Source organism: Thalassophryne amazonica, chromosome 13 (assembly GCF_902500255.1).
Source record: "Thalassophryne amazonica chromosome 13, fThaAma1.1, whole genome shotgun sequence".
Classification (NCBI taxonomy): Eukaryota; Metazoa; Chordata; class Actinopteri; order Batrachoidiformes; family Batrachoididae; genus Thalassophryne; species Thalassophryne amazonica.
In genome coordinates this window covers 39,694,455-39,759,304 of record NC_047115.1, presented here as the reverse complement: position 1 = coordinate 39,759,304, position 64,850 = coordinate 39,694,455, and the positions used below count along the sequence as shown (strand labels likewise).

Here is a 64,850-nt window from a genome sequence, read left to right as displayed (position 1 = left end):
CTTGTGCTCACATGGCCTCAGATCAAGCTTCTACGACAATCGTGCCATGGGGTGAACCCCTGATTGCAGCGGATCAATTCTGGGTGTTACTTCACAATCTTGATCTAGTTTTAACAAAGGGAACAGTCTGACAATTCAACCACCCACAGTAAATAACCACAGAAACTCCTCAGTGTGCCCTTTATTGTTTCAGGAATCTTCAGTTGGAGAGGAATGTTGAATTCTTCTCTGGTATCTCTCAACACGACACTCTTCGGTACCTAGGGGGACTTATCACTGAGGAGCGAACTAGCCCAGCACAAAGTACCACCAAAAATACAAACCCAAACAAAATTGCAATTATAATGTAACACAGGACCAATGGATCAACAGATTCTTGTTCTCTTATGGTTTTTCTGAACCTAATTTTATTATAATGAATTATTTTGCACCTTATTACTCTACTCCAGAATTGTTTTTGAGACATATGAACATTTAAAACAGATGCGTCAGAGATCACACACTCCACTTCGGGATGAAACCCAATAGGTACCTCTAATGAGGGATCAAACACCCGCCTTTCAGGATCAAACACCTGGGTTTCAGGGATCACACAATTCACACACTTTGAATTCAGCTAATGAGAGATCAAACACCCTCCTTCCAGAATGCAAAAAATATTTTACTAATGCCACAAAACCGATACCCACAGCATTGTGCAGCAAAATGAACACTTTTCTTTTTAAAAACAAAGTTTTTAAGCTTGCAGTCCAGAATTCTATCCGGGCGGGGCACCCAGTCCCACATGTCCTCAGTTTGAGCACAAAAATATACTCCATGGTAGAGATGGAACATTGTTATTAGTCCTTAGTCCCCCATTGTGATGGAAACTGATTTGATAATCACCATGGGCACAGAGGTTACAAGCACATAACGCCCTCACATTGTCTTCGCGACAATGTGTAACTCATTAATTAATGTAGATCAGTGTTACAGAGTCACTCTCTTCAGCTTGCTGTTTTCAGCTCCGTATGAGAAAAGGGCCATGAGTTCAGTTCACAGCAACGTTGTTGTATTCCTCCAGACACTCTCAAGGTTGGCTTCAGATGCAAAATTCTTTCAGACAGTCAAAGTATGAGATCACTCACATTTTACAGAATACAACAAGCAGCAATTAACTTTGAACAGTACAATCATTCAACTGTACATTATTGTTCAGTATAGTTCAAACATGAATGTACAAACCATATAAACCATATGATTATAAACAGAGGCAACAACATTATTATTTACAGTACACATCTTGACTTCATAACTTTTGAGCATATCATGGAACATCATGTCAGGCATTAGTCATGACTTTATTCAAAAATGGCCAATGTCTGACATGTTTTAAACCAAAATGTTACACCCTACTTCTAAGCATGTTATTTATGAGAACCTTAAACCAAAACACTTTACTGATTTGAGAGTCAACACACCTGTTAGCAGTTCCACATGTTCAATACAATTCATCATAAGCATATATTTCAATCATTAATCAAACCGTATAATATTATATCATTTCAAAACCATCATAAATCAACTGAACACCCATCAAAGCATAGGCATACACATTTTCATTGATTTGATATCATGATAAAACCCTTAAACACATTATGGCACAAGTATACACTCTATTCACCTTCATTCATTCCATACAATACCTAATTCATTTAAACCAGCATGGTGTACATACTTCTAAACATTTGTTACTTTTTGAAAATAATGAACACAAAACCTTTTATTCAGTTTGGTAACTTTTAGCATTGTTAGCATGCAAAGCTAATTATGAGTAAAATAGCATAGATTTTAATTTATTCTTTACACCTGTCATCACAGATATCAATCAATAAAAAAAACTATTAATTTTTATTATTAAATACTATACGGCAGCTGTATTGCTGTACCTTTGATGTTATAATGTGACATTATGGTTCCAGCATGAGTCATCATTTGAGAAAATGTCCAAAGGAGTACTCTGTTAATTAAAATTGTATTTGTAATACAGACTTTCCCACAGTCATTTTTTTCTTGTGAAATATTATACAAATAATTAATGTTTATGAGTTCAATGGTACTAATATTTAATTCGGTGAAAGCTGGAACATACCATTCAATGAGGCAAAGCCGAGATTAATAGTATGTTCCAACTTTCACTGAATTAAATATTAGTACCACTGAAAGAATGTAAAAACATCATTATTTGTATGGCTAAAATAGATCCTTGTCATTTGACATTTTATTCATTTATAATCAACAGAAAAGGGACTTACATTTTGGTGTTCCACTGCTGCTAAAGTCCAAATTGTGACGTGTAGTCCAGTGATGCTGTGCACTGACTTCGGACTTCCATAAAAAAAAAAAGAAAAAAGACTTTGTGTAGTTCCTCAGTCAGGCCAAAAATCACATCAGTGTTTCATCTGAACAGCTCTTCATGCATCCAGATGGCGTACAGCGGAGTGGATTTTGTGTGTGTGTGTGTGTGTTATAAGAATTAGCAGTGTCAGTTAGCTCAATCAAATCATCATGTCGTTGTCCCTGCGTGCGCACACACACGCAACCGAGTCGGCGATTGTGTGCGCATGTACAAGTACTATCCCCCCCCCACCCAAAAAAAACTGTGTACATCCTCAGTGCAGCAGGAAAAAAAAAATCATGTCAGAAGTTAATCCAGCTTTTCGTTCTTTCTTCCTGCTAACAGCCTCCAGACTGCACAGTGGATTTGTCTTGTGTGCGTGCGTGCGCACGCGTGCATGTGCGTGCATGAGCATGTGTGGTAGGCACGTGCACAAGCACGTGTGGTACACACGTGCACAAGCACGTGCGCGTGTGTGTGCACAGAGTGCAATGGTACCAAACATATGGAACCAAGTTTGCACTCTAAATGGAACCAAACTGCACTCTAAATGCAATGCAACACAAATGGGATGAATTAATCCATGTCATGTGACATACAAAGCACTAATCAAATGACAAGGATCAACTCAGCCATTATATAAAACTGAATAAAGATATGGCTTATAGCGGGCTAGGACTTGCGATCTGATTCAAGAGCAAAATAGTCAGTGTTGCTTGACTATATTTACATTTGGTTTTTCAGTATATAAGTCACACCAGAGAATAAGTAGCAGGACCTTAAAAACTATTTTACAACCCCAATTGCAATGAAGTTGGGACGTTGTGTAAAATGTAAATAAAAACAGAATACGATTTGCAAATCCTCTTCAACCTATATTCAATTGAATACACCACAAAGACAAGATATTTAATGTTCAAACTGATAGACTTTATTGTTTTTGTGCAAATATTTGTTCATTTTGAAATGGATGCCTGCAACACATTTCAAAAAAGCTGGGACAGTGGTATGTTTACCACTGTGTTACATCACTTTTCCTTCTAACAACACTCAATAAGTGTTTGGGAACTGAAGACACTAATTGTTGAAGCTTTGTAGCTGGAATTCTTTCCCATTCATGCTTGATGTATGACTTTAGTTGCTCAACAGTCCGGGGTCTCCGTTGTGATATTTTGAGCTTCATAATGCACCACACATTTTCAATGGGTGACAGGTCTGGACTGTAGGCAGGCCAGTCTGGCACTCTTTTACTACGAAGCCACGCTGTTGTAACACGTGCTTGGCATTAATAAGCAGGGACATCCCAAAATGGTAAATGGACTGCATTTATATCATGCTTTTCCATCTGCATCAGATACTCAAAGTGCTTTACAATTATGCCTCACATTCACCCCGATGTCAGGGTGCTGCCTACACACCGGGAGCAATAGGGGATTAAAGGCCTTGCCCAAGGGGGCTTAGTGATTTTCCAGTCAGGCGGGGATTTGAACCCTCTTCTGGACTCAAGCCCAACACCTTAACCACTAGACCATCACAGATGCTGGCTTTTGAACTTTGCGCTTGTAACAATCTGGATGGTCTTTTTCCTCTTTTGTCCGGAGGACACGATGTCCATGATTTCCAAAACAATTTGAAATTTGGACTCATCAGACCACAGCACACTTTTCCACTTTGTGTCTGTCCATTTAAAATGAGCTCGGGCCCAGAGAAGGCGGCAGCGTTTCTGGATGTTGTTGATGTATGGCTTTATGCTTTGCATGGTAGAGTTTTAACTTGCACTTGTAGATGTAGTGAAGAACTGTGTTAATTAACAATGGTTTTCTGAAGTGTTCCTGAGCCCACGTAGTAAGATCCTTTACACAATGATGTCGGTTTTTAATGCAGTGCTGCCTGAGGGATTGAAGGTCACGGGCATTCAATGTTGGTTTTTGGCTTTGCTGCTTATGTGTAGAAAGTTCTCCAGATTCTCTGAATCTTCTGATAATTTTATGGACTGTAGATGATGGAATCACTAAATTCCTTGCAGATGAACGTTGAGAAACATTGTTCTTAAACTGTTGGACTATTTTTTCTTGCAGTTGTTCACAAAGTGGTGATCCTCACCCCATCTTTGCTTGTGAACAGCTGAGCCTTTTGGGGATGCTCCTTTTATACCCAGTCATGACATTCACCTGTTTCCAATTAGGTGTTCTTTGAGCATTCATCAACTTTCCCAGTCTTTTGTTGCCCCGTCCCAACTTTTTAAAAATGTGTTGCAGGCATCTATTTCAAAATGAGCAAATATTTGCACAAAAACAAGAAAGTTTATCAGTTTGAACATTAAATATTTTGTCTTTGTGGTGGATTCAACTGAATATAGGTTGAAGAGGATTTGCAGATCATTGTATTCTGTTTTTATTTACATTTTACACAATGTCCCAACTTCATTAGAATTGGGGTTGTAAGAAAAAATGCTACTTAAAGTATGAGTGTTATGTTGGGCTTTTACAATCATTTTATATTGTATGATCGTTTGCACCTGTGTTTGTGAGGTATGCTACTGACCAGTACACTCACTCACTCATCTGCAGCCGCTTACTCCGACTTGAGGGTCACAGGAGGCTGGAGCCTATCCCAGCAGTCATAGAGCGTGAAGTGGGGTGCACCCTGGACAGGACACCAGTCTGTTTCAATTTAAAGTTTCAAATCCATCTAACCTGCATTTCTTTGGATGTGGGAGGAAGCCGGGCACCCGGAAAAAAAACCCATGCAAACATGGGGAGAACATGCAAACTCCACACAGAAAGGCCGCAGGTGGGAATCGAGCCCATGACCTTCTGGCTGTGAAGCAACAGTGCTAACCACTAAACCACCATGCACCCACCAGTACACTTAGAAATTATTATTATTATTATTATTATTATGGAGTCAAAAATATACCTCACATCCTTTTCTTGGGACTGATTTTGTGTTGACGTGTCAATAAAAAGGGGTGGGGGAGGAGCAACAAACGTTACTTTTATTATAACTCTGGGATGCCTAAAACTTTTGCAAAGTACTGTATATGTATAAAATACTCATTCTGCTTGATATTTATAAACTACTACGCAATTATGAGGAGGTTGTGTCTTGGTCCTTTAAGAACAGGGTGGATCTGTCGTCGGAAGTGGAACGTTTTGCGGAAACGAAGCACTGAATCAGGTTTCCTATGAAGCCCGGTTCAGTCATCGCACGAGGAAAGCGAAGGCTCCGGTCGCCATATTGCCACTCCTCGTAAAAGCTGTACAAATATGATTTAGGTCCTTGACATTCTAGAAAGTGCAGTGGATGATTTGTGGTTGACAGTGTCAGTGAACTGTATTATTTTAATCTGACATTTAACACAAACGTTCAACATCAAATTCCCTGCGTTCATTCTATCGCAAGTTGGAGGTCAATAATTCCGAGTTGTTATTTCCGACGTCTGCTTCAATGCATGTGCTCGAAAAATCGTCAATTTCAGCTAACCCATTTTTGCATGGTGAGAGACACGGCTCTTTTCTGTCATATTTTCATCCACCATCAAATCCAAGGTGGATCTGCATGTTGATTTGGCACAAGTTTTAGATGACTTTCCTGACATCTCCACATTACATGTACCAAATGCACTAACCACTTGGCCACCACCCCTGCCCTGTCAATTTCAGTTTGTACAGGGGTCAAAAGTTAAAGTTGTTTGTTTGTTTTTTGTTTGTTTTTTTAGATTTCAGTTATAAAACTAATTTTATTTGGTACCACTATAATTTTATTTGTCTTTAAATAGGGGATCCATAATATGACATTGCCAATATGATGAAAATTTACACTGTCTAGAAAAAAATTATTAAATAGAAGGGAAAAATGTCAAATGAACAGAAGGTCTTGAACTGCTTATGGTAGAGACCCATACAGTTTGCGATGTGGGGGCTTCTTCTGACTTACGCGAGGGATTCTGTGAAGCACACAGTGACAGTAAATCAGAGTAGAAAGTCACAGTGACATCAGCTGGCTACTCGCTGAACAAAGTACATGGAGAAAAATGCTCAGAAACATCATATTTTTATATAAATCTAATATGTTTGTCATATATTTTGTAAAAGCAAGAAATAACAACTTCTAAATCTAAAAATATGTTTTTTGAAACCACATAACACCTCTGAAATGATTTACAAGACATCTTACGGATGTTAGTGTGCACGGCCCATGCACATGCATCATGTGAGGTCAAAGGAAACTTCAGGCAATTTCAAAACCTCATGCTTGCGCACACACACATCCTCCTTCATAGGGCGTTAAAAGGAAAATAAAATATTCATTATGGAATAAATTGTTTCTAGAGAAGGTGCAAAGACATGCAACCAAATTAGTACCTGGTTTGCAAAATTTGAGTTATGAGGAGAGATTAAGTGAACTGGGTTTAACAACTCTTGAGAACAGAAGAGTTATGGATGACCTAATAGAAATGTACAAGATCTTACATGGTTTTGAGGCAGTCGACCCCTTTACTTTATTTACTAGAAGAAGGTATAATGGCCTTAGAGGTCATGAACGTACTGTTGAGGTAAAAACATCACATCTCAACGTTAGAAAGTTTAGTTTTACTAATAGAGTTGTATGTCTATGGAACAGCCTTCCTGAACACATAGTCCTCTCACCTGATGTTAATGCTTTTAAGAACAACTATGATAGATACTATACCACCTCAATTTGACTGTCATTTTAACTTTAAGTTTAATTAAGGCTCGATGTGTGCTTCTAATTATAACCATCTCTAAGATGTGGTTCTTATGTTTTAACGTTTTATGTCAAATTTTTATGTTTTGACATGTACATTGCTTACATATGTATACATTTCACACTAAAAAATGGATTATGAATTATAATTTCCCCAAGGTAAATATGTTGTCTTCATTAAAATGAGCTGTAATTTTATAACACCTTTCAAAAATAAAAATACAGTATAATGCTTGGATTTCAGTCGAAGCAAAATTTTATCCGTTTTGTGAAATTTGAAAGAATTTCACATGATTTTGTGTGCTAAAGACACGACATATTCAGCACACAAAGGGAGTGGTAAAATGGCGCTCGGCGACTCCACAGATAAATCGTTTCCCATTTTAAGATGTTGAATTTAATTCACATGCACGTACATCCGCTGGTAAAACTAAAACAACAACAACAATACAATAAAAAAAACTATACAAAAAAAGTATGGTGAATTTTATGGTTTTGCTCCCACGCGATGACGCCTCAGGTTCCAACCGACACAGGTGTCGACACTTGGCTTCAGCGGAAACCACCCTCCTTTACATGACACACGTTTCGAAGCTCCGGTACCAAAAGTATCATCACTAGACGAAACCACAGAGATTCCCATAGATCTGATAACGACTACTTTGTCTTTGAAACAAACGTGTTTGCTGCGATATTCCGACTTTTTGAGAATTTTGGTGGATATTTGAGACGATAATGCTGGATGGTTGCGCTCATGAAATTCACCAGAGATATATGCAGACTGTTGGGACTCGGGAGCGGTAAGAATCGTCCCACTTTTTTTTTGAAAAGTTCAACCGCAAGTTAAATTGATGCCGTGGAGATAAAACGGGTGTGAAAGTGTAACCGTGGGTATCATCTGACGTGGGTTTTGTTCGGCGTTCTAAGTGATAAGTTTCCCTTTTGTCGTGAAGTTCAAATGAAACAATGAAAGTTCCCTTCTCGCCAGTTACACCCTTCTTGTGCCAAATCCAAGTTTACGTAGCTGTGTTAACGTCAGAGTAGCTAAAACACGCTTTAAAAAGGAACCATGGAACAAACTAATAAACATGAGCACGCATATTTTCTTAGAATATTCATGTAAAGTACATTGTATTTTGTGTTAGATGATCATGCCTGTTAGACAGGACAAAAGGCCTATATCACCCACAACAACATTTCTACATAAGATCAGATACGTCTTTGTTTTTATTATTGTTAATTGGTTTTATGTCACAGACTGTATTCGAAATGATTAATCAACAGGAATTGATGGACAGCAGATATGATCAACAGTCTCTCAATTTGTTGAACAGAACTATCCATCACACCCAATGTTCTGTATGGGAGGACGCGGGTACACGTCACATCCGATGAAGTGGCGAATCTGAAGGCAAGAATTCTTATTTATGCATCTGGTCGCCCAGTGAAAACACACTCGTCTATGCGTGTCTATTGAAGTCATCTGGTTTGGTTTTGTCTCTAGCTTGCTTCTAACAGCCAACGATGAGATTTATACATCAAGCTGACCTGAAATGTACCCTTGTACATTAAATTGACATTATTGACGAGTATGACCCCTTTGAAAAGTGACCAAATTACATGCATTTGTACTAAGTTTGGTGATGGTTTCATCGGCCAGAAATGGCCACCAGAGAGCGCTGGGTTAAAGTCAGCATCTGCCCATATATGGATCATACCCACAATTTTCTGGTTCTATTCTCTGATGTGAAGATCTGGTGTTTTTCCAAGGTCTATGGTGGAGCAATACATCATGTATCGTATCGTGCGGCCTGTATCAAATCGTATGGAGTCTTTCAGGTTTGCATAGTACAACGTGTGTTTTGAATAGTTCTGGTCGTTACTGTCTAGATGAATTCAGAGTTCCATAATCCTTTGCACACATGGAGTGGTTCCAGTCGAGTGCTAACACGGTGTCACACAGAGATTCATTGTTTCCTCATGGTTATTGGGAAATTAAGGGCCTTTTGGAATGGGAATCTCAACGGCACATAACCTAGGTGTAATTCATCCTGGCATTTGAAAGAATTTTTATCCACTCACCGACCACTTTATTAGATACACTTGTTTAATTGCTTGTTAACACAAATGACTAATCAGCCAGTGACATGGCAGCAACTCAATGCATTTAGGCATCTGGACGTGTTAAAGATGACTTGCTGAAGTCTAAACAGAGCATCAGAATGGAGAAGAAAGGGGATTTAAGTGACTTTGAATGTGGCATAGTTGTTGGTGCCATACAGGCTGGTTTGAGTATTTCAAAAACTGCTGATCTACTGGGATTTTCACACACAACCATCTCTAGGGTTTACAGAGAATGGTCCAAAAAAAGAGAAAATGCCCAGTGAGCTGCAGCTGTGTGGATGAAAATGCCTTGAAGATGTCAGAGAATGGGTAGACTGGTTGAAGGGGTGACTGTGTGATGCTATCATGTCAATATGGACCAACATCTCTGAGGAATATTTCCAAAACCTTGTTGAATCTATGCCATGAAGAATTAAGGAAGCTCTGATGTTGGGAAGGTGTCGTAACACGGACCCACAACAGGGGGCGCTAATGAACGGACAATGGATAAGGGAAGGAGTAACAATTTAATGTTGCACAAGAACACAACGTAATATAAACAAAGGTACTGTCAATCATACACAAGAGGACTGCGGGCAGGCTCGAAGATAGGAGACCTCGGATGAACGAAGAGCCGGGACCCAAACCGCTTCTACCACCAACGGCCTGAAGAACACCGAAGCCGCCAAGCCCTGAGTCCCCAGGTGGTCTCTGTCCTCCGTTGTCGGCCCTGGTACTGCTGGCAGACAGAAACAGAAGGTGGTGAGTGTGAATCCTCACACCCAGCAACCTTGATTACTGATTCTTCTTGGAGGGAGAACCTCCACCTCCAATCATACACACGTGCAGCTCCGGTTTACCACTTATTGGTTTTGGGATGTGAGGCGAAGTCGTCGCAGTCACACCAAAACACCAAAAATTCCAGATAAGGAATACCACCAGGAAAAACAGCTGCAAAACAGATCAGATTATTATTCGCAAATAAGTACAGCAAGAGCTTTACCTTGACTCGTAGGAGATTTCTCGGCGAGGAGGTGGAGTCGCCGCCCGGCCTTTATGGTGATGATGATGATGAGATGAATGAGTGACAGCTGGTGTTGAGGATGATTGACGGTTGTCACTCCCAGTGGTTCTGGCGCCCTCTTGTGCTTGAAGCCCGCACTCCAAGCAGGGCGCCATCCGGTGGTGGTGAGCCAGCAGTACCTCCTCTTCAGCGGCCCACACAACAGGACCCCCCCCTCAACGGGCGCCTCCTGGCGCCCGACCAGGCTTGTCCGGGTGTCGGTGGTAGAAATCGACCAGAAGGGCCGGGTCCAGGATGAAGCTCCTCTTCACCCAGGAGCGTTCTTCGGGTCCGTAACCCTCCCAGTCCACCAAGTACTGAAAGCCCCGACCCATCCGACGGACGTCCAGGAGCCGACGAACGGTCCATGCCGGCTCCCCGTCGATGATCCGGGCAGGAGGTGGGTCGGGTCCGGGGGTGCAGAGCGGCGAGGTGTGGTATGGCTTGAGTTTGGAAACATGAAAAACCGGATGGATCCGCAGTGAAGCCGGGAGAGTTAGCTTCACTGCGGCCGGACTGAGGATCTTGGCGATGGGGAACGGCCCGATGAAGCGGTCCTTGAGTTTGTGGGATGTCACCTGGAGCGGGATATCTTTGGTGGATAGCCACACCTCCTGCCCTGGTTGGTATGTAGGGGCCGGGGAACGCCGGCGATCTGCATGGGCCTTGGCCCTCGTCCGGGCCTGCAACAGGGCAGAGCGGGCGGCCCGCCACACCCGGCGGCACCTCCGCAGGTGGGCCTGGACCGAGGGTACCCCGACCTCTCCCTCCACAAGTGGGAACAACGGTGGCTGGTAGCCCAGACACGCTTCAAAGGGGGAGAGGCCGGTGGCAGAGGATACTTGGCTGTTGTGAGCGTACTCGATCCAGGCCAGATGGTTACTCCAGGCCGCCGGGTGAGCGGAGGTGACACAACGAAGAGCCTGTTCAAGTTCTTGGTTCGCCCGCTCTGCCTGGCCGTTCGTCTGTGGGTGGTACCCGGACGAGAGACGCACGGTGGCCCCCAGTTCCTTACAAAAACTCCTCCAGACCTGCGAGGAAAACTGGGGACCACGATCCGAGACGATGTCCGACGGTATCCCATGCAGACGCACGACGTGGTGGACCAGGAGGTCTGCCGTCTCCTGGGCCGTTGGGAGCTTCGGGAGGGCCACGAAGTGGGCCGCCTTGGAGAACCGGTCCACTATCGTTAGTATGGCGGTGTTGCCCTGGGACGGCGGGAGGCCCGTGACGAAGTCCAGACCGATGTGGGACCAGGGGCGATGAGGCACAGGCAGGGGTTGGAGGAGACCCCTGGTCTTGCGATGGTCCGCCTTGCCCCTGGCACAGGTGGTGCAGGCCTGGACGTAGTCCCGGACGTCGGCTTCCAGTGACGCCCACCAGAAGCGCTGCTGGACCACTGCCACGGTCCTACGCACTCCAGGATGACAGGAGAGCTTGGATCCGTGGCAGAAGTCCAAGACGGCAGCCCTAGCCTCTGGTGGGACGTAGAGTCTGTTCTTCGGACCGTCTCCCGGGTCCGGGTTCTTTGCCTGGGCCTCCCGGACGATCTCCTCCACGTCCCAGGTGAGGGTAGCCACGACAGTGGACTCGGGAAGGATGGTGTCGATGGGGTCCGACAACCCGGCCTTGGCTTCCTCTTCGTGCACCCGGGACAATGCATCGGATCGTTGATTCTTGGTCCCGGGGCGGTAGGTGATCCGGAAGTCAAAGCGCACGAAGAACAGGGACCAGCGGGCTTGCCTGGGGTTCAGCCGCTTGGCGGTCCGGATGTACTCCAGGTTCCGGTGGTCCGTAAAAACCGTGAAAGGCCCCGTAGCCCCCTCCAACAGGTGTCTCCACTCTTCTAGAGCCTCCTTCACCGCGAGGAGTTCTCGATTGCCCACGTCATAATTCCGTTCAGCGGGGGTCAACCTGCGGGAATAGTAGGCACAAGGATGGAGAACCTTATCGGACTCCCCGCTCTGGGACAGCACGGCTCCTATTCCTGAGTCTGAGGCGTCCACCTCTACTACAAACTGGCGAGTAGGATCAGGCTGCACCAGAACTGGAGCAGATGAAAACCGGCGTTTCAACTCCCTAAACGCGGCCTCGCACCGGTCCGACCAGGTGAATGGGACTTTAGTGGAGGTCAGGGCGGTCAGGGGGCTAACAACCTGACTGTAACCCTTAATGAACCTCCTGTAGAAGTTTGCGAAGCCGAGGAACTGTTGCAGCTTCCTACGGCTCTTTGGTTGGGGCCAATCCCTCACCGCCGCAACCTTGGCCGGATCCGGGGCGACGGAGTTGGAGGAGATGATAAACCCCAAGAAGGACAGAGAAGTGCGGTGAAACTCACACTTCTCGCCCTTCACAAACAGCCGGTTTTCTAACAACCGCTGTAGGACCTGACGTACATGTCGGACATGGGTCTCAGGATCCGGGGAAAAGATGAGTATATCATCCAGATACACGAAGACAAACCGGTGCAGGAAGTCCCGCAAGACGTCATTAACCAAGGCTTGGAACGTCGCGGGGGCGTTAGTGAGGCCGAACGGCATGACCAGGTACTCAAAATGACCTAACGGGGTGTTAAATGCCGTCTTCCATTCATCTCCCTTCCGGATCCGAACTAGATGGTACGCATTCCTAAGATCGAGTTTGGTGAATATTTTGGCTCCATGCAGGGGTGTGAACACCGAATCCAAGAGGGGCAATGGGTATCGATTGCGAACCGTGATCTCGTTCAATCCCCTGTAATCGATGCATGGACGAAGTCCGCCGTCTTTCTTGCCCACAAAAAAGAAACCAGCACCCATCGGGGAGGTGGAGTTCCGGATCAACCCGGCGGCCAAGGAGTCCCGGATGTAGGTTTCCATTGATTTGCGTTCCGGACGTGAGAGATTGTACAGCCTACTGGACGGGAACTCACTGCCCGGAACCAAATCGATGGCACAATCGTACGGTCGGTGCGGTGGAAGGGCGAGCGCCAGATCTTTGCTGAAGACGTCAGCCAGATCATGGTACTCCCCTGGCACCGCCGTCAGATTGGGAGGGGTTTTAACCTCCTCCTTAGCCGTAATTCCGGGGGGAACCGAGGATCCTAAACACTCCCGGTGGCAGGTTTCGCTCCACTGCACCACGACCCCAGACGGCCAATCGATCCGGGGATTGTGCTTCACCATCCAAGGAAAACCCAAAATCACTCGGGAGGTAGAAGGTGTCACGTAAAACACTATCTCCTCCCGGTGATTCCCAGACACAACCAAGGTCACAGGCTGGGTCCGGTGTGTGATTAGCGGGAGTAGAGTGCCATCTAGTGCCCGTACCTTCAAGGGCGAAGGCAGAGCCACTAGAGGGAGCCCCACTTCCTTTGCCCATCTGCTATCCAACAGATTCCCTTCGGACCCCGTGTCCACCAGTGCTGGGGCGTGAAGGGTTAAATCCCCACTCAGGATTACCACTGGGATTCGTGCTGATTTGCGGGAACTTCCCGTGCACATGTTATGGCCCACCCTTAGCCCAGTTTCTAAGGACGGGCGTTGGTGTTTGACCGTTTGGGGCAGTCTTTTAACAGGTGCTCACATGAGCCACAGTAAAAACATTCCCCGCGGGCCAGTCTCCTTTGTTTGATATCTGATCTCACTTTAGCCCTGCTCGTGTCCATAGCTTCGTCAGCAGGGGGAGCTGTTGCCACACGGAGCCCACCGGCAATGGAGCGTGAGGGCGACGTCACCCCCGTCAGACCCGGAAGAGAGAGGGACGGCTTGTGCCCGGCCACGCCCCCCGGCCTGCTCCCGACGGTGTTCATTCAAGCGGTTGTCTAAGCGTATAACCAGAGTGACAAGCCCGTCGAAAGTCTGCGGTTCGTCCTTAGCCAGTAAATGCTCCTTCAGTACTGGAGACAGTCCGCTTATGAAGGCGGCGCAGAGCGCAACGTCATTCCAACCCGACCTCGCAGCCGCGATGCGGAAGTCGACAGCGTAATCGGCCGCGCTCCGACGCCCCTGTCTCAGTGACAGCAGCACGGTCGAGGCGGTCTCGCCTCTGTTGGGATGATCAAACACCTGTTTGAATTCCCGTATAAACCCAGCGTATGACGTCAGAAGCCATGACTGCTGTTCCCAGAGCGCTGTAGCCCAAGCGCGTGCCTCACCTCGAAGCAGATTAATTACATAAGCCACCCGGGTGGCGTCTGCTGCGTACATGACTGGACGCTGTGCAAAAACGAGCGAACACTGCACCAAGAAGTCTGCGCACGTTTCCACACAGCCTCCGTACGGTTCAGGAGGACTTATGTAAGCTTCAGGGGACGGTGGGGGGGGTAGTTGAACGGCCAGTGGAACATCTACATTAGGCCCCGGGCCAGCAGGAGGAGACACTGCAGCGACGCTTGACTCGCGTGCTTCCACTCTGGCGGTGAGAGCCTCCATCCTCTGATTGAGGCTTGCATTTTGCTCAGTTACCAGCTGTAACTGAGCAGCGAAAGCGGTAAGGATTTGCTGCAGATCACTTACCACGCCTCCTGCTGACGCCTGCGCTCCCTGTTCTCCCATTGGCTGTTCAAGCTGTGGTTGACGCCCCTCGGGATCCATGACGAATGGCCGAGAAATCCTGTTGGGAAGGTGTCGTAACACGGACCCACAACAGGGGGCGCTAATGAACGGACAATGGATAAGGGAAGGAGTAACAATTTAATGTTGCACAAGAACACAACGTAATATAAACAAAGGTACTGCCAATCATACACAAGAGGACTGCGGGCAGGCTCGAAGATAGGAGACCTCGGATGAACGAAGAGCCGGGACCCACACCGCTTCTACCACCAACGGCCTGAAGAACACCGAAGCCGCCAAGCCCTGAGTCCCCAGGTGGTCTCTGTCCTCCGTTGTCGGCCCTGGTACTGCTGGCAGACAGAAACAGAAGGTGGTGAGTGTGAATCCTCACACCCAGCAACCTTGATTACTGATTCTTCTTGGAGGGAGAACCTCCACCTCCAATCATACACACGTGCAGCTCCGGTTTACCACTTATTGGTTTTGGGATGTGAGGCGAAGTCGTCGCAGTCACACCAAAACACCAAAAATTCCAGATAAGGAATACCACCAGGAAAAACAGCTGCAAAACAGATCAGATTATTATTCGCAAATAAGTACAGCAAGAGCTTTACCTTGAATCGTAGGAGATTTCTCGGCGAGGAGGTGGAGTCGCCGCCCGGCCTTTATGGTGATGATGATGATGAGATGAATGAGTGACAGCTGGTGTTGAGGATGATTGACGGTTGTCACTCCCAGTGGTTCTGGCGCCCTCTTGTGCTTGAAGCCCGCACTCCAAGCAGGGCGCCATCCGGTGGTGGTGAGCCAGCAGTACCTCCTCTTCAGCGGCCCACACAACATCTGAAAGAAAAAAGGGGTCAAACCCGGTACTACCAAGGTGTACTTAATGAAGTGGCTGGTGAGTGTATATACAGTAAAATTTGGTTTGAATGCCTTTGGTGATGGCACTTCATGTTGGGTTGCATTTCTTTTCCTTGTGTGTGTGATGACCGGTGACGCCATGGTTGTTATTTACAACCTTCCAACAGTACCAGAACCACTCCCAAGTGTACAGGGGATTATGGGACCCTCAAAGATGGTATTGACGGCTGTTAACTCAAGTTAAAATAATAATGAACATTATTTTAACGTAAAATTTAAGTGTCGAAAGACCATTATATGAAAAAAAAAAGATCACTAGCAGATTTATGGGTGTCAGCAGACTTTATGAATTAACTCTATGAATTTAGTTGAGTCCAACTTAACTTCTTGTAACTCTAACTATATGTAACTTGTTTTTTTCCACTCTAACTGCACACAGCAAAAATTCTGAACACCTGCGCTGCTTTGGGAAGGTTTTAAAAGACAGATATTCATGCATCTGTTCACAGCTAAGTGAATGCAGACTGAAACGGGAACTGTTCTCTGCTCACAAGGAATTATGGACCCCTGAGAGACTCCATTGTTTTTTTTTAATGTGTATTGTGATAACATGAAAAGTCAACAATTGCATGAAAGAAACAATGATTTCTTCTAGTAAAAAAGTGAATACCTTTGGCTGCTCCCATGTTTTCACTTGGGGTTGCCACAGCAAATACAAAGTGGATCTGCCTGTTGATTTGGTAAAAGCACCAAATTTTGAACAAACATTGTTTGATTATTTAATTAAAAAATTACATGGATATCATGCCATGCTCATTTTTTCCCCTGAGGATAATAAATAGCAAAATCTAAGATGGTTGCATGCCGTTTTGTAATATCGTTGCAATAAGTTATTTTTTTACTCTTATATGTCACACAGTAAGTCCCTCTGGCTGCTCCCTTGTTTTCACTCGATCCAAGGTGGATCTCCATTGCACCAAGTTTTATGCCGATGTCCTTCCTGAGGCAACTCCACATTACATGGAGAAATGTGGCAGAATTGGGGTTTGAACTGAAAACCTTCCGCACCACCCCTGCCCTATATGGCACACAAGAACACAACTTTTCAGTTGTGTTCTTACATGCTGAATCCATTCCAACCACAATTACATTGATAAAATGTACGATAAATTGTAAGTACATCAGATCTGCTTGATATACAGCAATATTCAAATGAGATTTATTTATCAAGTGTTTATTTATGTAATCGGGGGGGAGGCAAGTTAATCCAAAGTGAAAGCCTGAGAGACTCAATACTGTTGCTGCATGACATGTTTACTTCTGGGGCATGTGAATATTTATTTGATTTGCATATTTTGTTTTTCGTGCAATGTACCACATGATAGTTGGCTTCTAGCCATCTTGCGTTGTACAACCCCAATTCCAATGAAGTTGCGACGTTGTGTAAAATGTAATTAAAAACAGAATACAATGATTTGCAAATCCTCTTCAACCTATATTCAATTGGATACACCACAAAGACAAGATATTTAATGTTCAAACTGATGAACTTTATTATTTTTGTGCAAATATTTGCTCATTTTGAAATGGATGCCTGCAACACGTTTCAAAAAAGCTGGGACAGTGGTATGTTTACCACTGTGTTACATCATCTTTCCTTTTAACAACACTCAATGTAAAATGAGCAAATATTTCCACAAAAACAATAAAGTTTATCAGTTTGAACATTTAACATCTTGTCTTTGTGGTGTATTCAGTTGAATATGGTTTGAAGAAGATTTGCAAATCATTGTATTCTGTCTTTAATTACATTTTACACAACGTTGCAACTTCATTGGAATTGTGGTTGTAACATTGAAAAAGGCCATTGCACCATTTGTTGTACATTTTATCAATGTAATTGTGGTTTGAATGAATTTGACATGTAAGAAAACATAGAAAACATCTCTTCATATGTGTTTGTATGACATCGTAATAAAGATAGCATTCTGAGGGGAAACACTGAGCTTGGCATGATATCTTCTTCATTAATTTTTTTCAGAATCGTGTTATGTGATGGCCATTTTTCATTATTTTCTGGCATTTGTTCAACAAAAGAAACTTGTGTGTTATTTTTTTAATCTTTAAATCTCCCCTTTTCAGAATGTTACATATTAATTTTAGGCTGAGACATGTCACAGAACAGACTTGTCAAAATTCTTAACTTTTTCTTTGCATTAATCAACATTACTGTATGACTAAAGCATATTCTACAATATTGTATACATTGTGTCAGAACAACAGTGTCCAATGCATGTAGCCTACATCCATACCTTTACGGATGTGGCAGTGTGCAAATCTTTTTTATTTGCTAAACAAATCACTCATCGTATATTGTGTTAGTTTTGCTTTTGTGATGCCTTTCATGAGGGTATTTGTGTTGCTTGCAGAACAGCTTTGAAGATGTCAAAGAAAAGCATGCATGTAGCTGGTTAACTATAGCTATTGGTTGAAGTTGTATGTGATGATGCACTATTGAATTTTACATTCCTTTGGCATGAGCTCACCTTCCAACTCAATGCTGATGTGGGTATTTTCCTGCAAGGGGAGAAACACAGAGCCTTTCTTGCTATTGGCTGTGCATTGTTATACCCCCGTCACACACACAGCTGAACTCACGCAGAGTGGCGTCGGAATTATGAATTGGCGCACATTCAAAAGGTGTCAGCTTTCAATCAATCAATCAATCAATCAATTTTTTTATATAGCGCCAAATCACAACAAACAGTTGCCCCAAGGCGCTTTATATTGTAAGGCAAGGCCATACAATAATTATGTAAAACCCCAACGGTCAAAACGACCCCCTGTGAGCAAGCACTTGGCTACAGTGGGAAGGAAAAACTCCCTTTTAACAGGAAGAAACCTCCAGCAGAACCAGGCTCAGGGAGGGGCAGTCTTCTGCTGGGACTGGTTGGGGCTGAGGGAGAGAACCAGGAAAAAGACATGCTGTGGAGGGGAGCAGAGATCGATCACTAATGATTAAATGCAGAGTGGTGCATACAGAGCAAAAAGAGAAAGAAACAGTGCATCATGGGAACCCCCCAGCAGTCTACGTCTATAGCAGCATAACTAAGGGATGGTTCAGGGTCACCTGATCCAGCCCTAACTATAAACTTTAGCAAAAAGGAAAGTTTTAAGCCTAATCTTAAATGTAGAGAGGGTGTCTGTCTTCCTGATCTGAATTGGGAGCTGGTTCCACAGGAGAGGAGCCTGAAAGCTGAAGGCTCTGCCTCCCATTCTACTCTTACAAACCCTAGGAACTACAAGTAAGCCTGCAGTCTGAGAGCGAAGCGCTCTATTGGGGTGATATGGTACTACGAGGTCCCTAAGATAAGATGGGACCTGATTATTCAAAACCTTATAAGTAAGAAGAAGAATTTTAAATTCTATTCTAGAATTAACAGGAAGCCAATGAAGAGAGGCCAATATGGGTGAGATATGCTCTCTCCTTCTAGTCCCCGTCAGTACTCTAGCTGCAGCATTTTGAATTAACTGAAGGCTTTTTAGGGAACTTTTAGGACAACCTGATAATAATGAATTACAATAGTCCAGCCTAGAGGAAATAAATGCATGAATTAGTTTTTCAGCATCACTCTGAGACAAGACCTTTCTGATTTTAGAGATATTGCGCAAATGCAAAAAAGCAGTCCTACATATTTGTTTAATATGCGCTTTGAATGACATATCCTGATCAAAAATGACTCCAAGATTTCTCACAGTATTACTAGAGGTCAGGGTAATGCCATCCAGAGTAAGGATCTGGTTAGACACCATGTTTCTAAGCTTTGTGGGGCCAAGTACAATAACTTCAGTTTTATCTGAGTTTAAAAGCAGGAAATTAGAGGTCATCCATGTCTTTATGTCTGTAAGACAATCCTGCAGTTTAGCTAATTGGTGTGTGTCCTCTGGCTTCATGGATAGATAAAGCTGGGTATCATCTGCGTAACAATGAAAATTTAAGCAATACCGTCTAATAATACTGCCTAAGGGAAGCATATATAAAGTGAATAAATTGGTCCTAGCACAGAACCTTGTGGAACTCCATAATTAACTTTAGTCTGTGAAGAAGATTCCCCATTTACATGAACAAATTGTAATCTATTAGACAAATATGATTCAAACCACCGCAGCGCAGTGCCTTTAATACCTATGGCATGCTCTAATCTCTGTAATAAAATTTTATGGTCAACAGTATCAAAAGCAGCACTGAGGTCTAACAGAACAAGCACAGAGATGAGTCCACTGTCCGAGGCCATAAGAAGATCATTTGTAACCTTCACTAATGCTGTTTCTGTACTATGATGAATTCTAAAACCTGACTGAAACTCTTCAAATAGACCATTCCTCTGCAGATGATCAGTTAGCTGTTTTACAACTACCCTTTCAAGAATTTTTGAGAGAAAAGGAAGGTTGGAGATTGGCCTATAATTAGCTAAGATAGCTGGGTCAAGTGATGGCTTTTTAAGTAATGGTTTAATTACTGCCACCTTAAAAGCCTGTGGTACATAGCCAACTAACAAAGATAGATTGATCATATTTAAGATCGAAGCATTAAATAATGGTAGGGCTTCCTTGAGCAGCCTGGTAGGAATGGGGTCTAATAAACATGTTGATGGTTTGGATGAAGTAACTAATGAAAATAACTCAGACAGAACAATCGGAGAGAAAGAGTCTAACCAAATACCGGCATCACTGAAAGCAGCCAAAGATAACGATACGTCTTTGGGATGGTTATGAGTAATTTTTTCTCTAATAGTTAAAATTTTGTTAGCAAAGAAAGTCATGAAGTCATTACTAGTTAAAGTTAATGGAATACTCAGCTCAATAGAGCTCTGACTCTTTGTCAGCCTGGCTACAGTGCTGAAAAGAAACCTGGGGTTGTTCTTATTTTCTTCAATTAGTGATGAGTAGAAAGATGTCCTAGCTTTACGGAGGGCTTTTTTATAGCGCAACAGACTCTTTTTCCAGGCTAAGTGAAGATCTTCTAAATTAGTGAGACGCCATTTCCTCTCCAACTTACGGGTTATCTGCTTTAAGCTACGAGTTTGTGAGTTATACCACGGAGTCAGACACTTCTGATTTAAAGCTCTCTTTTTCAGAGGAGTTACAGCATCCAAAGTTGTCTTCAATGAGGATGTAAAACTATTGACGAGATACTCTATCTCCCTTACAGAGTTTAGGTAGCTACTCTGCACTGTGTTGTTATATGGCATTAGAGAACATAAAGAAGGAATCATATCCTTAAACCTAGTTACAGCGCTTTCTGAAAGACTTCTAGTGTAATGAAACTTATTCCCTACTGCTGGGTAGTCCATCAGAGTAAATGTAAATGTTATTAAGAAATGATCAGACAGAAGGGAGTTTTCAGGGAATACTGTTAAGTCTTCTATTTCCATACCATAAGTCAGAACAAGATCTAAGATATGATTAAAGTGGTGGGTGGACTCATTTACTTTTTGAGCAAAGCCAATAGAGTCTAATAATAGATTAAATGCAGTGTTGAGGCTGTCAGTTCCAAAACATTCTGACAGCCATCTGCGGAAGTCAACGCAGTTGATCAAAATCAGCCAGCGGTCCTGAGTGTGATGCACATGTTCAAAACTCTCCGGGCGCGGTCGAGATGGGACACCTATCCGATCGTGGTCCATGTGTTATCTGAGGACCATCTAACCGCAATTTACATATTCTGATGACTGCAAAATGGGATCCAAAATGATTTGAGCGCATACCTCGAGATAGATCTGGCACATTATGCCTGCCAGTACGACGTGCACGTGCCACATATAATAATGTCCACCCCCCCGAAGCACAAAGGAATGGTTGAAATGTATGTGGCACGCTTCATCACGATAATAATTATGAATTATTATCATGTACAGTGAACGTGAACAGCGGCTATCAAACCAAAAGCACCATGCACTAATGTGCACACGCCACCGCAACTCTGAACAGGCTGTTATATCCACAATAGACCTTACAGTACAGATATTTGTCCATTCCTTCCCTTGGCCTCACTCTGTAATAATTGTTCACCTTCTAACTCTGTAGGAGATATAACATGGAACTTGTGCCAGGCTGTTACAACATTAATAAACATGAATCTCACCTCCAACAGAGGTCCAGGAGCATTTCACAGTGCTGATGTGGACATGAAGCCGGGACAGGCGCTCTGTCTGAGGGACTGCATGGCCCAACTGCCAGCAAACTTTGGAGCAAAACTGCCCAGTGGCAGGCGTGTGCACGTGCGTGCGCTTAGTGGCCCATGCAGCATTGTGTGTAGGGCTGCAACAAATGATTATTTGGATCATCGATTAATCTGATGGGGTTTCAACACGATTAATCAGATTAGCGGGGAATTTTTTAAAAATGTGCCAGGGAAACAATTTTTCTCTCCTTCTATCACTTTATTTAACAACAGAACATTATTTGAAAACTTTAAACCAAAAAAAAAAAAAAAAATGGCACTTGTCCGGTCGGACAACAATTTAGAGCTATTACTTGTCTGATCACATTTTACACTTGTCCCGGACAATCGGACAAGCGTTAATGTCGATGGTCGGACTTTGACAACATTAATAAAAAACTGTCGGTGCTGTTACTGTTTTCTTTTTCTCTCACTCTCTGCCCCTCACCGTCACTGCTCTGGGAGACGCGCAGACAGCCTGAACCTGACTAGCTTCATATCACTGCCTGACTTGTCATACTGAGACGTTACGACTGCTTAAACAAAAATAAAGATTTGTTAACTTGCCCAGACACTGAGCTCTCCCCTTCCTCATTGATGACTCTGACATGCTTTCGTTTGAGATGCATCATTACCGCCGTACTCCCGTGCCATTCGAGGTCCGACTTGCAAATGTTGCAGTTAACAAACGTCTTTGCGTTAATGTAAAGTGCTGCCACACTTTTGAAGTCTTGACTTTCTTCTGTCTACTTGCTTCTGCCATATTCTAAGCGTGTAGTTCTTCTACGAAACAGCGTCTGATCTGCTCTGTGCACTGGTCGCTTCTGACACCATAATCGCTCGACACAACACATTGATGACGCAAAGTGTTGCCAACGCCTGTCGTAATCGAATTTTATCGATTTTATCGATTCGTTGTTGCAGCCCTAGTTATGTGTACACACATGGCTGAGTGGTAATTACAGCCCCACGCGTGTGTGCGGAGGAACACAGCGCTCCAGTCTGCCATCCAGACATTTGGAGATCAGGCAGTCTGCAGCATCTTTTATGGCCATCTGACAGCAGTCTGTGTCATCTATATGCGCTCTGGATGCAATCTGACAGGTGTGGACGTGGCAGTCTGTCTGTGCTCCGACACTGCAGACCACGCCTCTTTTCCTCCAAACTGCACCGGATTATGGCAATATTTGTCTTATCAGTCATGCTTCCGGCACATTCTTGCTATGTGTGACGACCGCTTTAATTTCTTGGAAGATCTTTGTAGTTAGATCTTTATAGATTTAATTTTATAGATTAATTTTTTGTGTTTGTTTTGATATTTGAGTCGGTCAGCACGGTGGCTTAGTGCTTAGCACTGTTGCCTTGCAGCAAGAAGGTCATGGAATCGATTCCCACCTGTGGCCTTTCTGTGTGGAGTTTGCATGTTCTCCCCGTGATTGCATGGGTTCTCTCCGGGTGCTCTGGTTTCCTCCCACATCTAAAGACATGTAGGTTAGGTGGACTGGAAACTTTAACTTGTCCGTATGTGTGCATGCAGGTGTGAATGTGTTTGTTTGTCTATGTGTTGCCCTGTGGCAGACTGTCGTCCTGTCCAGGGTGTACCCCACTTAAGGCCCCATGACTGATGGCCATAGTCATGACCCTGTTGGAGTAAACCGTTGAAGGTGAGTGAGTGATATTTGAGTCGTGAGTCAGACATGGATGATTTACTAAAACCAATCCCATTTTTTTATACTGTTACAAATGCTGATTCTTTAGGGATTTAGATTGGGAACATTTTTAACCAAAGCCAGTCATTCCACAGTTTCATAGTTGCAAGGAATTACTGGAATTTACATGGGTGGAGGGAGACCGCCTCAGGATTAGATGGTGGCATTTTGTGTCCTGGAATAATATTGTCAGTGTGTTTCATATGCACAGTCAGAAATGTTGATTATGGTGTGGAATCAAGAAAGGTGGACGTTGGGAAGTGAATCTGCATCCACTCCCTTGGAAAATATGTCATTTCTAGACAAAATGTTGGCCATATAGACGAGATGTACAGCACATATCACTTTTTTTTTTTTTGTGGATGAACAGCCCAAATCCAAAACTAACCACAGTACACTGTAAGAAAGGAAAAAAAACATTGGAAGAAACAGATGTCGGACTCTATTTGGCATCCTTTTCTTGATTAGTTGAATGATTAATAAAGAATTGCTGCAGTCACATTGTCCTACAACACAAGTTGGTGTCATGGGATGACTGTGTTATTGCTCAGGAAGTCTTTGCTCAGCGGATGGAAATCTGATGCCACATTGAGTCTTCTTTAGTTTCTCTTTTTGTTGTACCATTATTGAGCAAAAAAAAAAAAAAAAAAATTCAGCTGCAGGTTTGTAGGTTGATGTGTACACTTCCTTTCACACATACCACATTCAGGGCAGGGGCTGTTTTCTGAGACATTTTTTAAGAAGGTTTCTGAGAAATTTCACTTCATCACACAGAAAAGCGTGAGGTTTTCTTTTGGTGTGCAATAAGAGCTGTTAAGCTGGAAAATATTACAGCGTAAACATCCCTTTTAGCTTTTTAGGGCCAAAGTGGAACACACCAGTGTTCTGTGCCATGTGCATTTGTTGAGCTTTCTGGACCGGATTTTTGTAAGAAAGCCCTATGTCATCTTTCCTGTATCCGCCCAGTGTAATTTAGTGTTTGATGTTTTGGTTATCAAAGAACACAGCAGTTTGGTTTTCAGTCAGGTACTTGATTAGTTGGACAAGAACGCAGTTGTTGTAGTTTTCCTGCTGTACATTGACATAGTGGAGTGGAAATGAAACAGTCACAATGTGCTTTCAGAGTAGACTTTCAGTTTTAATTCAAGGGGTTTAATAAAAATATTGCATTATCCATTTAAGGATTAAAGTCATTTTTATCCACAGTCCTCCATTTTCAGAGGCCATAAGTAATTGGAAAAACCAAATATAAGGGCTACTATCACAACACTTTTACATTCAGTTTTCTTTACGGAAATCATGATGATACCTCATTTGAGCTTCAAACCTGTTCTTCAGAAAACCTATGGGTGACATTATGGAGGGTTTGTCTGGTATATCTGCAGTCTAGGAGTGTCTTATGGACTTCATTTGCAATTTGTATCAATCATTAAGGAATACAAAGAGGATGGTAAATTTGACTAAAGTAGGCAGTGCTCAAAAATTGAGAGACTGTGCAAAGAGGAGACCGGTGAGGGAAGTCACCAAGACACCTATCACAGCTCTGAAGTGTTTGTCGGCTTCTGTGACTGATCAGAGAAACTGCATTGCACAGCATTTGTTGCATCATCTCTTATACAGCTTCCTGGTGGAGTGGCACAGAGAAGGATTTTCTTAAGATGTGAAATTTCTGCTACAGTTTGCTAGTAGGCACTTGCAGGACTTGAGCTGCATACAGAGGCAAAATTATTAAATAAATAGACAAAATGTCATGGTCCAAATACCTATGGACCTAATTGTAAATGGTAATAGAGAACTGAGAAAAATGGTTGAGTTGAGAAATAAAATTTTTGCACCAGAACCTCATTCTGAATTTGTTTATCCAAACATGGTTTGGATAAACAAATTAAATATTTCTTTCCTCAGTAAACAAACACGAGTGGACCAGCACTTAGTTTCCACATGCAATATGTCTGGTCCACAAAGATTTGCACAACAGTTGGAAGATATAACCAGATCTTCAGGAGCTGATATGCTGGTTATTTTCCAACAGGCCCCGCTGTCCAGCAGGAACAGGAACCAATGGACTACGGTGCTGCATGCCCTGACCTAAGTCAGGACAGCACTCTGTCACAGGTAAACAAATGGTGTCACACTGACAGGGCATTGATGACATTGTAAAAGTGGAAAGTACAGTGTGCACCTGTGTGTGTTTAGGATGCAGTAAATGGAGAGGAGGCTCTTAGTGAGCAGGAGAAGATCAGACGGAGGGCGGAGCGGCGCAGAGCCAAGAGGACGGTAAGTACTTAACCATGGCTGATCTTTGTTGGGCTTTTAATGAATAGAGTTTATAATAAATGGCTACAACTCATGATTACTTTGATGAAGTATGATTTTCACATTTATCACATTAATTAAGTGAATAATTGTGTAGTTACTGCAACAATAAATCAATGAGTGTTAATCAGATATTCAGCTTTTGCCTTATTTCCAGCTGCTATTATGCATGTGCCAGCTAATAATAAAGGGAAGAAAGTGCAACAGTCTTTTTAAAATACTTTTATTGTGTGTGTGAAATTGCTTCTCCTGAATCTGAGGTTCAATTAATGCTTGAAATCTCCTCTCTAGTACCCTGGCATTGACTTTCCTGGAGAGGCTGAGTAATGTGATTACTCTATAATTGGAACACACTCTCCAGTCCCCTTTTTTTAAATTCTGGACCACCACCCCAGTTTGCTGATCCAGAGGTGCTGTCCCCGACTTCAATGCAATATTGTATAAGTGTCAGCATGGCAACCCAACAGAATCTACAGACTTCAGCATCTTACCACAAATCTTGTCCACCAATGGTGACTTGCCCCCGAGGAGTTTTTTTGACTACCTTGGTGACTTCCACTAGGGTGATGGCACCAGATCTGCCTGAGTTATCCATCCCTGCCTCCTCAATGGAGGACATGTCATTAGGGATGAGGAGATCCTCAAAGTGTTGTTTCCACCACCTGACGATATCCTCAGTCCGGTTTAGGAACTCTCCTCCCTTGCTAAACACAGCCTGGGCCAAGAACTGTCTGCCTTGCCTGAGTCTCCTGACAGTTTGCCAGAACTGCTTTGAGGCTGATAGAAAGCCATTCTCCAAGGTCTCTCCAAACTCCTTCCACACCAGAGTCTTTGCCTCAGCCACCACTGAGGCTGCAGTCCTTCTGATCTGCCAATACCTGCCAGCTGATTCTGAAAACCTCTGTGCCAACCAGATACAAAAAGCCTCTTTCTTCAGCTTGATGGCTTCCCTGACCACAAGCACCCTCTTGGAGACATTGAACACAGACCACGCCACTTTCATGTTCCCAGCCTAAGAAAAGTTTCTTCAGAGGTGTGAGTTGAAGGCCGTCTGGACCGGCTCTTCCACCAAACATTCCCAGAAAACCCTCACCATGCATTTAGGCTTCCAGGTCTGCTCAGTGGCTTGCTCCGCCATCTGAGCCCACTCACCAGCAAGACAGCTGGTTGCAGGTCTGATGACTGACAGGATTACAAAATTGATCATCGATCTTTGACCAAGGATGTTGTGGTACTACGGGGTATGAACACCCGTGTGCTCCAACAAGGTGTTCGATATGTACTGTCCATGACAGCCACAGACATCCAACAACAAAACACCACTCTGATTCAGATCAGATGGCCATTTCTCCCAATTACTCTTATCCAAGCTTCTCCACCATTGCCCACTTGAGCTTTGAAGTCCCTCAGTAGATCTAAGGAGTCTTTAGCAGGAACCTTTTCCAGAATTACACTTGAAGAGTCTCCAAGAAGGCTGGATACTCTGTAACTGCTGTTTGTTGTACATACACAACAAACAGCAGTTACAGAGTATCCAGTCTTCTTGGCAGTACCAAATAGTAGTTGGTATTGCTCAACCTCCTGCTCAAGCTTTCCCACCAGAGAGGTAGTACTCCACATTCCAAGAGTTAAGTACCATAGCAGACTGTCAATCCATATGGGCATTTACCCCTGTTCACTGGCCTGAACACAGTGCACCAGACCCTTTGAACTCCCCTTGAGGGTGGTGAGCACCCATGCTGTAGGCCCAGCCACCAGGCACTCACCTTCGGGTTCTCCCCCAGAGGAGGCCTTCCTGGGGATGTTGGAAAAGCTTCTTTCCCTAATCTGGGCAAGGTGACTCTGTCCTTTTTTTGTGTCCATCATAAAGAATCTATTGGATCTCCCTTTGTCTCCTCACCTGGGACCAATTTGCCAAGGGTGACCCTACCAGTAGCTAATGATCCAGATAGCACAGCTCCCAGGATCACTGGAGCATACAAACCCATCCACTATGATAAGGTGGTGATCCAGGGAGGGTATTGTCCTATTATTGACAGCTAAATGATGGCTAAAAGTCATCATTATTGCTTATTTTATCATCTCAAAACAAAAGATTGAAGATGCACTTTTCCTTATGCTTACCATTTTTTAACATATTCTGCTGACCTAAGCAGCGTAACTTTACCTAGTTAACGCCATCTGAACCACAGTCACTCTGAATCCATTCTAAACCAGTGTGCTGCTTTCAGATACTTCAACATGGCCACATTTTTAGTTTGTATATTTGTAACTTTTTCCCACATTTTACTATATTTACATTGTTTTTTCTTCAGTAACTGTATCTTATGCTGTGTCAGACTGTTGCAGTAGCCTTCCTCTTATTGAAACACAGCTGTCTGAATAGGTTCAATTGATTTTTAAATATTAGTTTTTAAAATTATTATTTTTTTTATTTTTTTTTACCAAATTAATTGGTTGGATTGACCAATTGGTTCAACCCAGTCATTATATTTTGCTATGATGAATGATGTCAACCATGATGATTCTCTTCTCTCCTCCCCAGCGTCGTCGGAAACGAAAGAAGCAGGAGCAGGTTAAGCAGAGTGAAAGTATTGAACAGGTAACAGTGGGCTTAGAGTTTGACTTCTGGTATTATACCGTAAACCATGTGGTGAGCCATTTCTGGTGAAGAGCTGAATGTTTGTTTGGCCTCTTGCATTAGGATGATGACGATGAGGATGGAGGTGCAGAGTCTGAATTGGAAGAGAGCGACTTGGAAGCAGAAGCTGTTGGTGACAACGAGGAGCTGGTGCTAAAAGAGGAGAACAAGGAGACAAAACCAGCTGGCTCATGCAAGTACACCAACAATCTGGACATGAATTCATCAGGAATCAAAGGATATCAGAAGTCCCATTCCAGTTCCACTGAAGAGGTACGAGCAAGAATTATTCCAGAAAAGACTATTAGTATTTTGTCTGTATGAATCCACTCACTGTATTCAGTCATTTTTTTTTTTTTCCAATTTTTTTATATAGCGCCAAATCACAACAAACAGTTGCTCCAAGGCGCTTTATATTGTAAGGCAAGGCCATACAATAATTATGTAAAACCCCAACGGTCAAAACGACCCCCTGTGAGCAAGCACTTGGCTACAGTGGGAAGGAAAAACTCCCTTTTAACAGGAAGAAACCTCCAGCAGAACCAGGCTCAGGGAGGGGCAGTCTTCTGCTGGGACTGGTTGGGGCTGAGGGAGAGAACCAGGAAAAAGACATGCTGTGGAGGGGAGCAGAGATCGATCACTAATGATTAATGCAGAGTGGTGCATACAGAGCAAAAAGAGAAAGAAACAGTGCATCATGGGAACCCCCCAGCAGTCTACGTCTATAGCAGCATAACTAAGGGATGGTTCAGGGTCACCTGATCCAGCCCTAACTATAAGCTTTAGCAAAAAGGAAAGTTTTAAGCCTAATCTTAAAAGTAGAGAGGGTGTCTGTCTCCCTGATCTGAATTGGGAGCTGGTTCCACAGGAGAGGAGCCTGAAAGCTGAAGGCTCTGCCTCCCATTCTACTCTTACAAACCCTAGGAACTACAAGTAAGCCTGCAGTCTGAGAACGAAGCGTTCTAATGGGGTGATATGGTACTACGAGGTCCCTAAGATAAGATGGGACCTGATTATTCAAAACCTTATAAGTAAGAAGAAGAATTTTAAATTCTATTCTAGAATTAACAGGAAGCCAATGAAGAGAGGCCAATATGGGTGAGATATGCTCTCTCCTTCTAGTCCCCGTCAGTACTCTAGCTGCAGCATTTTGAATTAACTGAAGGCTTTTTAGGGAACTTTTAGGACAACCTGATAATAATGAATTACAATAGTCCAGCCTAGAGGAAATGAATGCATGAATTAGTTTTTCAGCATCACTCTGAGACAAGACCTTTCTGATTTTAGAGATATTGCGTAAATGCAAAAAAGCAGTCCTACATATTTGTTTAATATGCGCTTTGAATGACATATCCTGATCAAAAATGACTCCAAGATTTCTCACAGTATTACTAGAGGTCAGGGTAATGCCATCCAGAGTAAGGATCTGGTTAGACACCATGTTTCTAAGATTTGTGGGGCCAAGTACAATAACTTCAGTTTTATCTGAGTTTAAAAGCAGGAAATTAGAGGTCATCCATGTCTTTATGTCTGTTTTGCCAACTATGGTTGAGAGAATGCAGGTTTACAGTTTAACCAATAGATTGTACTGGTTACCAATCTTTGGTTGACCTGTATAAGTCTCCTAATTAACTTTGAAGTAAAATATTGACTCCCACTATTTTGTGATCGAAAATTATACCTTGATATACATGATAGGTTTGGTGGTATTCAATTTTTGATACCTTTAAACACAGGTAGTGGTGCTGCTGCTGGATGGATGGACACACACACACACACACACACACACACACACACACACACACACACACACACACACACACACACACACACACACACACACACACACACACACACACACACACACACACACACACACACACACACACACACACACACATTATGAACAGTGCACATTATACTGCACATAGATTTTTTGTAATGACTGTATGTAAAGGGATATGTTTGCCATTTTTAAACACCCTAGTATGGGGTATTACTGTCCAAGCACAATACATGACATATAATAATGAAAAAGATAGACCACAATATTAGGTTTGAGTCTACACCTGGTTTTGTAAATTGGTACTGTTCCCTGTTTAGGGAGCACAAAAATATTAGGACAGTCCCCACTTTTGTCATGGGGAAACCATAACAGGTCTTTGAATATGTACTGATGCTGAGTGCCACTGCATCCACCACACTGGGACCTGGATGACAACCACCTAGGCAGAATACTGGTCAACACCCATCAACCAAAAGCAGTCTTCTACCTGCTGCAGCCTGGTGATACGTAGACATTCTGTTGGCCTTTTCCATCTTGCAGGGTTCTTCCATACTGAGCCACCTGTGAGCTGGATAAACCCAAGAGAAGTGTGCTGCATCCGTAAAATGTTATAGCGGATATTTTCTCACAATGCAAGTGGTGTACTTGAGCTGTGTCTCCCTATGTAACCAGTCATTACAAGGAATCTTTCCAAGAGAACTCACACCAAAGACACCATTTGTCACCTTAGGTAACTGGTTAGGATCCATACACCAGTACCCTGAAGAGATGGACCTTTTTTTCTCCTGCAAAAGTGTCAGTATTGCCAAGCATCACATTCCAAGAACTTCATGACTCCCTGAGCTCTTCATAGCCATCTCTCAATCTCAGAAGTCAAGGACCCAAAGACAGGAATGCTGTCTGAATGTGAATCAATTTCTCGATAAGTTCAGCAGTTTAACCACATACAGATACACTTCTGATTGTTAAGTCCAGGAAGTCACTAACACCCTGGCTTTAAGCACAATCGCGAAACCAGACAGTCTGACTCTTCACTCAGCTTCTCATGTGCTGCAATCAGGGTGTCCATTGATTCCACAGAGATCACAGCATAGTCCATGAAATCAGAGTCAGTAAACTTATGTACTTGTAGGTCTTGATTAATTGAAACCCACTAACGTCTTCTTTCTTGTGACTCCAGGAACCAGAATGGGATAAGAGCAGTGCCTTTTTTGCTAATGCTGCTAGCCATATTAAACCCAAAGGATCAGGTCGTAAGTCCAAAGAGAACAAGGAGAACGAGGCGAGGAAAGAGGTGAATGCATACTGGCAGATACCGTGAGATCAGCATGAGTGCATAAATCAGATATCCACTATTCATGCACAGCTTGGTGCTCCGCTGGGTCCAAAGTTTGACAGGTGGAAAGTGGAGCGTAAACTAAAAAAGCTTTGAAACTGCTGCTGGAATGTGTGTGTGTGTGTGTGTGTGTGTGTGTGTGTGTGTGTGTGTGTGTGTGTGTGTGTGTGTGTGTGTGTGTGTGTGTGTGTGTGTGTGTGTGTGTGTGTGTGTGTATAGAGTTTCTGTAGCTCAGCTGTTGACAGAAGCTTAGTGTTCGGTCTTTCATGTCTTTTAATTATTAATGCATTGCTGCATTTCTGTTATGAGGAAAAATGTATTTAACTCATGATACTAAGAGCTGCAAATAAAAAAAACTATCATGTTACTGGCACCTTTGAAGAATTCATATAATTGTTTATGACAGTGTGGCAGTAGAGGTATAGTGATATGAAATGCATGAGTCATAACATGCCAACGAAAGTATTTGTGATTATGAACTGATGAAAATAATTTACTTACAGACTAATGGATCTGACACTGTGACTAAGAAAAGTGCTTCACTCACAGGTAAAAACTAAATATCAAATAAAAGGCTTATTTGTACAACAATTCATTCATTGAGATATGCTAAAATGTTAGCTTATATAATGTGTATTTCACCATTGACAACTTACATGTATAAAAATGTTCACATGCCATTTTTATTCTTGCAGAAAAAGGGATTAAGCTTGTCCAGGAGGGGCAGTATGCACAAGCAGTCAGTATGTTTACAGAAGCCATCAAATATGATCCAAAGGATTACAGGTACATCATCTAGTCAGAACCGGAATAATGCACAAGGACCAGAGACCTCTTTTGTGTGCAAGTTTTTATTCATTTATTTGTTTTTAAAAAGGTTCTTTGGGAATCGTTCCTATTGCTATATCTGTTTGGAGCAGTACCCTCAAGCTCTGGCTGATGCTGAACGTTCCATTCAGATGGCTCCAGACTGGCCAAAAGGACACTTTCGAAAAGGAAGTGCTCTGATGGGCATGAAGGTGGGGACATGGCACAGTGGTCATGGTGTTTTATATGTAGAAGAATTAAGGGCCCGGTCACACAGCACACAGTGATCGCAAAAAGTCACACGTTGAGAAAAAGTGGACGAATGAGCCTGCACTTCTCCCATCACCGAAAAGCCTGCGAGTCCAGAGGACATAAAAGAATAAAACAAAACCTAAACTAACAAAAGAAAAACGAAGCGACCGGCGACCATGATGCTTTAAACAAAATCCAAAGGAAACATTCATGATGACGTGACTTGACAGCGGGTATCAGACTGAGCGCCAGCCTGTGCTCTCAACAGCACCTGCAGCTATGAGAACTGGGGAGACATAACTGACTTGAAAGAATAGATAGAACGTTTGGCTGGGGACAGTGCTTGAACCTTTTGCTTCCACTGCAGATTAATTTGAAATCTTTTGAAAACGCCTGTGTGTCAGACATTACGCCTCATTCCAGAAGATTTTATCTAAAATTTCTCATGCATTTTTTGTCAAGATGGGCATGGAACAAAATATTGTTTTTCGTGCTTTTTCCTAAAACTGGTTGTCTTGACAACAATATGTCTTCATGGTTGCAACGTGCGTGTGCACACCAGCCAGAGACTGCTGCAACGTGCGTAAATAGTTGCTGCTATTGTTTCTGTATGAAAATGTTGCTTTTCGTCCCACAAATTTACAAGTCACATTCAGCTCGTCTGAGCTTTAGTTATTGATCCATTCAGATATCGTCAACATTCGTCCAAGACATCAGACTTGGGCGGTTGGATGAACTTGGATGACAATCAAACACAATGCTGACGGTGCGGGAACTACAGAAACGATGGGGAACAGTCAACACAGAAAACAAAACGGAATACGGACGAATTGAGGTTGTCGTCGGGATTCATTCACATTTTTCAACAGTTTGAAAATCCTGACAAAGCGCCAGCTGCAGGAATGAAGTTGGACGATGGTTAAACGCTATCTCCAAAAGTCAACGCAAGTCTAGATTTCTTGTTTTGGCTTTGGTGTCCTTCGTTAGTGCCATGTGACCGGGGCTTTAACAGCATCACACCTGGGCCAGGTTTCATAAAGCGGTCTAATCTTGTTTAGTCATGTACTTGACTCATCTTTTGCCATTAGTTGTTGCACAAAATGTTTAGTTGGTTAAAGTTTTGCGTTACCTGACTGAACTTTTTAGTCTGGTACAGAGGAGGCTAATCTTTTAGGTGAGAAAACTTCTGTGTCTTACCTCAAAAAAGGTGGCTATCATGTACCACCAACTGATGGAGGAAGGAAGGAGAGACTTGTGGCAGGAGCGGATGTTCCAAGGCTGGAATAATCCATTGGAGATGTTAAATGGATGCCAAGGTTGGGAGCGTGTCTCCTCTGCTATGGCAGACTCAGCCATGTTTGTAGCAGACGGACCAACCCGGAAGTAAACAAAACTGTCGTGCATTGGAAGGGTTTCTTGGCAACGGCACTTTTGAGGCTGCTATGACTGTGAAAATCATTGACTAACTTAAAATGGCTAATCTACAAGTTTAGCTGTCAATGTGAAATGGAGATTAGACGGATAATGTTGGGTGACTAAACTTAGTTGACTAAGGTTTGTAAACTACAAGATTAGACTGCTTTATGAAACCGGGCCCTGAGCACTTATGACATGGTTTAAGTTAATTAACTCTTCTTGGGTTTCTGTGTGTCCTACAGCGATACAGTGAGGCTGAAAAAGCTATGGAGCAGGTTTTGAAACTGGATAAAGACTGTGAGGAGGCTCTCAACGATTTGTTTAATTGCAAAGTGCTCCAGTTAATGGTAAATGCAAGCCTTTATAATGTTGTTGTTGTTATTATTCCCTGTGCTGGCAATGGCTTTGTGCTTGAACCACAAAAATTTAGATGAGTGAGTGAGTGAGCTAGTCCTTTAAACCCAGGCTGTATGGACATTAATTCAGTAACAGTTACCGTATTTTCCGGAGTATAAGTTGCAGGGGATTTTTTTTTTTTTTTTTTGCTAGTTTGAGAGGTCCTGTGATTTATATTCCATGTGACTTACATACGGGGAAAAAAAAAATTCTGATTCACGACCAAAAATTTCTTTACACTTGAAATGAGAATAAGATCAACTTTATTTATCCTAAAGGAAAGACACTGCCTATTCATTTTAAAATATGAGGGGTGGAAACTTACTTTCTGCACACATTTAAAACAGAGTCCGGTCACATTTAAAGCGTTCTTTAAATGAGCGATCATGCTGGCGTTACTATTTGAGCTTTTCCTCATGTTGGGCTCCAGATAAAATACAATTAGCAGTCATGCTCACTGCAAGCAAATAAATATGAATATATGTCTTTAACAAACAGTAAAGATTGCTGTCTAATGACACAAAGACCTGTGCCGTAAAAACGCAGAGGAACAGACATTCATGTCTGTGTGTGTGGAGAAAGAACGGGGAAACATAACTGAAATGAAAGAATAGATAGAGTGTTTGGCTAGGGACAGTGTTGGAACCTTTTGCTTCCACTGCACATTAATTTGAAATGTTTTGAAACACCTGTGTGTCAGGCATTAGGCCTCATTCCAGAAGATTTTATCAAAAATTTCTCGTGCCTTTTTTAGCAAGATGGGAATAGAACAAAATAACTATAGTTTTTGCTTTTTGGCCTAGGACTCCTAGATTTTCCATATATTTCCAAAAATAAGCAAATGCATAAATAAAAATAAAACCCTACGTGAATATTGGTGAAAGCAGTTAGTTCTTCTTAAAGCTAGAGGGCAGCCTAAATCGAACAAAACTGACTTTAACTTCTACTGCAATACAAGCATTATAATGCCTCTTTATTTTAGAAACATCCTGTAAAATTACAGCTCATTTTAATGAAGAGAACACTTATCTTGGAGGAATTCAAATGAATAACATTTTATTCACCTTTTAACAGCATCTGCAGGAGGGTGTGCATATATCAGCTTTTGACAAGACTGGAAGTTACCTTTTGACCATGGGTGATGCGTGTGCATGTAGCATGCACATTGATGACCATGAGATGTCTTGTAAATCACTACAGGTGTTATCAGGTTGCAAAAAATAGCATTTTTAGCTTTAGAAGAGTTTATTTCTTGCTAGCTTACACATAATACATGAGAAACATGTTAGATTTATACAGAAATGCAGCAATTTCTGAGCATTTTCCGCCATGTTGTATTAGCATCCAGAGAGAGACCAGCCAGTGATGTCACAGTGCCTCTCTGCTCTGATTGGCTGTCACCGTGATCTATGATGTCACTGTCATTGACTGTGTTGGTCTCAACCTTTGCTGTAATAAGTACTTCAAGGCTGTCTGTTCTTTTCCCTTCAGGGGAACTTTTTATGAATTTTTATCTAGACAATGCAAATTTTGATTGTATTGGTAATGTCATGTTATGAATACCCTATTTGAGGACTAATAAATAAAATTATACTGGTGCCAAAGAAAATTATTTTTCTGCCTTAAATCTTAAAAAACTTAGTGGCCCTATACCTTTTAATTAATCTATTAGTAGAAGCGGTTCTTGCATGATGTTTAATGTTCTGGTGTCTGCGCGAAAAGGAAGACTTCATTTGCTGTGCTGCAGCTGGTGAACATGGACACCTGCTGGATGGTTCAAGATTGTGTATCAATATCAAATACTGAATTTCATATTTAACAGCCACAGTCAGCATAGGGTCTATATGTGCACTAACGCGTACATTGCTTGTTGTATTCAGAGGCTCAATTCCTTTAATTGTATTTTTGTGACATTTTTGTTTCTCTCCCTTGCTTTGCTCAGGAACTTGGTTTTGAAGAAGTACAAAGTGTTCTACTATTAGAGAAGTTCTCATCTGTACAGGCTGTGTTATCATCTTGTTCTGATTTTTCCCGGGGTAAGAACACATGTTCAGACTCTTTTCTCTTTTAGCACCACAGGTTGTATAATTGCCTATTCTAAAATGTTATGCAAAACAATAGTTTTCTGCTATGATTTAATGTATTTAGGTAGGAGCATGTGCCAGGATTACACTGGGGATCAACTCTTATGAATTTATACATGGCAATGATATCGTGTTGAAATTGAAAACAGAAACGGCACCTTAGCGATGCTACCGAGAGTGAGACAAGTGATGTTCTTTCAACATTCTGACCTACGTTTTCCTCAGTCTACATCACCCTTTACTCAAATGTGATATATACATGACTGGCAGCCTTTCACAGCTGTCTTTATCATTTCTTTCTGTCCACTGGGTCTGTTCGACCCCCTTGGTTGTTCTTTTAAGTCATCCAGAGTTTCTCTCCTGATGTGTCTGTCTCTGTCTTCCACAGTGACAAACACAGTTCCTCACAATTTTCATTTGCAACACTGGAGTTTTGCAGCTGTTGCCGTTACAAAGTGGACACTGAAGACTCTTCCAATGTGATATATACCCATAAGTCTGTGTACAAGTGGTGGTGTCTCATCTCATGAAATAGTGATTTTTGTTTCTTTTTTAAAATCTGAAATAAGGATTTAACGGATTGAAAAACTGATGGATCAGGTCGGATCAGTGTTTTTGATCATGGACCAGTTCATTTACCAGGTCAGCAAAAAAGGGGAGACAAATATAGCTTTGCAAGTGGTGCACCACTAAGCTAAACTCGGGAGGGGGGTGGTAGTTCCAGAGCTCAGCAAGGCGTAGTGCACACTCTGTCACCAGTTCCTGATATTTCGTAGTATTTCTTTTCATGCAAAGACCCCAACACGCACTGAATCTGCATCAAGCTGAGCACAGTTTCCTTTTACATGCTCTGTTCACATGAAGGGACAATTACTTCTGTTTCATTGAAATGGTGCATCTTTAAAAACAAGTCATTATGTTGATAAATCTGTATTTTACACAATTATGTAAACTTCACAGTTATACACGCGAGACAGTCTGCTTCAATCATGGATAAACTATGGTTTGTTACACCACTAGTTTGAAATGTTTTTTTTTTGTTACGAAAAATAAAACTTGAATGACTGTCCTAGCAGTGCAAGTTATACTGTATGTAGTCTGTACAATGTCATCAAGTTCAACTTTGGCCATGCCCACTGAGACGTCAAGCGTTCCACTCAATGGCTTGATCAACGTGGTAATTAGATAAGCCTAGAGTGTGTTTTGTGCATACCTTTTCCTCCCATAAACACAGCAAGTTCACATTATGGACAACTAGCAAATGATTTAAGTTAATTTGCACACCTCGGGTCAGTCTTCAGGTTGTGAGCACTCTTAGGCAGATATAGGTTATGTGTTAGTAACTCCTGCACAATGTTCGTGTCTGGTAGTGTAGTGTTATACATTCAGTTTGCACTTTATCTCTCTGCAGCTGGGAGCCAGGATTTATCAGTTCTCCAGCCAGGGTAGGTAACTACTTAGTCAGTCATTCGTCTCCTGGCTGTAGTGTTTTTTTTTTAACTTGACAGTTGTCAACATGTATTAATCAACAAATGAGGTATCTGAACAGGCTTGTTCACATTGTTTGTCTGTCTATTTCCTTTTAGAAGTCCTTGTCCATCTTTATGGGTGGGCAACGTAACCACCGAGTTGACTGAGAAACACCTCTGGGACCTTTTCAAAATGTGTGATCCCATTCCAGGAAAACTGAATGAGTAGAAATGAGGCCATATAAGCACTATTTTTTAGTCAGCATATAGGTGTATTTGTGCAGAAACATGTACTGTAATATTTAACGGCGGTTATTGACTTTTGTGTTGTTTGCTTTGTGCTGTAGGTATGGTGAAATAGAGAGTATCCGTGTGCTGCATGAGAGATTCTGTGCCTTTGTCAATTTCAAGAATGCAAATATGGCAGCTCATGCCATGGAGAAACTAAATGTGAGTGCTGTTCTCATTCTTGTAGTATTGTCAAGAATGCATTTATGGATGGACGTTGGTGTGTGTGTTCATCCCCTCACAGGGCTACTGCATTGAGAACACACGTTTAGTGGTACGCTATCCTGACCGCCGCACTCAAAGGGTTCTTCCACTAAAGACCTGCCTCCCTGTCACACAGCAGGCAGGGCCAGCTGCTGGGTAACATTTGACTCTACAGGCTCCATGAATTAAACAACCCCAAATCATAAAAACTGGGACAGTATGGAAAATGCAAAAAAACAAAAAATCCCAAGCACTGATTCTTTCATTTAGCTTAACTTCTACTTCATTGTGGACAGTATGAAACCACACTATTTTTAATGCTTTGAGTAATCGACTTCATTTCATTCCTTGATATAATTACTTTCAGGACTGCAACACATTCCAATAAATGTTGGGATACAAATTTACTTGTATGTAATGTTGCATTCCTTCTTGCAACACTGAAAAATGTTTTGGCATTGAGGATACAAATCAGTTAAGTATATCAGGTGGCAGCACAGTGGCTTAGTGGTTAGCACTGTTGCCTCACAGCAAGAAGGTCATGGGGTCTATTCCCACCTGTGGCCTTTCTATGTGGAGTTTGCATGTTCTTCCCATGTTTGCGTGGGTTTCCTCCGGGTGCTCCGGTTTCCTCACACATTTAAAGACATGCAGGTTAGGTGAACTGGAAACTTTATAATTGCGCAGGTCTCCCTTGCAAAAAGATCTTGATCTCAGTGGGTCTAACCTGGTTAAATAAAGGCTAAATTAAAGATTAAACAGTCATACCTTTGTAACGTGTGCAGAATGCATTTTTGCATTGTCTTGTTGAAAATTGCACAGACATCCCTGAAAAAGATGTAGTCTTGAAGGCAGCATATGTTGCTCTAAAATCTCAATGTATGTTTCTGTGGCATCAATGTATGTTGTGGCATTGAGGATACAAATCAATTAAGTATATCAGGTGGCAGCACAGTGGCTTAGTGGTTAGCACTGTTGCCTCACAGCAAGAAGGTCATGGGCTCTATTCCCACCTGTGGCCTTTCTATGTGGAGTTTGCATGTTCTTCACGTGTTTGTGTGGGTTTCCTCCGGGTGCTCCGGTTTCCTCACATGTTTAAAGACATGCAGGTTAGGTGAACTGGAAACTTTATAATTGCACAGGTCTCCCTTGCAAAAAGATCTTGATCTCAGTGGGTCTAACCTGGTTAAATAAAGGTTAAATTAAAGATTAAACAGTCATACCTTTGTAACGTGTGCAGAATGCATTTTTGCATTGTCTTGTTGAAAAATGCACAGACATCCCTGGAAAAGATGTAGTCTTGAAGGCAGCATATGTTGCTCTAAAATCTCAATGTATGTTTCTGCATTAATGCTGCCATTACAGAAGTGTAAATTAACCATTTGTCAAAGGTACTGACAACTGTATATGATAACAGACCCTGGCTTTTGGACTTGTTGCCAATAGTCTTTGGTCCACATCGCCTGGCATCCATTTCTTCCAAAAACAAATCAATCAATCAATCAATTTTTTTATATAGCGCCAAATCACAACAAACAGTTGCCCCAAGGCGCTTTATATTGTAAGGCAAGGCCATACAATAATTATGTAAAACCCCAACGGTCAAAACGACCCCCTGTGAGCAAGCACTTGGCTACAGTGGGAAGGAAAAACTCCCTTTTAACAGGAAGAAACCTCCAGCAGAACCAGGCTCAGGGAGGGGCAGTCTTCTGCTGGGACTGGTTGGGGCTGAGGGAGAGAACCAGGAAAAAGACATGCTGTGGAGGGGAGCAGAGATCGATCACTAATGATTAAATGCAGAGTGGTGCATACAGAGCAAAAAGAGAAAGAAACAGTGCATCATGGGAACCCCCCAGCAGTCTACGTCTATAGCAGCATAACTAAGGGATGGTTCAGGGTCACCTGATCCAGCCCTAACTATAAGCTTTAGCAAAAAGGAAAGTTTTAAGCCTAATCTTAAAAGTAGAGAGGGTGTCTGTCTCCCTGATCTGAATTGGGAGCTGGTTCCACAGGAGAGGAGCCTGAAAGCTGAAGGCTCTGCCTCCCATTCTACTCTTACAAACCCTAGGAACTACAAGTAAGCCTGCAGTCTGAGAGCGAAGCCCTCTATTGGGGTGATATGGTACTACGAGGTCCCTAAGATAAGATGGGACCTGATTATTCAAAACCTTATAAGTAAGAAGAAGAATTTTAAATTCTATTCTAGAATTAACAGGAAGCCAATGAAGAGAGGCCAATATGGGTGAGATATGCTCTCTCCTTCTAGTCCCCGTCAGTACTCTAGCTGCAGCATTTTGAATTAACTGAAGGCTTTTTAGGGAACTTTTAGGACAACCTGATAATAATGAATTACAATAGTCCAGCCTAGAGCCTAACAAACCATCTGTCCACTTGCCCATGCGGTTATATCAGCTATTTATGAATGATGGTTCTTGATGTAGTGCCTTCTGAGGGACTGGAAATAACAGGTGTTCAGCTTAGGCCTGAGTCTTTGCCCTTTACTCACTGAAATGCCTTCAGATTCCTTCAATCATTTAATGATATGCACTGTAGAGGGAGAAATATGCAAATCCCTTCTCAATATTTATTTCTCAGCTTGTACAAGGTCAAAAATGCAAAAGTTTAGATCAGCTAAAAGACAGGTCCTAGGGGATGTTGTGGATACAAAAAAAAAATTGAAAGTAAATAATACTTGGTAGGAGTAAATGAGTGGGTTTTTTTTTTTTTCCCAAAAAATGAATTCCGATTTATGTCTATTTGCTTGGCGTTTCAGCTGTGGTTAGTTGATATGTGATTGAGGTGGATACTTTTGTACAGGAGACTTTGCTTGACATTTTGATGTATAATAAGTGTATGTTGGTGTCAGCATTGGTTAGTTATGAGTGTTCAAATTTTCCAAAACAGGGCAAGTCCCCAAATTTGGGACTCTAGGGTTTAAGAGGTTAAGGAACATTGTTTTAAAACATTTCAATAATTTTGTCACACATTGGTTAACAAATTAGAGATCTCCTGCCCATCTTTGGTCCTCAAAGACGCAGCCTTTCATGGGTACTACTTTTGTCAGAAATTATGATCACCTGCTGACATAATCTGTTTGAATAACATTATTTAATGAATTGTTTTATTTTATTGTTATACTCCATTACTAGCTATAAATTTCCCTCACCCTAATTTTTTTAATGTGTTACAGCCTGAAATGCAGTAATAGATGTATAATAAATGTTGAACACATAAAACATGAAATTTCTTGGGTTCATACTGTTTGTGATGAAGTAGAAGTCAAAGTAAATGGAAGAAACACTTTTTTCCCTCTTTTTCTTTAATTTGTCTCACCCTTTTCTGATTTTGGAGTTGCACAACTGGAATGCTGTTTGTTCGGTTTTAATGAAGCTATCAGGCGTTACTATGATGTCTGTCTTGTTTCTCTCTGCACAGTCCCAGGCGGCGTGGCCCAGTGAATGGAGATGAGTGTTACTTCTGGAGAACCACTGGCTGCCATTTTGGGGACAAATGCCGCTACAAACACATTCCTGAACAGAAAGGCAAGGACAGGAAACCCTGGCAGCCTTGAGCTCGGTTTGTTCAGAAACTTTGGCGTATAGACTGAACAAATGGAACTGGTACTAACTGGACCAGGGATCTAAGTGGATAGATAACATTTGCAAGGACTGAGAGTCAGATGGTTTTTGCTCCAACCACATTCTGCATTGGATGTTGTTCCTCGTTACAACTTTAACCAGAGAGAAGCAACTAACCTTTGAAATAATTAAGCGTAATCTTTGGAAATGAAACCTTTGTATGCTCAGCCCTTCTGTGCACATGGTGGCTTATCCTGGCTTTAAGGGATACATCTAAGATCAGATCACAAACCTGCAGTTAACAGTGTCTTCACTGTTGCTTCCCCATTAAAGGGGAAGTGAAACTGCTTTGGCCCACTGTTGAAAATAGTTATAGCTCTGTTTTGTTCAGCAATAATGAAAGGGCACACTGTGTTTTTTATAGGCCAAGGTCCTTCACAGACAAAACCAGGGACCTTCTCTTGAGAAAATGTCTCTCTTTATTGTGCACCTGACTTTTAATAGTTCATGTGAACTTATTCCTAACCACAGCCTGGCTGTGATCACATCAGTCTCTGCTTTAAACCAAGATTCATGTCCCGCTTTTCTTTCTGTACCAGAAACAGATTGTCCACCAGACCAAAGACTTGGCAGCCAGAGATACCTGGTATTTCAAACCCTTCCGGTCTGGCAAGTTTTTCTTTCGACGAATAGACAGCAAAACGGTGTCATTTTGCTGTACTCTGTAGCCCTTTATCGTAAAGACAAAGGATAAGTGCACATAAACACCAACTGAATTAAGGTATTGTAAAATTTAAATATAATTTTTACTCATATCGGGCTACTCTTTTGTTGAAACATAGTCATACTGAATGTTTGTTTCGTGATGTTAACAACACGCACAAGCACCAACATGTCTGCAGTCAGACAGAAGAACCGCTGTCCTTGTCGTACACACTAAGACTGTAAGAAGTAGGGCCACAGGCACCTTTTTGGAATGGAGTTGGTGGCATCTCACATCCTAATTAAGAGTGTACAAATGTTCAAACTGTGGTTTCCAAATGGCATAGTGTCACATTTTCAGGTTTCAAGTTCTGTGTTCTCTACAGAATCCTGTATAAAGCTTTTCACAGATGTGCTAGACAAACAATGCAATAATTGTTTATATGTGATGTGATCACAGTATTCTTGCAGGTAGTGATCGCTGACAGTGGAACAGTTTGTGCATACTTGCAATGACAAATGCAATATACTTTTGCTACTGGTTTTGTCCATCTAAGTTTATTTTATTCCTGTTTTTAGTGTGCCTTTACTACTACAGGTACAGGCACTGTGTGATAACTGGCGACAGCCTTACAGTTAGCACGCATATAGTTTTCAGTTCAACTTTGGTTTTTTGTTTTGTTTGTACATTTCCAGAAGTCTGCAATAACCCTGTACCTTTGTCAACTTCATTTTGATGTAGCCGACTTACTTGCACCAAACAACTTGTGGTTATCTTCGGTATGTTCCCCCGGTGGCTTTTTGTTGCACGTGACAGGGAGATACGTTAGTAGTATGGTCAGTAGAAGTGTTGACCTGTGTGCACAGTGCAAATAATTGTTTTGAATTTATATTGAGCTATCATTGTGCTTTAATGGAACATTTGCATCATGATCATGAAATTATAGGGTGTTTCAAAAAAGTGCCACAAAATCATTTAACTCTAATTCTGCAATGGCTAATCTAAATTCAGTTTTTATTTTCATACATCAAGATAGATGTGAGAAATTTCTTCTGATGTAGTTTGAGACTGATCCAATGAGGATGCCATTTACAATCGAGCAAAAAGGGAAACTGGTTGCGTTCTACTAGTACAAATCGATCTTGCAAACCCAAGTGATCATGTCTGTAAATACATATCAGCATGTCGTGTCTTGCTTTGCAATAGACAAATTTCACTTGCAGCTCGAACGTGATCGTCTGCGCTCTATTTTTGTGCTAACAGTGCAAACGGCACCACATTTTCTAAGTCTCCAGCGAGTAGTGTTTGATGTGAGTGTGTGACACCTGGAATTTGGGCGACACCTGCCGCGGGAGGGATTGAATGGGCTCTCTGTCTTTCAGCTGCTGCTGTGCGAGAATAGTTGTAGAGACACATGTACGAGGCATTGGAGACGGCTCCAAATTTTCGCGACTGGCATGCAATTCCTCCTTCGTGCGCTAGTCGGCTTCAATCATGTTATGTGTGAAGGGGCCCTTAAAGGGAGATCTGGCTGAACCAGAGGAGCGGTGCACATATTGAGCACATCTTGTGAATGCCAAAACTCTTACAAACTGAGGTGGAATTAGAAATGAACATCCCTGAGATATGCTTCAAGATGACATATGGCAGATATCAGTATCCAAAGTATATATTTTCTGTGGCTTTATTTTTGTGGCTCTTTTTTTTTCCTTTCTTTTTGTTTTGTATGTTTTTGTCTGGCAGTAGATCTCAAAAAGATAGTTTAAAATGGCATAGTGCTGAATAAATTATGCTCAGTTATGTGCACACATGTCCACAGTTTTTAAACTTTAAAAAACAAATCTCCCCCACTTCAGTTTCAGTATTTTGTTTTAACCAAAAAAACAGTCTTGCAGCTGTGCACTGAAACTAACCTAATTTGCTGTTTGAACACTAAGCGGTGCATTAAAACCCATTAGAACATATGTTTGTTCCTCACTACACAATTAAAGCTACAACACCTGGCTATAAATCCACACTACACCCAACGATGAAGTATGCACCTACTGCATAGTGAGTATTTATTTTCTTATTTATACTTTTTTCCTTTGTTTTTACACCTTAAAAGCTATATTGAGCTTTTTAATTTGCAGACTGTTTTTTTTTTTTCCCTTTCCACTTCATGCTAAGTTAAAGAAAACATGTTTTCGACAAGGCCCCTGTCCTATTATTGCTGGTTTTACAGTATTTGCTTTGTGAAACGTTTGCTGTTTTGAAGTATTTAGTGGAAACACTGTCACATGCTGCACTTCTGCCTTTATTGTATTTTCGTCTTGTGGCCAAAAGTTTGTGAAAGAGGTATTCTACATCAGACCGTGAAAGTGCATTTGTTGGTTTTTGCTAATGCTGTTGGTGCTGTTAGCTGCAGTTGCACAGTGCGTTTAATGTTATGGTGACTATTACAAGACCTGTAAAATGGAATTTTGTTGCCAGTGTATCTTAATTTTAATGTGGCGTCTGTTTCAGAATGGAACAGAAGACTTCTGAGTTAACGTTCTGCATTTCCACACGTTCTAGCAAATGCCTCATGAAAATTTTATTTTGAATTATGAACAACTCATTGATAATTAGGGCACTCCAGTTGTTTTCTTAATTTCCTAAATATGTTATTATGCTGCATTGCCAAAGAGCATTTTTATATTAATAAATGTGTTTGTATCACTCATCTCTCTGTCTCTGTGACCCAGTGAGGATAGTGATGAGAAAAAGGGCAAATATACTGAACTTTAAGGTTTTGTTTTGTTTTTGTTTTGTTTTTTTAAGATGTTGCAGTGGTATGTCGTTTCTGTATCTTCCAGTAGGTGTCAGTGTTTCACAAGAAAAGTCACCATTGATCAACTGGAAGAGCCCATTTTACTGGACATCTTTAAGTAAAATGTTTATTACAATGAAGAAGTAATTCAGTCTGCCCCATCTCAGCATGCATCTAGATGCCTAAAAGGTTTTAATAGGGTTTGAGTTAATGTAGCCCTCCCAACACACTATTTATTTTATGTCACCTTTTTACTTAAGTACAGTTTTGGAACATATTAGCACTCTGAAATGGGCTAAAATAAATGTATAAATGGGATAAGCTGTGTGTTTGATTTATCAGGTTTATGGGACATTTGTTAGTTATGGCGTCACATACCTGGTTGTACAACAGTCTGTTAATACCAATGCACAAAATCAGGAAAAAGTGTGAACTTTAAAATGGAGCATGCACACAAAACCTTACTGTTCTGCAACTACTTCTGGTAACGTCCAGTTTCTTAAGTTGGCTGCACCAGATGTTTGCATCTGCTGATCTGTTCGAATCTTAAACTGATTAGTTCCTTGATTTGTAAGTCATTTCGGAATAATATGTCTTCCAAATAAAGGCAGGTAAATTATCCACTGTATTCTAATTATATGTTCCCAACACCTGGCAGAACGAAAACCAGAAATTACACACACACACACAGACACACTTTCTGCAGTTTGTAAGAAAATTTGATTGTTTTTAATCAGACATTTTGAGACAGTTACTTAGTAATCTTCTATAATGGTCTTCATGTTGTCATGTACCAGGTCGTCCATGTTGGAAGAAATCGTTTTTTGAATTGAAAAATTGAAAATTTGACATTATGTTTCTAATGTCAAAATGAGCTGGTTCCTTTAAAGCAACAGTGTGTAAGATTTAGGGGCTTTTATTAGCAGAAATGGAATATAACATTGATAACCATCTGCTCAATAGTGTATGTTTACCTGCAATAATCAATAGATTTCTTTTCATAAGCTTAGAATGAGCCCATCACATGGGAGTGGGACCCCTCATGGAGTCCATTGTGTTGCAGTGTCATGAGGGACACACTTACCCTGTTTTTTTGCATTTTGCAGGATTATACACAGTTATCACAAGAGAAGGCAAGGGAGCATGAATCTCCATTGCCAAAGAAGCAAAAATGAGAAGGGAAACAAAAATGGGATTGGTGATGGCATAATGCAGTTGACAACCTTACCACTAGACAACACTAAATCCCACAATGCTGTAGCTTTAAAGAATTTAAAGAAAACAAAGTTGATAGGACTAATATTTTTGGAGAAATTACGGATAATACGTAACAACAGTGACCAATGGACGTTGTTATCACCATTAGGCCCCATTTAAACAAACAAACAAAAAAAAACAGTTTATCATCCCTGCCTGCATTCCCAAATCGAGTGGCATCATTTATTTTTTTTATTTTGTCAAACTTCATAGATGGCATACAGGTGGTGCATGAACCAGCACATGCTTTGGCCAAAGACAGTCATTGACAACCACAGTCAGTTGCTCAGTCCTCACACACAGTATGCATGTTTACCACACTACTCGTATGCAGTTCACTTACTGTATTCAAATGGAAACAAGATTTATTTTTAAAATATCTGATTTTCAGTGCCTCACTTCACTTAGTATGCAGGTGCTGTAGGTATCCTTTTTCAGCTTTGAAATGACGTATGTACCGGTTTCTAAGAAAAAAAAAAAATCCACCCTCCCACATCACTTTTTCTGATGTCAAGGATGATAAAGTATTTATTTATTTTTTTTAAAAGGTGCCTTAATCAGTCCCTGGTAACCACAGAAGCTCTGAACAAAGAAAATCTCAACCTTGGCAGTTGTAAAACATCAACTAAATGTGCCAAATAATAAATCCAATTATTCACAAAACTCTCATTTTAATTTCCTGCACTTTCAGTTAAAATCATTGTACAAGCTTTGCATAATTTATTACCACCCTTGAAAAATGTCAGCAATTTATTTTATGTACACTACTCCATTTAGAGCCCGTGGATGCCCACAGGCAACATGCTAGTTTCTATTTAATATTGGACTATATGCATGATTGTTTAGTTCTTTTTGCAGCACGGTGTTATCTGTATTTATCTGTTGTCTTCTAATTTTTCTATGGCTCTGTGAATAAGTATATAATTATTTGAAGAAAAAAAAAATCAGGGCCTGTTATGACCACATACAAGTGTGTTTTTTTTGTTTTTGTTTTTTCTTGATTGTTACTGAGTAACATGAGTGCATTGTCTGTTTGATATGTCGTTCCAAAAACTTCAAATACCAAATTTGATGCTTTGAAGTTCTGGTTTCATGTTGGTTATGCAGCCGCAGTGCCTTGTATTTCAGACCCTTCCCTGTCACATGGACACCTGCCCTTCTCCTTTGCCAAAACCATTTTATCGGCTTCTCTTCAATGTCCTGATAATGTTCCTCTCTCCACCAGGCAGCTCTTTTGCTGTTTTGGCCAGGGTTGTAAGCTTAGTCTTGTTTCTACACCACTCCCAGATGCATTTCCTATTGACTAGGAAAATCCGAGTTCCCAGTTACAGATAATTTTATTGACTGGATGATTTTCCATAGAAAAAAAAAACATTATATATCCATGGGGCCCGGCCGGTTCAGCCCGAAACAGCGACGTGGGGCCCGCCCTCCTGTGGGTTCACCACCTACAGAGAGAGGATTGGGTGGCGGTTGAGGGCGGGTGGCCCATGCTCACAGCCCCTGGCTGTTGGGACGTGGAATGTCACCTCGCTAGGGGGGGAGGAGCCTGAGCTTGTGCGGGAGGTTGAGAGATACCGACTAGATATAGTCGGGCTCACCTCCACGCACAGCTTGGGCTCTGGTACCCAACTCCTGGAGAGGGGCTGGATGCTTAATTTTTGTGGCGTTGTGTTTCGTCAAATCAGGACCTTCAGCGTGCACTGGGGCGGTTTGCAGCCGAGTGTGAAGCATCCGGGATGAAAATCAGCACCTCCAAATCCGAGGCCATGGTTCTCTACCGGAAAAAGGTGCTTTGCCCTCTTCAGGTTGGTGGAGTGTCTTTGCCTCAAGTGGAGGAGTTTAAGTATCTCGGGGTCTTGTTCATGAGTGAGGGACGGATGGAGCGTGAGATCGATACATGGATCGGTGCAGCATCTGCAGTGATGTGGTCGCTGTATCGGACCGTCGTGAAGAGACAGCTGAGTAGGGGGGCAAAGCTCTCAATTTACCGATCGATCTACGTTCCGATTCTTACCTATGGTCATGGGATTTGGCTCATGACCGAAAGAACGAGATCGCGAGTACAAGCAGCCGAGATGAGTTTCCTCTGCAGGGTGGCTGTGCACTCCCTTAGAGATAGGGTGAGGAGCTCGGTCACTCGGGAGGAGCTCAGAGTTGAGCCTCTGCTCCTCCACGTCGAAAGAATTCAGTTGAGGTGGCTCGGGCATCTTTTCCAGATGCCCCCTGGACGCCTTGCTGGAGAGGTGTTCCAGACATGTCCCATTGGAGGAGGCCCCGGAGAAGACCCAGGACATGCTGGAGGGACTATGTCTCTCAGCTGGCTTGGAACGCCTTGGGGTTCTACCGGAGGAGCTGGGGGAGGTGTATGTGGATCGGGAGGTCTGGGCGGCTTTGCTTGAGCTGCTGCCCCCGCGACCCGACTCCGGATAAAGCGGAAGAAAATGGATGGATGGATGGATATATCCTTGATATAAGAGCTTTGTTATCGGGTATGTGTTTTATCTTCCTATTTAATTGAGGAAATCATTTTATTGATAGATTTAAAAGAGGGCTTTTTTTTTCTTATTCCTTCTTTGAATGGGTGTAGAAGATGGTCACCACCATGAGTCTGGTCTGCTTGAGGTTTCTTCGTGTAATCAAAAGATGCTATAGGGAGTTTCTCCCCTTACCGCTGTCACCAGTATGCTTGCTCATGGTGTGGTTAAGGTCTCACCCTTCTCAGTTACAGCACTTTGAAGTAACATGTTTAATTTGTAAGTTAAGTAAGACAACACAGACACTGGCAACTTCTTCCAAAAACAGTAAATGAGTGGAATACTTTCGGTGGAAGTGGTAATGGCTCCTCTGATGAATGAATTCAAATTACAGTTGGTTCTGGTTCAAAATCTGGGCCAAGCAAAGACTGCTGTACAACTTAAAAGGAACCAGCAGATATATTTGAGTATCAAATGGGGTGGAAAGCATATAAGGACTGGTGACAAAACACGTTTGCTTCCTACAACACCGAAACATGTCTAGCTAGATAGATATCATAACCTGAAGTTGGAGATGTTTATGATATCGCCCCTGTTTGTATCTCTGTTTGATTTTGAACAGCCTGGAGCCCACAATTTTTTGTGTATCATTATGAAACTTTTATTCAGGATTAAATATCCTGATAGGCAAGACATGATTACATTTTCAAAGGTCAAAGGGCAAATTCAGGAAAAATCCCTACCTTTAACATTGATCGAATTTTCAAAAATTTCTATGCCAAAAAGATCAAATTCCTTTCATATTTGAGAGAGTTATGTAGGATGGTATCCTTTATCGACTGAAAGTCTGATCCGGATCTGATTCAGAGTGCAGATTTTGTGGCCCTTTAAATTTAACATCGAAATCCACATTAAATGTATATTTTATATCTTAATCAAACATGCCCCAGTCACACTCATATTTGAAAGTGAGGTGCAGACTGGCACTCACTATCGCCTCACAAAGTTTGATCCAGATCCGTTCCGGATTGTGGATTTGTGGACATTTGAATTTAACATTGAAAACCCCATTTAACGTATATTTTACATTATATCTTATTCAAACATGCCCCAATCACTCTCATATTTGAAAGTGAGGTGCAGACTGGCACTCTCTATCGCCTGACAAAGTTTGATCCACATCCGATCTGGATTGGGGATTTTGTGGACATTTTAATTTAATATTGAAAAGCCCATTTAGTGTACATTTTGCGTTATATCTCAATCACTCTCATTTGTGACAAAGAGGTGCAAACTGGCACTCTCAATGAATAGACTAAGTTTGATGGCCATCTGATCCATATTGTGGATTTAGCGGATATTCTTTTCTTTCTAACATTGAAAAGCCCTTTTGATCTAATTATATTTTTTTGCATTATAATTTATCTTATGAAAACTCACTTCTAACAGGACTTTGACCTTGAAATTTTTTTCCAAGGTAAAAATTGGTGGAATTGGAAACTAGTGTTGGTGGAGGTTTGCGCTCTGTGAGTGCAGTGCACCAGTTTAGTTTTGATTTTGTACAATATATTGATGTAAATGATAGAAACCAGTATGGCTGACATAGTTTAAACTTGTTCCCAGGCCCCATGTATGTGGGAAATATTCAGTGATGGCTTTAAGGGGTCTTTGAATGAAACTTGTGATGATGTGGGCCGCTGAGCTCAAGCTGGATTGGACCAGAAGCCACAACAACATGTCTTCCAGGCCTTATCACCATCATGCACCACAGTATTCGGGTTTTCTTACCTTCCAGAACAAACATAAGGACAAGAACCAGTCAGAAAGCACTGCTGATCTTTCTCCTTTTTTTTCTGATTGATATTCTCAAACGGCTCTGGCTTTCCTACTGCCCACTAGGGGGCATTGTTGCACATACAAGATTCCCATTGAAATGAACAGCCTGCTCAGTGAATATCTTGCTTTAAATCATCCTTAACACAGAAGAAGTAAATCAGGCTGGTGTTAGGAACAACTGTACGGTGACCCCGACATCCGCGTAAGGAGTGTGTGTGACTGCCATGAAAGAAGCGGCAGGGAAACTGAAGCTGTAATCTGTGATCACAGAACCAAAAGGAAGAGGAAACACCACTAGTATGCACTTGCACACAGGATTAGCAATCTAAGAAACTATCTAATTAAAGTGGCATGCATGATATTAAATTGTGTTGGACTTTTTCAGCTGTTAAATCTTTTCAGTCAGTGAGTTCGTATCAGAACGCTCCATCATGGGTGAAAGTAAAAGCTGCGTGGAAGCTTGGAGAACAGGCAGCACGGCTAAACATGGAGGTGGTGCTGTCATTTGAAAAGGCACTTGTTTATTGTTGGAGAGCATGTATTTATTTCATGCTTCCACAGATTGTGGGTAAGGGCAGAGTCGGCTCGGTCGGTGTAATTAGAGGTGGACAGAGGGAGCGATCTGCCGCAGGGAGCCGCTTTGCTCGGGTACTCGCACTTGCAAACCCTCGGAGGGCTGCAGCTCATCTCGCATACAGTCACTGAACTGTTGTTTAAACTGTCTTAATTAGTCTCACATGCAACAGAAGTTCTTCATTCAAGACACTGAAGGAGTTCCTTTGAGATATAAGGATCACTGTCTGTTCATGAGTTTTATTAGCGCAGCTCCTCCTACACCGTTTGGTTGATTTCAGTGAAACGTCACACATTGGTAGCACACTTTATGAATATGTGCATGTAGGAAAATAATTCTGGTCGAGTGACTTCAACACAAGATAATTGGAGTTTTGTATGTAATTGATGCGTCGCATGATATTGACCTCTTAAGCGCAACTTCTCCAAGACCGCCAGGTGGTACCAATTAACCTTCACAGAAGGGTAGTGCACCATATGTAGATGTACATGACAGAAAATACTTATGTTCTGATGTCCAAAATGAGATAATTGTTCTTTCATATTTAATTAATGCATAGGAGCGCAACTCCTCTTAAACTATTTGGCTGATCTCAAACTTCACACAATGGTAGGACATCACATGAGAATGTGCATGAGGGAAAATAATTTTGGTGAGATGTTTTCAATGAGAGTTAGCTGGAATTTTAAGTTAACTCTACCTAAGCTGCTGTATGGATTTCAATGAAATGCCACACAATGGTAGCACACATGAAAGGAAATGCATAAAGGAAGATAATTCCAGTTCATCATCAAGTTGTTTGCAACATAGTTGTCAATTATTTGTACAGAGGTTGATCAATTTGTTCAGTCAGGTGTTTCACCACAAAACACTTACTACCACTGATCTATGATACATGTAAGCAAGCGAGTATGACAGATTGGGGGGTATCATTTTAGGAGTTTGCTGAACAGATCTGTAGTTTCGTCTCCCTCCTCTTGCCATGTAAGGTCCTCTAATATGGGGTCTGGTCTTCCTGTTTGGGTTTACCACTCAGGGAGGGGCCACCATCACGCTGCCTGGTCACACCATGACTGACACACAAACATCTCAATTACAGCTTCAAAGCGTGCACACAACACACATCTCCGTGTGACTTCGGTGGTTTTACGGTGGTGGTTGATGTTTCTGCTCTTGCTTCCCCTTTCAAAGTTGTAAATTTTCATGTCTATGAATACACCTTACTGCTTTTAAAAGGGAGCCCACTGAGTGGAAATAGAGTTTACCGACACAACACTCAGCAGCCTAATATTCCCATGTAGCTATTTTGCACTAAATCCACCTTAAATAAACTCGAAATAAACAAAACGGCTTAGAAACATGGAGAAAATCTAAATCTGACTAAAGCCTGAAAGTGACCTCTATGAAATCATGAAGACATTATATTTTCAGCTTTTTTTTTTTCCCCATGTGGACCTACACTGCTGGCTTACATGTTTGATTCGCTGATTGTAGGTTAGCCTATAGTACCACACTCCTAGGCGGGGGTGGTATGGTATATTCCCATCAGTCACGTTCACTATGGCCACCGTAAGGCCAAGCCTATTTTAAACGAAGTGGTTTGTGGCCATCTCAACAAGGAAATATCTACCCTGTGGTCCAGGAAGCTTCAATCAGATACTTGGAACTTGATATTTCATACTATTCTGGACCCGAGTCCTTCCTGTTGGTTACTTTTACAAATGTTTGCCCGTGCTGTTGTGTAATGCTCTGTGTATAAAACATCAGGACCCGAGAAGAGTAAAGCTCCGTGAGAAAAACAGTTTAATCATATAAACAGAGTTCATTAAGTTTGAATTTTGCGAGTGCCGTGGGGCTAAACGGCCCTAAAACTGATGAGGCTGGTGGTTTCTTTTGACTAATTTCACTCTGTTCTGACAGGAGATTACTGATTAGTTTATTTCCTGGGACTGACGGCCTCGTGTTTCATCCTACACGCTTTGCTCACTAGGCTTGTACATATTCATCAGTGCTGGTAAAATGGCAATCTGACCGGAAGGAACAGACGGAATGCAATGCCGACGTTCAGGAATTACAGCAAACTGCTGTCTAAGAAATTAAATGCTACATTTACTTAGCCTAGTTATGTCAATCGGCCCCACATAACTTGGTTGTTTAAAATTGAAAGAAAATGTGCAATTAATTGTTGTACGTTGTTACACTGGGGCAGCTTGGTGACTAACTGGTTAGCACTGTTACTTTCCAGAGAGAAACTTCCAGGTTTGCTTCCGACCAGGGTTTTTCTGTGTGGGATTTCCATGTTCTCCCAATGTTTGCATGGGATCCCTTCAGGTATTCCAGTATTAACCGTGTGTTTATCTATATGTGCCAGCCCTGCGATAATCTGGCGGCCTGTCCAGGGTGTACTCCAGGGGCAGATCCAGGATTTTGTAAAGGGTGGGGGTATGAGTTTGTGAATGAGCCTGGTCGTGCTTCCCTTAGGAGGTCTGGGGGCATGCAAGTTACAAATTTTTAGGTGCCATTTCCTACATTTTAGTGTATATTTCACCACAACATACAACCATAGAGGAAAAAAATGCTTTATAACCTGTTTTTTATTCATTTGAACTTATGATGTACAGTCTCGAATGTGATGTCATGATGTTAGTAACAGAGTAACACGTAACAGAACATTTGAAACATCTATGGCAAAAAAAAGGGAACACCCTTGATAGACCTTGCTGAATCATGGTCTGGTACAAATGTATCTAGCTGAGTCACCTGTTGCTGAATAGAGGGTTCATTTGGATCATGAAAGGGGAGGGGAGGAGGCACAGGCCACTGTAACAAGTGGTTACAGTGTGAAACAGAATATACAGTGACTTGTATATTCTGTTAAACATTCTTACAATTAATGGTGCGTTCTGTGTCCCTGGGTAACAACTTGTTGCATTTAATCATATATGCTGCCTCCTATCGTAAGCAACTACGTTATGTGGGACCGGTTGATGGAACAAGATTATATAAATATAGCATTTAATTTCATAGATGAGTACGTGAGGGTATTTGAATAAAGTCATTAGCTGAATGAGGGAAAGAGGCAGAAGGAAGGAGGGAGGGAGGGAGGGAGGGAGGGATGGATGCAGGGAGGGATATAGGGAGAAGGAGGGAGGATAGACTAAAGAGAATACTTAGTAGTTACACTCCTTCACTCAGTCACTCTCCCCTACCTGGTGACGTCCACGACTGCAAACATCAGCTGCCTGTCAGGTGAGTCAACTTTCACCTCCCCAATTATACTTTTTCCTGGATATTTTTATAACTACTATTTAAAAAACCAAAACAAAAAAAAAACAGCATTTTTAATTATTTATTAAAATTCATTTAGAAAAATTATATTTCTTTAATTTCCTGTGACCCGATCCTGGATAAGTGGTTGAAGATGTATGTACATATTCTTTAATTTATTATTTTTATATTCTTATTAATACTTTGCACCTGATGTATTTAGTGCAACAGGTGCTTTTTGGAGTAATATCATTGCAGCCATCTCTGAAATCTGTATAAGTGAACTTGCATGGCACTTCATTTTCTTATTACACCAAATTGCACAAGGCTTCAGTGTTGGGCTGATTTTTGTAGCCTCGAAGTATTTTATTGATAGTTTTTTTTTTTTTTGTCTTCTGTTCTGACGTTAATTCCTACGTGTGCTGTGGCCTGCAGTACTTTAGTGTTTCAGTGTCTCGTTCTTTGGCTGTGGCGCTTGTTAACCTCCAGTTATAACCTGCTTGTCTGTGTTGTTACCTTGAGGGATGTTTATTTGTGTGTGAACTGCAATCCTAAAGTATGCTTCTGTGTGACAAATTATATGTCTGTGTTTGACATGAGTGAAACCGCCTTAAAAAGAAGCTTAACTTCCAATCTTTTTGCACTAGTCAGATTAAAATATTGTTAGTAATCAAGTGTCTGAGTGCTCTACTCATCTTTAATTATTGCTTTATTTGCAAAAAGGGCTTTTTAAAAAATGATCTAAGAGAATGATTAAAAACTCTCTGTATACTTAAAATAGCAACAAAAACCCCCCCCCCCGAAACATAAAAACCCTACTTTTTAATTGCTGCCACATTAGTGAAACAAACTGTCTGATGAAATACAGTCAATACTGTCATTTTTCAAAGATACAATACAGTGGTTTATATCAACCCTACACCAATCTTAGAACATAGTTCCAGTGTTTACCACAAATATTGGTAAATAGTATCTAAGGAAATGTAATAAAATCACTAATATATGTTATAACCATAAAATGCATGAACACAATAACGGCACTTTACAATTTTATGGTACAAAAAACAACAACAAAAACCTGGTTTAGAGTTCATTGTGAGCTCTACTGCTCATGTTCTAATAATATCTCTTCAGCAGTGTAAAAAGCAAAACAAGCTTTGTCTCATATGATGCAATTTTTAAAGCTGAGTAGAACACACAGATGTTTGATTGCAACATTCAGGTTGTTTAAAATACGAATTTGTTCCAAATGGTAAATGTACTGCATTTACAAAGTGCTTTTGAATCAGAAGCTTACAGCGCTTTGCAATGATGCTTCACATTCACTTGTTCATACACGTTATTGGTCAAAATCCATAGGCTGTTTTTGGTGACACTGCACATGTGCAATAATCAATAGATTACCAAGAATAATGGATCAAAAGTTCTTCTTTTTTGGGATGCTCAGAAAACATACTTTATGAAAATGATCATTTTTCTTTCTGCTGATGAAAATTATCATTTTGTTGTTCATAATGAGTCGTAATTCAAATTTATTTATGTCGAAGGAAAGATACGACATTATCTTACATATTTATCAGAGGTAGGAGGTGGGGAAATTTTAAGGGGTGGAGTGAGTCCAGTTGGTGGTAAAATTAAGTTTGAAAGTTCTTTGCCAACATATATGGAAATTTATGTCAGCAAATGCATACCTGAAGCATTTTGAGAAGATGGTGTCATGATCGGCCCTTTTAAGAGTGAAGAGGTTGCTTTAATGCTGACTCGTTGCTTTTTTTATTGCTTAAAGAAATTATAGAGCATTTATGTGTGAACTTTTGTGTGTGAAATGAACGTTGTTTTATTACAGAGAATTGCTGTAACTTTTAATTGACTGCCTAATTGAGTTTAGTGGTCAATTAGGCACAAGTTCTTTAAATGTAGAGCAGAAATTGACTTGCACGGTTCATCCTTTACCTCCAGGACTCCTCCTCCACTGAGCCACAATGACCCACACCTTGTGCTCGAGCTGCCTCCTTTTCTTCCTGCTGTCCCTCTGCTGTCCCACATGTGCTCAACCTCAACGCAGGGCAGCGCGTGCCCCGGCTGCCAAGGTGCGTTTGGCGGGAAACTGGGCTCGAGAGGCACACGAAGGGCGTGTAGAGGTGCTGCACAACAACACATGGGGAACCGTGTGTGACGATGAGGTGGACATCAAGTTGGCCAATGTGGTGTGCAGGGAGCTGGGGTTCCAGGGTGGGATCACGTGGGCGCACAGTGCAAAGTATGGAGAAGGACAAGGTGAGAAAATTTAAATACAGAACTGTATGCAAAACAATTCCCCATTTTACTAGTTTTGAACACTTGCCAAAATTATTTTTCTGGGATGTTCAGTTTAATGTGAGACAACTGACAGCATGACTAAACACAATGCAGTTTTCAAATCAAGCTTTTATTTATGAAAGGAAAAATATACTCGTGAATGCGAGCTCGGCACAAAATATTAACGTCAAGTGATCACTGAAGATAGTTGAACTATGTAGACTATCATCTAACCATGTGTAGAGCAGACCTCCCAATCCCCGAAAACACAAACGTATGTTATTACAATTATATTATTAATATTATAATCTGCAGTAAAAGTATCGTAAAACATCGTGAGCAATCGGTAAACTTTTAAGCATGTTTAATAAAATTTATTATGTAGGAACATGTTTGATCCACAAAATGTGAAATTTGGGCAGACGGGATAATTTATGAAAGTCAGGCCATCTAAGTAAAGTGAATGCAGCGTGGAGTGAAGCGGGGATGATGGATTTTGGTCGAAACATGGGGCAGCATATTAGAAAAACTCAAGCATCAAACCTGTAACACATGTTGCTCAACTTTGGTACACTGGAGCATGACTGGACCTGCTCATCATTTGTGCTTGAATATGGATTTGGCTGCTCAGTTATTTTTGATGCCAAATAAGCTGCAGTATAAGCGAAAATTGAATTTACAGTGCAGATTGTTTTCTGTTTTGGAGTGAGCAGTGAGTGATTTCTTTAGAGCAGGGTGAAAATTAACTGGAGCATAAATTATGATATCTACATGGTAAAAGTAGGTTATGGTGGATGTGTAGGTACAAAATACATACCATTCTCCGAACAGAAGCTTCCTTCTGATTCTGCTCAACATAAATCCTATCAAAAGCATGTTGCGCTTTTCAACAGAACACAGCTTTGAAATGTTAGCCACAGTCTAGCTTTATGAAAAAGTGTGGTAATGCACTGTACTGCACTGGTAATGTACTGCAGTACAGTATAGACTATCGAGTAGCGCTTGCGCATAAGGAATCATCATCAATCAAGGAATCATCATCAATTTAATAAATCAGGCCTGGTTTCCTCATTTGTGTAGTCAGGACAGAATTGGTGCCACAAATTTGCAATGGGAGCCCAAATTTAGGCCTCATTTACACCTGGAATTAAAATGTGTCTCATAACTAGATTTCCAGTCCAGGCCAATAACTACTACCCTACAGGCCCTTTTGTTCCAGAGATATGTTTTTAGCCTGAAGGAAAAGGAAATATAAGGCATGTTGTTGAGGTTTCTTCTCTACCACCTGGTTAGGTGATACAGTGTGTGCAGGCGCCCTCGTTACCTTCGGCAGTTAACCCACAGGAAATGAGGGAGGAGGCTAAAATGTTTCACAGCATTTAAGTAATCGCAAACAGTGACGAAATGTGAAATTACACAGCTTCCTTGTTGACCAAACTGACTTTTAGTGAATGAGTGACATGTTAAACTGTAATTTGACCAGCATCATCTTATGGAAAGCAGCTTCCAAGCTCATCCAATAACACACTAAAAAGCATGCCTTCATGAAAAGACCACCAATTAAGACATCCAAAATAACCAACTATCATAAAGTGACAAAGATAACTTGTTGCGGGATTGGAGTCTACATCTCATTAAGGTCGCCTGGCAGACTGGCACGGCAAATATATAGGTCCAGTAAGGGCATTTGTTTTAGAATAATGACAGCATTCGTTTGCCAGAGTTGTGCAATACTTGCCATTGGTTTATGGATATTCTTTAGTGCTGCTTTTAAATCTAATTAGAGAGAAGGTTGAGTGGATTGAAGGAGCAGGATCTCCTGCCTTGTAAAGCGTATCTCCTGGCTAAACATTCTGCTAGGTGCAACCCTAAATTAGTGTGCCAGTAAAAGTCAAGTGTTAGAAACTGATTTAGTTCCTTAAATAGATTATTTGCTTTTACTCTTGTTGATTGCAAAATTGGTCAGAATCATGCTGAGTGAGTCATGATGTTTCTTTGACAAGGCCCAATATGGATGGACAACGTTCGCTGTGATGGCTCTGAGAAGTCTTTGAAGGACTGCAAGCATAATGGTTGGGTGTGAATGACTGTAAACACTCTGAAGACTTGGGGTGGTGTGCAGCTCTGAACGGAGGGTGGATCCGAACCCCAGTAGAAGTGTGGTGACTTCAAGGCACAATGGCAGCCCTGCACATCAATGGCAGGGCATACTGGCCAGTCGCAGACATCCAGGTTATTACCACGGGAATGGACACCCGCAAGAGATCCCCAGGTTTTACAGACCCTACCACTATCAGGTACAGAGACATCCTGAAAAGACACCTCACAATATTTTGATCTGTGTACCACTCTTTCAAATATGCGTTAGTTACTTTCACTTCCCCTAAGGGTCGCAGTAAAGTGCAGATCGAAGAAGTTCGTCTACGCCCCATTCTGATGGCTACGAAGACGAAGAACCTGGTCACAGAGGGTGTTGTGGAAGTGAAGCATGCTGGGAGATGGAGGCAGGTCTGCGACATGGGTTGGAGCCTTAACAGCAGCAGAGTTGTGTGTGGGATGCTCGGTTTTCCAGATGCAGCCCAACACAATGTCAGAACATACAAGTAAGTTTGAACTTTGGCTTAAGTTCAATTGTAATAAGTGCGATTCAAACTGGGAGTTTTGATATTTGGCAGGAAAGAAAGTAAAACAGTTTGGGCACTGGTGCACATCTGTCACTTATGACCAACGTAAAGAAGAGAATTATAGGAATTCTGTCAACTCAGTGTCCAAAATTCAACAGAAAACTGACAACATTGTTGCTTATATCAAAGATCAACTGACACAGATGATGGAGAAATATAGTATGAAAATCCCTGGATTCTTCTGGGTTTCTTTGATGCTGTGCTTTCTGGAAAGTAAAATCCCATTTTTAAGTAAAAATATCAAACAGAATAGTTTCCCTTACTATTACAGAGGCCTGGCAGGACTCTGGTGCAAAGCTGGGGGCCTGCTGGGACTGGCATGCTATTAGGTTACCCACCAATAGACTTCTAACCCTATGCAGTGGCATGACGTCCATTGTAGTCATTGTTGTTGTCAGTTTTTTGTGATATCTCAAAACTATAATCTTTTTTCTAATTTGGCAAGGGTGTAATATGGGTCACTGACATCGTTCCCGTCTAAAAATCATATTCGTAGATTCATTTGTTTGGAAATGGCGGCCATTTTTAATGCCAAAACTAGCCGTTTTGAGCAATAACTTTTCTTCTAATTGACAAGGGCATAATATGGGTCATTGATATATTTCTTGTCATAAAAAGTTATAGTCAGATTAATGCATTTGGAAATGGCAGCCATTTTTATGCCAAAAACAGCCCCTTTGGTATTGTACCCAATTTTCTCAAAAACTGTCCGTATCTTTTCTTTTAATTTACCAAGGGCACAATATTGGTCATTGAAATTGTTCCCATCCCCAAATTATTTGCGTAGATTCGTTCATTTGGAAATGGCAGCCATTTTTAAATGAACGAGTCTTGCCTTGGACTTTAATTGAACCGGGAACCCACAGGGCCCTTGACACTCTAGTGTTTTAAATATGTCACATAAGAGCTCCTGTGAACAGTTTGAATGGTCTCTATTGCTGCAGGTAGTAAAAGTAAATGTGTAAAGCTGTTGCAAAAACCTAAATTTTCTTAATAGAATCTGCAGCCACAGCATTGAGATGCACATACAGTATGTTTGCAAAATAACAGCGATTAGGTGATTAGCTGAAGATTACTGAAACAACACTTTTTGCTTGGAAGCTATTTGCAAATGTTCTGTATCTGAAATGGATTCTGTCACACACTTGACAGACTAATGAGGCCTGCCCATCAGTTAACCAGCAAGGCAGTTCTTGGGAAAAATACTGCTACCTCACTCTCAAGTTGCACATCATGTGAGAAAATTTTGCTTTTTTTTAAAAAAACTGGCCCTTTTCATTTGTGCAAAGGTGAAAATAAGCACATAGGATGTGCTTCATAATTCTACTTCAACAGAATTCAATCCTATTTTCTGCTGTCTTCAGGAGCATTAATGGATGATTAAAATTAAATTATTTTTCCACAGTGGTTTGATTCAAGGTGATATTCATGAACTGATATCAGACTGCAGAACGCTCCGATATTGGGACCAAAGGCGCGTCGAGCTGTATTATGCTCTCTATGTAAAATGAATAAAAACATCTTCTAGAATAAAACTGCCTCCCATTTCAAGTGGTTTTTAGTCGAGGCATCTTGGCTTATTTTTCACCAGCAACCCTTTCTCCCCCGTGTCCCCTTTCTCCCCTCCGCTTGCAGCCTCAGGATGATAAAGGGATCTCTGTCCCCTCTCTACAGCCCTTAATTTACATCGTCTCTAGGCAAGTCACCTCTGCTCACCCTATTGCCTCTTCGTCTCTCTGATGCTATCTTCAGCTTGCAGCTCTCAGACAAACAGTACCACTTTAACTTTTAGATTCTCATGCTGACATGAACACTGCTGATTGTGCTTTTGCTGTCTCATCAATACACGCGGCACCAGACAGAGACACCTACAGACAGTTATTGAAGCAGCTTACTCTCTTATTGGCAGCCTGTGTGGGTGAAAGTCGGTGCTCTCTGCAGCTGGGAGCCAGGTTATCGTTCTCCAGCCAGGGTAGGTAACTACTTAGTCAGTCATTCGTCCTGGCTGTAGTGTTTTTTTTTAACTTGACAGTTGTCAACATGTATTAATCAACAAATGAGGTATCTGAACAGGCTTGTTCACATTGTTTGTCTGTCTATTTCCTTTTAGAAGTCCTTGTCCATCTTTATGGGTGGGCAACGTAACCACCGAGTTGACTGAGAAACACCTCTGGGACCTTTTCAAAATGTGTGATCCCATTCCAGGAAAACTGAATGATAGAAATGAGGCCATATAAGCACTATTTTTTAGTCAGCATATAGGTGTATTTGTGCAGAAACATGTACTGTAATATTTAACGGCGGTTATTGACTTTTGTGTTGTTTGCTTTGTGCTGTAGGTATGGTGAAATAGAGAGTATCCGTGTGCTGCATGAGAGATTCTGTGCCTTTGTCAATTTCAAGAATGCAAATATGGCAGCTCATGCCATGGAGAAACTAAATGTGAGTGCTGTTCTCATTCTTGTAGTATTGTCAAGAATGCATTTATGGATGGACGTTGGTGTGTGTTTCATCCCCTCACAGGGCTACTGCATTGAGAACACACGTTTAGTGGTACGCTATCCTGACCGCCGCACTCAAAGGGTTCTTCCACTAAAGACCTGCCTCCCTGTCACACAGCAGGCAGGGCCAGCTGCTGGGTAACATTTGACTCTACAGGCTCCATGAATTAAACAACCCCAAATCATAAAAACTGGGACAGTATGGAAAATGCAAAAAAACAAAAAATCCCAAGCACTGATTCTTTCATTTAGCTTAACTTCTACTTCATTGTGGACAGTATGAAACCACACTATTTTTAATGCTTTGAGTAATCGACATTTCATTCCTTGATATAATTACTTTCAGGACTGCAACACATTCCAATAAATGTTGGGATACAAATTTACTTGTATGTAATGTTGCATTCCTTCTTGCAACACTGAAAAATGTTTTGGCATTGAGGATACAAATCAGTTAAGTATATCAGGTGGCAGCACAGTGGCTTAGTGGTTAGCACTGTTGCCTCACAGCAAGAAGGTCATGGGGTCTATTCCCACCTGTGGCCTTTCTATGTGGAGTTTGCATGTTCTTCCCATGTTTGCGTGGGTTTCCTCCGGGTGCTCCGGTTTCCTCACACATTTAAAGACATGCAGGTTAGGTGAACTGGAAACTTTATAATTGCGCAGGTCTCCCTTGCAAAAAGATCTTGATCTCAGTGGGTCTAACCTGGTTAAATAAAGGCTAAATTAAAGATTAAACAGTCATACCTTTGTAACGTGTGCAGAATGCATTTTTGCATTGTCTTGTTGAAAATTGCACAGACATCCCTGAAAAAGATGTAGTCTTGAAGGCAGCATATGTTGCTCTAAAATCTCAATGTATGTTTCTGTGGCATCAATGTATGTTGTGGCATTGAGGATACAAATCAATTAAGTATATCAGGTGGCAGCACAGTGGCTTAGTGGTTAGCACTGTTGCCTCACAGCAAGAAGGTCATGGGCTCTATTCCCACCTGTGGCCTTTCTATGTGGAGTTTGCATGTTCTTCACGTGTTTGTGTGGGTTTCCTCCGGGTGCTCCGGTTTCCTCACATGTTTAAAGACATGCAGGTTAGGTGAACTGGAAACTTTATAATTGCACAGGTCTCCTTGCAAAAAGATCTTGATCTCAGTGGGTCTAACCTGGTTAAATAAGGTTAAATTAAAGATTAAACAGTCATACCTTTGTAACGTGTGCAGAATGCATTTTTGCATTGTCTTGTTGAAAATGCACAGACATCCCTGGAAAAGATGTAGTCTTGAAGGCAGCATATGTTGCTCTAAAATCTCAATGTATGTTTCTGCATTAATGCTGCCATTACAGAAGTGTAAATTAACCATTTGTCAAAGGTACTGACAACTGTATATGATAACAGACCCTGGCTTTTGGACTTGTTGCCAATAGTCTTTGGTCCACATCGCCTGGCATCCATTTCTTCCAAAAACAAATCAATCAATCAATCAATTTTTTTTATATAGCGCCAAATCACAACAAACAGTTGCCCCAAGGCGCTTTATATTGTAAGGCAAGGCCATACAATAATTATGTAAAACCCCAACGGTCAAAACGACCCCCTGTGAGCAAGCACTGGCTACAGTGGGAAGGAAAAACTCCCTTTTAACAGGAAGAAACCTCCAGCAGAACCAGGCTCAGGGAGGGGCAGTCTTCTGCTGGGACTGGTTGGGGCTGAGGGAGAGAACCAGGAAAAAGACATTGCTGTGGAGGGGAGCAGAGATCGATCACTAATGATTAAATGCAGAGTGGTGCATACAGAGCAAAAAGAGAAAGAAACAGTGCATCATGGGAACCCCCCAGCAGTCTACGTCTATAGCAGCATAACTAAGGGATGGTTCAGGGTCACCTGATCCAGCCCTAACTATAAGCTTTAGCAAAAAGGAAAGTTTTAAGCCTAATCTTAAAAGTAGAGAGGGTGTCTGTCTCCCTGATCTGAATTGGGAGCTGGTTCCACAGGAGAGGAGCCTGAAAGCTGAAGGCTCTGCCTCCCATTCTACTCTTACAAACCCTAGGAACTACAAGTAAGCCTGCAGTCTGAGAGCGAAGCCCTCTATTGGGGTGATATGGTACTACGAGGTCCCTAAGATAAGATGGGACCTGATTATTCAAAACCTTATAAGTAAGAAGAAGAATTTTAAATTCTATTCTAGAATTAACAGGAAGCCAATGAAGAGAGGCCAATATGGGTGAGATATGCTCTCTCCTTCTAGTCCCCGTCAGTACTCTAGCTGCAGCATTTTGAATTAACTGAAGG

General features: G+C 41.7%; 2 protein-coding genes across 3 annotated transcripts; both read left to right on the top strand.

Moving 5' to 3' along the window:
* Positions 1 to 7,704: 7,704 nt before the first annotated feature.
* Positions 7,705 to 42,523, top strand: LOC117523628 (hsp70-Hsp90 organizing protein-like). Of its 2 annotated transcripts, XM_034185200.1 has the most exons (16): positions 7,705 to 7,908; positions 25,635 to 25,717; positions 25,799 to 25,879; positions 28,464 to 28,520; positions 28,623 to 28,832; positions 31,526 to 31,639; positions 32,185 to 32,230; positions 32,377 to 32,467; positions 32,559 to 32,700; positions 34,399 to 34,503; positions 36,495 to 36,588; positions 38,048 to 38,081; positions 38,223 to 38,300; positions 38,453 to 38,555; positions 38,638 to 38,753; positions 42,033 to 42,523. In XM_034185200.1, exons 1-16 carry the CDS (start codon positions 7,851 to 7,853, stop codon positions 42,166 to 42,168), a joined length of 1,548 nt encoding a protein of 515 aa, XP_034041091.1. In that variant the 5' UTR covers positions 7,705 to 7,850; the 3' UTR covers positions 42,169 to 42,523. The 2 variants fall into 2 exon arrangements, with proteins under 2 accessions (XP_034041091.1, XP_034041092.1); XM_034185201.1 differs by lacking the exon at positions 31,526 to 31,639.
* Positions 42,524 to 54,988: 12,465 nt separating this feature from the next.
* Positions 54,989 to 61,802, top strand: LOC117522942 (lysyl oxidase homolog 4-like). The gene is made up of 6 exons (XM_034184363.1): positions 54,989 to 55,062; positions 57,040 to 57,357; positions 59,382 to 59,455; positions 59,583 to 59,675; positions 59,767 to 59,886; positions 61,698 to 61,802. The coding sequence occupies exons 2-6, from the start codon at positions 57,063 to 57,065 to the stop codon at positions 61,800 to 61,802; spliced, it is 687 nt and encodes a 228-aa protein (XP_034040254.1). The 5' UTR covers positions 54,989 to 55,062; positions 57,040 to 57,062.
* Positions 61,803 to 64,850: the final 3,048 nt, after the last annotated feature.

Excerpts from the sequence above, each read along its gene's own strand:
- LOC117523628 (XM_034185200.1), top strand. The coding sequence starts at position 7,851 with ATGGTTGCGCTCATGAAATTCACCAGAGATATATGCAGACTGTTGGGA. Across the intron at positions 36,589-38,047 it reads TTGTTCTGATTTTTCCCGGG|CTGGGAGCCAGGATTTATCA; the intron begins GTAAGAACACAT and ends ATCTCTCTGCAG. Across the intron at positions 38,301-38,452 it reads CTCTGGGACCTTTTCAAAAT|GTATGGTGAAATAGAGAGTA; the intron begins GTGTGATCCCAT and ends TTTGTGCTGTAG.
- LOC117522942 (XM_034184363.1), top strand. The coding sequence starts at position 57,063 with ATGACCCACACCTTGTGCTCGAGCTGCCTCCTTTTCTTCCTGCTGTCC. Across the intron at positions 57,358-59,381 it reads AAAGTATGGAGAAGGACAAG|GCCCAATATGGATGGACAAC; the intron begins GTGAGAAAATTT and ends TTCTTTGACAAG. Across the intron at positions 59,887-61,697 it reads ATGCTGGGAGATGGAGGCAG|CCTCAGGATGATAAAGGGAT; the intron begins GTCTGCGACATG and ends CTCCGCTTGCAG.